Below are 72,089 nucleotides of genomic sequence, written 5' to 3' on the forward strand. Positions count from 1 at the left end.
TTTAAATAAATAAATTTGAAATTTCTTTATTTTATTAAAAATAATAAAGAATTGTTAATATAAATTTTGTAATTTAAAATCTTTATTCGATGACCTTTAACTTGTCTGCTAAATGGTTTAACGGGGAGTTAGGCGACCTCATCTTACGGGCTCAAGGATCGACATCCAGTCGTGGCTTCTGATTTACTGCTTCGAAAATCGCGACTGCAGCCCCGTTCATCACCGCCATTACTGTACATCGACCATTCAGTCAGCAGTCGCTGCCCATGCCCATCCGCGACGTTCGGCGACTTTCTGCGACTCAACATGAACCCTGGGCCAATCAGCGAACATCCACGGACGAGCCTTGCCGGTAACCGACCATCAGTGCTTTGAGGAGTTCAATTTTCTCGGGGACCGTGCCAAGCTGCTCTTGCTATACTGTTTCGCTGGTGCAACCTGCCTAGGTGTGTTTACAGCACTTACATTTTTTCTACCTATTTTATTGCCATTTAATTCGACGATTATGTCCCTTGTTTGCGACGCTTGCCAAAAAGGCATTTTGCCTGATGGTAGACTCATGACATGCTCAGTTTGCGAGCATAACTATCATCTCGGGAAAACGTGTTCCGGCATTGCTGAGTCCACGTTTACTGCCATGAGCCCCGACAAAAAAGAAAAATGGAGGTGCAAGGTTTGCCGTTCTAAGAACAATCGTGCTGATATAGACGGGGTCGATGCTAGCTCTGACTCGATTTCGTCCTGCGAAACCACGACACTCGCGGCGCAAATCCTGACCATCAAAGAAAAGCTAGATTCAATACTTTCTCTGAAGGCTAGCGTAAATTTACTGCTCGAGCTTCCGGCAAAGGTGAATGAGCTCTTGCTCCTCAAGCCTACCATTGATCTCATGAAAGTGACTTTGGAGGAGGTTCAAACTTCCATTTCCTTCCTAGGAAAGAAATACGATAGCCTCCTCGCCACGGTGTCTGCTCATGCGACCGACATGAACGAGCTGCGTACGGAAGTGGCTTCACTGAAGGACACGGTTTGCGAACAGGCACACACTATCCAAAGCCTCCAAACCGAGATGAACGACGCTGACCAACGCGGTCGCCAACATATTATGGAAATTCATGGAATGACCGTCAAACCCGACGAGGCTCTCCCTTCCATCTTAGCGGGGCTGGCAGACAAGCTAGGAATTCCGGGACATCAACCAGCTGATGTCGTGTCGGTTTTCAGGCTACCAGGCAAACGATCTATAAAACCACCTATTTTGGTCAAGTTTACATCTGTAGCCACTAAAGACAAATGGATGCAAGCTCGTAGCAAGCTCAGGCAATTTTCTCGTGACAATCCACCCGAAAGACTGTATTTCAACGACAGCTTAACTCAGACCAACAGAGAACTTTTCTGGCAGGCACGTGCTCTTGGAAAAAAACGCGGTTACAAATTTGTGTGGGTCCAAAATGCTCGAATTTATGCCAAAAAAGATGAGGGCGCTTCTCCGGTACGGACTCAGCAGAGAAGTGACCTGGACCTAATCACATAACCGACATGGCTAGTTTTTTACAGTACGCCGATTTTCTCTCGTTTAATAGCTCGTTTTCTTCTTCTTCAACCGACTCTTTCATGGTCTTACACATAAACATTCGCAGTGTTCGAAAATACTGGGATGAATTTAAGACAGTTGTTGATTAAATGCGGGACCAAATTGATGCAGTTGTGCTAACCGAAATCAATGTCAGTGCTGATCATCTGTCACAGTTTAATATTTTAGGATTTCCAAATTTCTTTTATACACGGCCAATTACTAGAGGAGGAGGAATCGGCGTACTTATAAAGAACTCAAGGTCAACAACTCAAACTGATGTCACATTTCAACACTCGGAGAGCTTGATGCTAAAGGTTTCTAATTGTAACTATACGGTTAGCTTGCTTGCACTTTACCGACCTCCTTCGTCCAACTGCTCTGGCTTCTTAGAGGAGCTGAGGGAAAATTTGAGCGAATTGTCTAATGAAGCACATTTATATTTGGTGGGAGATATCAACATTGACACCCTCAAAACTTCCAAAAATTGTGTTTGTGACTATTTATCACTACTTGCCGAGCATGGAATCATACCTACCATTCAGAGTGCGACCCGCGAAGGAGTATTAAATAAAATCTTGTATCATCCTGCCTAGATCATGTAAACGTACGAGCTCCAGATACTTCCATACACTCCGCTGTCATTTTACAAAAGCTTGCAGATCATTATTTTGTCGCATGTAAATGTGTTTTTCCCTCCAGAAAAGGTAAAAATTTCGAAAGTGCGTGTCGTTTAGAGCGGGTTGACTTCAAGACTTTTGATCGACTAGTTAAAGAATATGATTGGAATGAATTTCTGTCCTCGGTTAACGGCACGAACCTGTACTCAATGTTTGTAGACATCATTAGAAATTTCCGGGAGTTATCGACGACCGTTCTATATGTTAAAAAACGCAAACCCTCACTGCCCTGGCTCACCCCAGATATTCCTGAAGATATAAGTCACAAACAAAAACTGTGGAAGAAGTTTAGGAGGTGCCCCAACAATGTGTCTCTCGAACTAGAATGTAAGATGCAAAGAAATCGAGTCAATGCCCTCATTTGGTCAACGAAGAGAACCTATTTCGCTAAAAAAATATCGGACGCTCGTTCGGCCTCCGGGGAAACTTGGACTGTCGTCAATGAGCTTCGTGGCTATCTAAAAAAGAACGTAACTGAGACATTACGCAAACACTTTGGGACTGATTGGCGACTACTGTCAACGCGTTTAATAATTTTTTCGCTAACTCTATTAATGTGCCAATTGATAGCGCGGTGGATTCGACACCCGGAACTCCGTTTCAATTTGAATCTGCTTTCCTTCCTTCTCTCTCAGAAGCTGAGTTGCGGTCCTACCTGTTTGGATTCAAGCGATTCATGTCGGCGGGTGTAGACGGCCTTACAGTTAGAGACTTGTGTCGGAATTATGACTCTTTAAAAAGCGTGCTGCTCGTTCTTATAAATATTGTTATAGAAACTGGTAATGTGCCTGATGACTTAAAACAAGCCATAGTTGTTCCACGTTTCAAAGGTGGCGCACAAAACCAAGGGTCATCCTACAGGCCAATCTCAATACTATCTTGCAATTCACAGATATTAGAAAAACATATTTTTATTGTTCTGTCCGGTTTTCTCGACAAATACAATTTAATCTCGCCAAGTCAATACGGGTTTGTTGCTGGTCGTGGTACAATTAATCTCCTTGAGAAATTCTCAGATATTGTGCACTCTTCCTTCGACGATAACATGTATGTGTGTGCCCTCTTCGTTGATGTAGCCAAAGCGTTTGACCCCGTGAACCACAACATCCTCTTAGACAAACTCTATAGAATCGGCTTTCGGGGTCCATTTCATACATTGCTGAAGAGTTTTATTTCAAATCGTACACAGGTTGTCTCAGTAGACAATGTCCGCAGCTCTCAAGTTTTCCTTACTTCAGCCTGGAGTTCCCCAGGGCTCCATTCTTTCTGCTTTACTATTCAACCTCTACGTAAATGACATTTCTGCGGCAACGACAAATTCAACGATTTTTCAATATGCGGACGACACTCTTTTGTTTTCTCGGCAACTAGTCTACCGGCGTGCTATGGAAAGCTTCAGGCAGACGCGACCAAAATTATTCACTGGTTTTCGGCAAACAAGCTACGTGTAAATGCTTCGAATACAAAACTGATCTGCTTCCGTAATCCTTTAAAAAATGTCAGTTTGACTCTTCCACTATTCCTTCACAGCTCCAATTGTCCATGTTGTAATTGTAGACCTGTCGAATATGTTAGTTCAGTAAAGTACTTAGGTTTTCACTTTGTTTGTGATCTTACATGGGACACTCATATGTCTCACGCATGTCAACGGTTAAGGAGCGTGTCGTGCATGATGTACCACATTAAAAGTTTTATACCATTGTCAGTTAGAAGGAACATAATGCACGCCTTAGCCTACAGGTACTAAGGTACGGCATAACTGTCTTTTTCAATTGTTCACTTTCCTGGCATTTAAGAATTGACCGAGTTTTAAAAGGAATTCCAAAAAGTGTCGCATACAACAGCGACTTTTCATCCAATGCTAACCTCTTCGCTTCACTTGAGTTGCCGTCTTTTTACTCGCTTTTCCTTCAAACTGTCGTTTGGCGGCATTTCTGGGAAAGTGATTTCAAACTCGCGTCTACTCCATCTCGTGAACTCAGATCTGTTCCACGTTTCCTCACTCCTAGGGTGAGAACTCACTATGGTGAAAGTCTGCGCACATTTTATGTCCCGAAAATTTTTAATGGTCTTCCAGAATCTCTGCTTTCCATTAACTCAAACAAAATGTTGAAAAAATGTCTGAGAAGCATGTTCTCGGATGTGCGAAAACAGTTACCATCCATCTTCTTTTTTTCTACCTTAGTTTTATAAGGTAATCTTTTCAGTTCACTTTTTCGTTTACACGTTTTGAGCTATCATTAAAAACGTGGTTGTAAGATATATTTTGTACCTTACTAGGATTTTTTTCTTGATGAAAATATAAAAAAAACATGAAAACCTTTTTTTTATGAAAGTAATCGTGTAAGTAATTTTTCAGAGTAACTGTGACTGCGCATATCTTTCATTCTTTTCCTTTTGGAAAGTATAAAAAGCTTCTTCTTTCCTTAAAAGCAATTCTGCGAAAAAACGCACGCGTCCTTTTTTCTTCTTTTTTTTTTTTAGGAAGTAAGTTGGGCATTGGCAGTTCGCACCTGCTTCCGATACGACTACGGTCTTCATTGTATTCTCGGGCTACTGTATTTGCGTATGTGTGCGTTTCTTTTCTGATGAGACTACGTGTTTTCCTGCTCTTTTTCAAGACCGACAGAAATGTGAACTTGCGCCTAGAGCAGAAGATGTCATCGGTGTGTGATTCGTGTTTGTGCGTGTGTGTGTGTGAGTGTGTGTACGTGACAATGTGAAAATTTTCAATAAGCTTGCTGCAACTGCTGGGTCTAGTCCCACAAGCCCTTGAGGCTTTGACAAGACCTGGAACTTGATCCTGACTCTAAGCATTAGTTATTAAAGATTATTATTATTATTATTATTATTATTATTATTAGTATTATTATTATTATTATTCGCTTAAAAGAGTTATTATTATTATTATTAATATTATTATTATTATTATTCGCTTAAAAGAGTCATTTTAAACAAGCCAATACTTCTGCACGCTTCAAACTGTGCTTCTTGTGAATGTGTGCCAGTAGATTACGTGAACACTACAAAATACTTAGGAATTTATTTTGACTCAGATTTACCGTGGTACTCCCATCTTTTCTACATCATGAAGAAGCTGCGAGCAGCATCCTGCACTCTCTGCAATATAAGAACATTTATCACCATGTCAACCCGAAGACTCATTGTGCACGCACTCGTTTATAGTGTGCTTCGATATGGAATTACCTTGTTCGGGCAATCCACAAACCTATTTGAGACTAGAGTGAATACGCTCCTAAAGGGCATCTTACGTAGCGTGGCATATGGCTCCAATATTCAAACATCCGACAACATCGTTGATGATCTCTCTTTACCATCCTTTCGAGCCCTATTTCTGCATACCGTTATACTCCGACATTACTGGGATAATACCTTTAAGGTTCCCAACGTGGTTTTTCGTGACCTTCGGAAAGTGGCACCATATGCCACGCCGCGAATTAGTACTCATTTTGGGACATGCATTCGGAGTTATTATGTTCCAAACACCTTTAACAAACTCCCACCTGTGCTGAGTGACATTACTTGTCGTGGAAAGTTAAAACGAAAACTGAAGACTATGTGCTCGCCCATAGGAAAATAGCGTCAGCCTTCAAGACTTTTCGTAATGAGTTTGTACTGTGCAATTCGTCTTTAACGATATTTACCTTGTCGCGTCCCTGAATCTCTGTAACTTCTTTGTTCTGTTGTTTTTTTGTGTGTTTTTTGTTAGAGCGCAGCTCTTAAGGGCCCGTTCCCGGCTTCAGCGGCGTCGCCGTCGCCGTCGCCGTCGGCGTAACCAAGGTTACCCCAAGGTCACATGACCCCCAAGGTCACCCCAAGATCACGCGACCCCCAAGGTCACGTGACCCTTGCCCCAGAGCTCAGGTGACCCGTCCCCAGAGGTCACGTGACCCCTCCCCAAAGGTCACGTGACCCCTCCCCAGAGGTCACGCGACCCCCAAGACGTGACCCCCCAGGTCACGTGACCCACCTGAGGTCATGTGACCCTCGCAAGTCACGTGACCCCCCGAGGTCAAGTGACCCCCTGAGGTCACGTGACCCCCTGAGGTCACGTGACCCCCTGAGGTCACGTGACCCACCCGCCGAGGTCACCTGACCTCCCAGATGACGTCATCGGCATCCGCATCGTCATCGTCATCACTGATGACGTCATCAGTGACGTCACTGATGACCTCACCGGCATCCGCATCGTCATCGTCATCATCACTGATGACGTCACCAGTGACGTCACTGATGACGTCAACGACATCCGCATCGCCATTGTCATCATCACGGATGACGTCATCAGTGACGTCACTGATGACGTCACCGACATCGTCATCGTCATCGTCATCATAGCTGATGACGTCATCGGAGTCCGCATCGTCAACGTCACTGATGACGTCATCAGTGACGCCACTAATGACATCATCAGCATCGTCACGTGACCCCCCCCAGGTCACTTCACCCCCCCAGTACCCTTCCCTCCTCCTCCTCAAGAGCTGCGCTCTAATTCGGCGTTACAGGGAGTTGTAAACGGCTTTCACTTTTTTGAATTGAATTGAATTGAATTGAAGTTTATTTGACATATGAAATGCCGGGGAGGGAGGAGCAAAAGGTTGCCGAAGCTACCTGACGAGGCTCCATTCCCCTTTTTGGCGCTACAGCAGTCGCAGCAGCAGTGTGGAAGTCGTAATAAAATTCAAGGTGAAAATATTTTCACAGAAACGGTTTTGACATAAATTAAACACAAACAAAACACAAATTAAACACAAACTAAACACAAACCAGACACAAACTGGGATGATTTGCCTTAAATCGATTCATAAATTAATGCATAAAATCCCCTGACGCAGCTCTTAGGGGCCCGTTTGCGGCTTGAGCGGCGTCGGCGTCGCCGTCGCCGTTGGCGTCGGCGTCGGCGTCGGCGTCGGCGTAACCGCGCGGTGCATCATAGGAAATGTCCCATAATGCACCGCGCGAACCCCCCACCGGGGTCACGTGACTTCGTGGGGGGGCACGTGACCCCCCGAGGTCACGTGACTCCCCTGAGGTCACGTGACCCCCTCCTCGAGGTCACGTGACCCCCGCCGACGTCGCATGACCCCCCGATGACGTCATCGACACTGATGACGTCACCAGCATCCACATCGTCATCGTCATCATCACTGATGACGTCATCATCAGTGATGATGACGATGACGATGCGGATGCCGGTGACGTCATCAGTGATGATGACGATGTGGATGCCGGTGGCGTCATCAGTGATGATGACGATGTGGATGCCGGTGACGTCATCAGTGATGATGACGTCAACAATGATGATGACGTCATCAGTGACGATGACGATGTGGATGCCGGTGACGTTATCAGTGATGATGACGATGTGGATGCCGGAGACGTCATCAGTGATGATGACGTCATCAGTGATAATGACGATGACGATGCGGATGCTGATGACGTCATCAATGATGATGACGATGACGATGTGGATTCCGGTGACGTCATCAGTGATGATGACGATGACGATGTGGATGCCGGTGACGTCATCAGTGATGATGACGATGACGATGTGGATGCCGGTGACGTTACCGACATCCGCATCGTCATCGTCATCATCACTGATGACGTCATCAGTGACGTCACTGATGTCGTCACCGGCATCCGCATCGTCATCGTCATCATCACTGATGACGTCGTCAGCGACGTCACTGATGACGTCACCGACATTCGCATCGTCATCATCACTAGTGAAGTCATCAGTGACGTCACTAATGACGTCATCGGTACCCGCATCGTCATCGTCACTGATGACATCATCAGTGACGTCAGTGATGACATCATCGGCATTGGGGGTCACGTGACCCCCCCCCAGCGCCCTTCCCTCCTCCTCCTCAAGAGCTGCGCTCTAATTCGGCGTTACAGGGAGTTGTAAGCGGCTTTCACTTTTTAGAGCGCAGCTCTTAGGGGCCCGTTCCCGGCTTGAGCGGCGTCGGCGTCGCCGTTGGCGTCGCCGTCGGCGTCGCCGTTGCCGTCGGCGTAACCAAGGTCATCCCAAGGTCACGTGGCCCCAAAAGTCATCCCAAGGTCACGCGACCCCCAAGGTCACCCCAAGGTCACGTGACACCAAAAGTCACGTGACCCCCTGAAGTCACGTGACCCCCCCGAGGTCACGTGACCCCCCGAAGTCACGTGACACCCCCCAGGTCACGTGACCACCCCCAGGGTCACGTGACCCCCGCCGAGGTCACGTGACCTCCCCGATGACGTCACCAGCATCTGCATCGTCATCGTCATCATCACTGATGACGTCATCAGTGACGTCACTGATGACGTCATCAGTGATGATGACGATGACGATGCGGATGCCGGTGACGTCACTGATGACGTCATCAGTGATGATGACGATGACGATTCGGATGCCGGTGAGGTCATCAGTGACGTCACTGATGACGTCATCAGTGATTATGACGATGACGATGCGGATGCCGGTGACGTCGTCAGTGACCATGACGTCATCTGGGAGGTCACGTGACCTCGGCGGGGGTCACGTGACCTGGAGGTGTCATGTGACTTCGGGGGCATCCGCATCGTCATCGTCATCATCACAGATGACGTCATCAGTGACGTCACTGATGACGTCACTGACATCCGCATCGTCATCGTCATCATCGCTGATGATGTCATTGGAGTCCGCATCGTCATCCTCACTGGTGACGTCATCAGTGACGTCACTGATGACATCATCGGCATGGTCACGTGACTCCCCAAGGTCACGTGACCACCCCCAGGTCACTTCACCCCCCAGTACCCTTCCCTCCTCCTCCTCAAGAGCTGCGCTCTAATTCGGTGTTACAGGGAGTTGTAAACGGCTTTCACTTTTTCTCTCATTGTTATGCGTGCTTTTGTAGATATTTTGTTGGGATCAGTCCTACAAGTCTTTAGGGCTTTGACGGTCCCGAAATGACACTCTGAGGACGTTTAAGCACCTGCAATAAACGTATATTATTATTATTATTATTAATGAAGACTAGAGTGTAGAAGACCAGAGTGTTAGTTACGTAGGTTAGGTGTGTGTGTGTGTTTTTCTCTTCTTTATTTTCTGTCTTTTTTGTATTTTTTTTTCGTTGTTTCTGCGCTTTTGTAACATGCTGATGGTGAGGTTGAAGGGTTCCAGTCCCACAAGCCATTTAGGCTTTGACTGACCCGATTTTTTACTGTAATGTGGATGTTGCAAATAAAATTATTATTATTATTATTATTATTATTATTATTATTATTATTATTACAGAGTTACAAACCGAGGTGAATTCTTTAAAGTCCTCCATGTCAATCCTATGAGAGGAGATCCAACGACTCAGGTTTGAGCTCAACAACTCCGAGCAATTTAGTCGTCGATCTAACCTTGAGATCCATGACCTTCCCTGCAGACCCAATAAAGATCTTTCGGTTGAGCTTGATGATATAGCACAAAAACTCGGCATTTCCGACTTCCATCCTTCAGAGGTTGAGGCCGCTCATCGCCTGCCCTCTTCGCGTGATACCATTCCCATTACGTTGGTCAGGTTTCGCTCTGCGCGTGCTAGAGACCGCTGGTTGAGGTTGCGTAGATCACTGGGTACTCTCGCCCGCGAACGAAAACTCCCGAAACTCTTTTTTAACGAGAACTTGGCACAGACGAACAAGGAGCTCTTTTGGAAAGCCCGGGCGAAAGGCAAAGTAAAACAATATCGATATGTCTGGGTTAAAAACGCAAAGATCTACGCAAAAAAAGCAGAGGGAGCCCCACTCATTCACATTACTTGTGTCAATGACTTAGAACTCATTGCCTAGCAACCATGACCTTCACATTTTTTGACTGCAATGATTTCAATTCAATCTTGTGTAATTTCGACTCCTCAACTAGCGGGTTCACCATTTTTCACACTAATATTTGTAGTGCTGGGAAGTATTGGGAGCAATTTGGTCTTATAGCCAGTTCCCTGTACGATCTTGTCGACGTGTGGGTCTTAACGGAGATAAATGTACCAGCTGCTTCTGTTGATCAATTCTCAATACCTGATTATCAGCAATTCTTCCATACTCGCTCTGACAGGACAGGTGGAGGCATTGGGATTTTTATCAAAGATTCATGGGGTACAGAACAGTTAAAAAATACTTTCGTTCATGCAGAGTCTGTCACTTTCAAACTTTTCAACTCAGTATACTCTATTGCATTAGTCGCCTGCTATCGCCCTCCATCAGAAAGCGCTTCGTCTCTTTTAGTTGAATTGAGAGCTTGCTCGACTGACCTTTAGGCCGAGGAACAACTTTGCGAAGTCGGCGACATGAACCTTGACACTTTGAAACCCACAAAGTCAACCGTATGTGACTACTTGAATCTTCTCTAAGAATTTGGTCTCAACTGTACAATTCAAGCACCTACCAGAGAGGAAACTTTGAATGAACACCTTATTTCTGCTTGTCTAGACCACATGAATATACGCACTCACGGCCTTTCAGTTAAGTCTGCTGTCATTTCGCAGAAACTCGCAGATCACTACTTTACCGCAGTTCAACTCGTTTCCGATACGCCTCTAAGACACGCCTGTCCGGAAACAAGACTTATTGAGGTTGTCGATCGGAAATTATTCGACAAATTATTCTCTTCTTATGATTGGGGACGTTTACTAACATATTCAAATCAAGAACTCTACACGAAGTTTATTAATCTTTGGCAGACTTTTACAAGATGCAGTAAAAAATAATTACTATCAGAAAGAGGCGAGCGGAACATACGTGGTTAAATAATGACATTATTGCCGCGATTAAGTATAAAGAGGTATTGTGGACGCGTTGTCGTCGCTCTCCCGATAACATAGACATGCGGAATGAATTCCGAAGTGAGCGCAACAAAGTCGCTGCATTAATTCGCTCCGCTAAACGTAACTATATTAAACAGAAGTTAATAGATTCCCGTTATGATTCCCGTGTAACGTGGTCTGTTGTATACGATTTACGAGGAGGCCACAGCGTGAAACATTCTGTAGACGAGACGATCACCAGATATTTCCCTTGTAAGAAACAGTCTACGGCAAATGCGTTTAATGTACATTTTGGGAAAACTTCAAATGTTTCACGTGATAGTGAAGTTTGTCTCTCAAAAGCAGCTCCGGTGAATGTAGCGTCTGCCTTCCTTCCTGAAATTACAGAGCAAGCTCTACATAGTATGTTGCTTAGTTTCAAACCGGGTTTGTCTCCTGGAATTGATAACGTCCGGATGGCTGATTTGCGGAGAAATTATGTACCATTGAGGCATGTGATACTAAATATGTTAACCGGCTCCACAACGTCAGGCAATATTCCAGAAGATCTCAAAACAGCCATTGTCAGGCCTTTATACAAAAATGGGGATCATAGTAGCGTCGAAAGCTACCGTCCTATATCTATCTTGCCTTCACTGGCGAAACTTTAAGAAAACCACATTTTCCAGACAATGTCAGCGTTCTTAGAAGAATTTAACCTTATGTCACCCCAACAGTACGTTTCGTTATGGGTAAAGGCACCCGACCCTTACTTGAAAACTTTTCCGATGTTCTTCATAATGCATTTGAACATAATCTTTTCACGTGTGCACTCTTTCTAGATATTTCTAAAGCTTTCGACTCAGTCTCACATAAGGTACTTTTAAATAAGCTGTTCAGCCTCGGCTTCAGAGGCCCCTTTTACAGACTGCTAGAAAACGTTCTGTCAAGTCGTACACAACTCGTTCCAATATGCGGAGCTCGGAGTTTGAAAATGTACCTAAAGGCTGGTGTTCCGCAGGGCTCGATACTATCGCCTCTTCTTTTTAATATCTATGTCAATGATCTTCCGAAGGCGGTAAACCTCTGCACAGTATTCCAATACGCAGACGATACTGTCCTGTTGTCGAGTCATGTACGATACCATGAGGCTGTTGAGCTACTCCAATCAGATGTATTACGGCTCATGAACTGGTTTTCAGCAAATGTCATTAGAGTAAACGCGAAGAAAACACAACTAGTGTGCTTTCGTAGTCCACTAAAACAGGTTCTTTTAGACAAACCAACTTTTCTTCACACGTCAGACTGTGTTTCTTGCGAATGTGCGCCAATTGTTTATGTGAACTGCACGAAATATCTGGGACTTTATTTTGATTGCGACCTGTCATAGAACTCTCACTTCTATATTTTCAAAAAAATACGAGCCGCTTCGTGCACCTTATATAATCTTCGCATACTTCTTCCCATCACAACAAAAAGACTTCTGACGCACGCCCTTGTTTATAGTATTCTCCGTTACGGAATAACTTTATTCGGACAGTGCACAGCTCTATTAAAGTCTAAAGTGAACTCCTTACTAATTGGCATCCTGCGTAGTGTAGTTTACGGTTCTAGTCTCCAAAGATCTGATAACCTCTTTAATGACCTCTCGCTACCGACTTTTAAATCACTATTTTTTGGAAACAGTAGTGCTGAGGCACTACTGGGATAACACCTTTAAGACCCCCAACACTGTCTGTCGTGCCCTTCGAGACGTGAGACCATATCAAACGCCGCGCATCAAACCACATTTTGGAAAATGCGTTCGCCTCTATTATGTATCCCATATTTTTAACAACCTCCCTTCTGTGCTACTCGACGTAAGCTCTTGAGGAGCTTTGAAACGTAGATTGAAGACTCTTTGCCTAGACATCATTTTTTGAAGTGCCGACCCTATTGGAAAGACCAGTTTGAAAATCTAACTGGTCATACTGGTATTTAAACTGGTCAAACTGGTATTTGGACTGGTCAGACTGGTCTAACTGGAAATCAAACTGGTGGAACTGGTAATCAGACTGGTCTAACTGGTAACCATATTGATCTAACTGGTCACCAGATTGCCTTCGAACTGGTCACCAGATTGGCCTGACTGGTCACCATATTGACCTAACTGGTCATCACACTGGCTGAACTGGCAACCAGATTGACCAAACTGGTCACCAGATTGGCCAAACTGGTCCCCAGACTGGCCGAACTGGTCCAACTGGTAACCAGATTGAGCAAACTGGTCACCAGACTGGCCAAACTGGTCCAACTGGTAACCAGATTGACCAAACTGGTCACCAGATTGGCCTAACTGGTTACCAGATTGACCCCTCTTTTTCACTTTATTTGTAGGGGTGTGCGAATTGGATAGCGCAGAGGCATTCGTAACCTTCACTGTGCAAAATAAAGTCGCAACAAAAGGTTCTGTTAACAGTGTTGAAGCTATTTATTTGTCATATATGTTCTACCATCTCGCGATTGTCACAGGGCGACATGGTACTACAAACAATTAATTCATTTGCAACTGAATTCATGGCATATTAATGCCCACACGAAAGGTCAGCTTTATTTATTTAGTAGAGAACACTTCATCAATCCAAAAAAAAAGTAAGTGCCAACATACTTAGATATTCTTAAAGTTTTTTTTTTAATATTTTCTTCCCAAAAATAGGTTCAACCATTTTAAATTTTACAAAACTTGAGATAAAAACGTTAATGACTGCTGCACCATGCTTTATGTGGGTGATGGGACAAGTTTACTCGAATATAACGCGCCCTCGATTGTAACGTGCACCCTTTTCTCGAGGTCCGAAAAATGAAAAAAACGCCATGACTTCAATCGTTCCCACTTGGACTTTATAATTTTCCCGCTTTTTACCACGGCCTTTATCCACCCTGGCGTGCACCGAGAAGCCGCTTCCAGGCTCCAGCGCAAGTGCCGAGGCCGAGGCAGGGAGCCTCTATTGTGATGTTGGAGAAGCGCGGGAAAATGTGGCAGTATGAGTCAGGCCTCTGGAATGCGCCGGTGCCCTGGGTGCCTTGCAAGGGGAGAGGTGCTCACGTGCCAGGACGGGGAGCGCGCGGGCCAATCAGCGCGGCCCTCGCGCCCGCTCGAAGCGCCAGTCGGCGTCAACGACAGCTCCGGCAACCAAAAAAAAAAAAAAAAAAAACGGATCTGGCGCGACGGTTGGGCTGGTTGGGCGCACGTCGGGCCGGTTGGATCTTTGTTGTTTGGGGCCGCTGTTCTGCTTGGGGAGGTTAAAGTTGTCTTCAAGCTGTGTTTGTATAAGATAGTTAGCAGGAGCCTTGAGTGCTGCCTCTGCCGATGGTTCCTGTGGCTGACGACGTCCTCCAACTGAGTTCCACTCGCCCGCGGGCGAAATGGCTGCGTCCCAGAACGGCGTGTTTGGAAGTCGCTCCGTCCTCATTGCGGCGCTGGCAATGGCTGCCTCTGCCTCCGCGCCAGCGAGCCAGGTAAGCAGGCTCGACCATTTGGATTCATTTTCATAATCAGGTGCATGTGAAATTGAACGTTTCAGCAACCCGATTTGGAACAGCTATGCTCGTAATACAACCGCCAGTGTGTATGCAGCTTCAGAGATATTCTACCATAGTGGTTGCGAGTTGCGTAGCGGACGACAGACTCGGGAGGCAGGAAGGGGGTAACAACAGGATCTTTTCGCTCCTGGGCGTTGCTTTGCGTAAAGGCTGAACCGCATCTAAGCGATCAAGCGAACGACGGTGACAGTGACGAGAATCAGCGACGCGCGACGGAGATTTCCCACGGTCGGTCGTCGCGTCGGTCGGTTTTTGGATTTCTAGAAATCGTCGCTCATCGCCTTGGTCGCTTGCTGCCGTCGCTTTCATGCGGTTTGTCTCGTCGCGCGAGTGACCGAGCGACAGTGAAGCGGATCGTCGTCGCTTCTCTTGTCGCTCGCCAAATCGCTTACATGCGGTTTATACTTAATTGCCGCTAGACTGGCACCACATGTACGGTTGGCGCACGCTTCCATATTCAATCTCATACTGTTTATGAGAGTGCATATTTTTTATTCGTGGCATTAGTTATACATACCGTTTTAGAACAGACGGGTGCGAATAAATCTGCCATGGCTCTAATTTCTTATCTTTATTCTTATTTCAGATGCCTTGAGGTACTATGTTATCCACCACCGGGACCCCGACACTCCAGAAGATGTGGAAAATTTCGCCGACCGGCTGGGACTATAATGAATAATATCATGACAATTTTTTTTTGAAATTGTACATATGTTTTTATGTTTATGTTTGGGGTCTGAAGTATGTGTATTTTTTGTGAAAAAAAGTGAATTTTATCCGTTTACAACCTGTGTTGTCAATATTACCAGTTTAACTGGTGTAACTGCTTGGAGTGAACCAGTATACGTGGTAGTACAGTATTACCAGTATACACATTTTCACAGTCAGACCTGTATGCACAGTTTCACAGTAAGACCAGTATGCACAGTTTGTTTGTCCAGTTCAACCAATTTAACCAGTGGCAATAAGCCACTGGTTACCAGTTAAACCACCATGACCAGTTCAACCAGTATGACCAGTTCAACCACCATGACCAGTCAACCAGTGTGACCAGTTCAACCAGTATCAAACTGGTCAAACTGGAGCAATATCCAAGTTTGAACCTGGTACCAGTTTGAACTGGTTACCAGTTTAAACTGGTCTTTCCAATAGGGGATTAATTGTTTTGTTTTCATTTTGTTTTCTACTTGATGTGATTTCTGTGCGCTGTGCGCTACTCTCCTGTTTGTATATATTTCTCTCTGTCACCCGTTATAGATCTCTGAAAGGTTTATACTAACTTGCTTTGAGTGTGCCTTAAGTAATTTGTAAGGAGCTAGTCCTCTAAGCCTTTAGGGCTTTGACGGTTCCGTTATGTGTATATAGTTGTATTTGAAGCACCTGCATTAAATATTATTATTATTATTATTATAACAATCCTGTTTTCGGCTCACAAGTAGTTTGTGCCAAGACAGAATAATATTGCTTTTTAGTTCGCGTTATTTCGCGATTTTCATCTATCTGCATAAAACTGAACACAGAACTATCATGCTCGACGCTGTACGTCCGACATTCCTAACTCTCCCCATCCTTTGAAGCGTCCGTGTGTGTCCTAACACCAGAAACCGGAGTTTTAAAGGTTAAAAACGGCACGTTCCGAAAATGGAACGCAGACTTTCATGCAAAGCTGACGCCAAGTGACTCAAATCGAAAAACATGCATATTTACAATATTGTTATCTCTTCTGGTGAAGGCTTAGTAACCGTTGCATTCGTTTTCGCGCACGAGACGGTGACTCACAGAGAAAGTAAGAACGCAGTGATTGCCTTTATTTTAAGAATGTAAACACACTTCCAGGCGTGCGCTGATAAAGACTCAAAATCAAAACTCTCGTAGCGTGATTCGTGACTGCGCCGGCTACCCAACCTCGTTGTCACGCCACTTTCTACAAGCAAACACTAAAATTGCCAGTAAACACACAAAAGCGACATCGATACAATTATCTTGTAGAATATCACCTTCTTTAGTCATAACTGTGTCAATAGCACTACATGTTGTATTTATGAAAAAAAAATTTGTTCGTCAGAAAAAAATAATTATCAATGTTAAGTCTGCTAACAGTGTATTTTTTGCCGAATCATTGTCAAATCTTTAGAAAAGTTCGGCAAAAGTTGCGCCGAATTTTCGATTAGGAAAGAGTTCGACCCATCACTAGTTAAAATACGTGACCCAGGTGGGGGGGGGGGGGGGTCTGGTTTGCCCCCCACTCAAAAACAAGTTGGTATGCCACGGGTTGTAGCGGCTTGCGTCGGCGCGTTGCCAGTCTTGAATCAGGAGTCGGGCGAGCTGGTGGACTTCGGCCCGCTGAGCGACTACCTGGGCGTCGTCGCTCTCATTGTTAGCTCGCTCATAGGGCAGCATCGCGTCCACATGTACCAGGTGGAAAGGTGTGAATCCAGTGGTCTCTTGAACCGCCGTATTGTAGGCGAACGCGACGTAGGACAGCACCTCGTCCCACGTCTTGTGCTCTACGTCGACGTACATAGAGACCATGTCGCCGATTGTCTTGTTGAGTCGCTCCGTCAGCCCGTTGGTGTGCGGGTGGTACGCAGTGGTACGACGATGGCTGGTGTGACTGAGCCGGAGGATTACTTGAGTCAGCTGTGTCATGAACGATGATCCGTGATCTGTAACGAGAAGTTCGGGAGCGCCGTGCCGTAGTACGATGGACTCGATAAAAAACTTGGCGACTTCAATAGCTGTCCCCGAAGGAAGGGCTTTCGTTTCTGCGTACCGCGTGAGATAATCAGTGTACAACGATTAACCAATGGTTTCCCAGGTCCACGGCGGAAAAGGAACAAATAGATCCATTCCGAACTGCTGGACTGGTGCAGTTCGCGTAGGAATTGGCTGCAGGAGACCTGCCGGCTTTGTTGGCCGTTTCTTGCGTCGCTGGCACTCGTGGCATGATCGGGTGTAGAGGTGGACGGTTTTGGGGAGCTTGGGCCAGTAATACGTTCCACGAATACGGACCAGTGTCCGGAAGGCGGGTCGTCATGACATCCTTGAAAGATCTCCCCTCGAAGGTCGGTCGGGATTACCAGCAGCCACGGCCAGTTGTTGTCCCCGAAGTTCTCTTTGTAGAGTACACCTTATCGAATGACAAAGGTCGGCAGGGCTCGTGAGAAAACACGTGGTACGGTACTCCCCATACTTCAAGGTGCTCGATTAAGGCGCGCTGCTCCGGATCGTCTCGTTGATGTTGTGCCATGTCGTCGGTGTTCACTGCTCCAAGGGAGCACACGTCGTCATCGTCGTCGCTGCTGCCGGAATGCGTTTCAACAGGGGCCCTGGACAGGCAGTCAGCGTCGCTGTGCTTGCAGCCTGACTTGTAAGCCACAGTCATGTTAGACTCTTGTAGTCGCAGGCTCCATCGAGCGAGGCGTCCTCACGGGTCCTTGAGGTTCGCAAGCCAGCATAACGAGTGGTGGTCGGTGACTACGCGGAACGGGCTCCCATACAGGTACGGACGGAACTTCGTGATTGCCCATACGACCGCAAGACATTCTTTTTCAGTCGTGGAGTAATTTCTCTCTGATTCGGACAGCGTCCGACTTGCGTAGGTGATGACTCGCTCTGTGCATTCTTGCACTTGAACTAGTACCGCTCCAAATCCTGCATTACTAGCGTTCGTGTGAATCTCGGTTTAAGAATCTTCATCAAAGTTGTGGTCGGTTTGCCTTGCTGCCGACCCGACTCGTAGGAATAACACGGAGCCAACGGTTCGAACAAAAAGATACTAGATTTAATGGCACATGGACAGGACGATTAACATTGTTACCAACGGCGGCTGAGTCCAGTCAGCGACTCCCTGTGCGCCGCCTCTGATGCGCCTTATCTAGGCGGTGCACGCGATGTGCGCGTGGCTGGCGTGACGTCGCTGCCACGTGGGAAAGGTTCGGCGCCTTTGCCTAGCAGTCGTGTAACTGGGCTGCGGAGCCGCCCGGGCGCCCACACTCCCCCCCCCCCCTCCCCCCCCCTTCCAAGCTTCGCCCGGCATGCCGATGACCGAGACGACGTCGTGGGCGTCAGGGGGTGGATGGCGCTGCTGGGCGGACCGGCGTTGCAAGTCCGGCCGGCGCCTGATGAATGAGCGCGATGGCCAATTGGAGGTCGCGTTCGCCACGTTGTTTGACGCGTGCTATGCGTCCCCCGCTCCTTGGCCACATGCAGTTCTTTCTCCAGCGGCTCGGTCAGCTCCAGGTTGTCGCTCGAGCTCCTTGCTCTTGATCAAGGCTCGGCTGGCGGCCACCTTGGTGCTCTGGACCGTCTCCAGCAGGTAGCTGCCCTTCATGTGGTCCTCCTCGATCCGAGCCACCTGCCGCTCCGTCCTGTAGAGGGTGGCCGCGGTCAACCATGAGACCAGCCGCCGTGTCTTTCAGAAGGCGGGTGTGGTGACGGTGCTTTCCATGACCCAGCTTCGTAGAAAACAAGGAAGCAGAAAGCAAGGCCCATATGAAAATGTCAGATACAGGCCGGAATGAAAAATGCCGGTTCCGCATGGACCCCTAATTGGGGCACCGGTTTGTATCCAGCCTGGAACCGCGCAGTCCCAGACACCACAGTTCCAGACGGGATAAAATTTGGTGCCCCAATTTTAGATCCAGGCGGAACCGGCTGGTTCTAGTGGTTCTGCAGAGCCGCTGGTACCGCGTGGTACCAATCGGTGCCCAAATTCAGACCCAGGTGGTACGCCGCCGGAATTACCCCTGCGCTCACGACTAGATCCTATAGAAGTATTTCGTGCGATGCCCTCAGCGTTACAAGTGAGATCGTCGCAATTTTAGACCAGGGCGGAAGATCTGGGTCTAAAATCGAGACGATCTCTCGCAAATAATTAAAGAAAGCCCTAAATATCAAGAAGACCTAAAGAAAACACACTACTTCAACGCGGAACGTAAAATACCTCGAAAACGAAGCTCCGGTGGTGGCCGGTGCAGCACACAACGCGGAGCAACGGCGAGTAACTGAAAATCGGCTATGGCGGCAGGGTCACGTGACATCAAGATGGCGGCGCTCATGAAATGTTGGCTGAAAGGGTCTATGGAGGGCATTTCACTGCGCAGAACGTACAAAGACAAGCTTGAAAATCGCACAGAAAGTCTAGAAAACATATTACATCGCGTTTTTTGCCTTTGCGCAATAAAACGTTGTGTAATCATAATCACAACATCAATGGGACAACACAAGGTTGCATTAAAGTTCCCAATTCGATCTGTTTTAAACCGCAGAGCCATTGTCTGTACACAAGACAACTAGCTGTACATATACCGCTCAGCACACCACTGCTAGGCTGAATCAGATAAGTGTGACACTTGCCGAGCTTGAACTACAGCTGTGATCTATACAAAGGTGAACAAGCAATCGCCGACTGCCTAGTACTGGGAACATCATGCAGCCGCTGACTTTCTCTCCTTTTCAAATGCTCTGCGAAGAAGTGTGGTAGGTCGTCTGATAAGGAGAGAACGTCACCACGGACAGCACAGAGCAGTTGATACTCACTTGTTTACCTTCATATGGATCAAGTCTCTACCTGGCCGAAGTAGCCAGTGTGTGTGTGCAGCACAAACGGTTGTTTAGAAATCTCAAGAGGATGAAAGTTCAAAACAGGCTTGGTAAGGTTTCACATCTCAAGTATGCCCATGCAAATTTAACTTTCTAATATGTCACCCAGGACAAGCTGCTCTTACACAGCTGTATATATAAGGCAGCTTACCATAAACAACCTTTTCAGACTGCCATGGACCTAACCTTGGCCTAGTCGATGCTAGCTTCTGTTGGGCGAGGGCTGCACTGAGTAGAAAGGTGAAAAATGTGCAGTAGATTATGTGGAAGAAAACAAACAAAAGCACTCCTAGCTTGCACAATTCACTTGTGGCAGTGACAAATAAAAATCAGAGGTGGGTCAATTATGTTAACGCAATACACTTAAACTCGTACCATGGGTGCTGGCAAGATATTTGCTGCCTTCACTAGATAAGCTTGTAAATTTACATGCCAAATAACAAATAACTTAAAATCTGAAATATATTTGAACGGAACTAAAAAACCGAAGACTAGCTCTGCAAATATGGTGCTATCTAGTACACCATAAATGAGTACAATCGGATTATAGTGTCCCCCTTACAAAGACTAAAGCAAAACAAGTATAGTCTGCCGTGACACTACAACAGAAACAATGATATTGTGATCTCATGGAGATCAGAGTTCAGAACAAGTGCGACAGGGTTCGGCACGACAAATATGCCAATGTCATTATTCCTTTTTGCATATTCTACGGTGAAAGTGGAAGGAAGCAGTCACACACCAGGTACTCAGAAAGACAAGCACACGCGCTGAACTTAAAACTCTTGTGTATTCGACTACATCATTCTTCTCTTCAACGTCTGGATTGACTTTCCAGAACGTGATAAGCAGAAGAAATATTACAAATTACAAGAAAAAAAAAGCGAAAAACAAGACAAAAAGAAAAAAAAACGAAAAATAAAACCCTTACAATTCATTCCTCTCCCTCATCGCTATCGTATAAATAGAAATTGGAGCTCTTTGGTCGAGAGCCCTATAGAAGGACTACTTACACATTTCTCCTTTCTTGTCCTTGTCAATGGGTCTCAAATCCTACCTATTACGGAACAATTTTCAAATTGTGCTACGCGACCACAATCCTGACAGTAGATTCCCAAATGTCCAGCGACGACTCGGTGGGCATTATAAAAGTGCTCCCTTAAACGATCATTCAAACACCTGCCAGTCTGGCCAACATACTCCTTACCACGCTACTTACGTAAACCAGACTGGCAGGTGTTTGACTGATCATTTAAAGAAGCATTCTTATAACACGCACCTAGTCGCCGCTGGAAATTTGGGAACCCACTGTCCGGTTTGAGGTTGTGTAGCACATTTTGAACATTGTTCCGTAATAGCTAAGAGTCGAGACCCATTGACAAGTTAAATAATGGAAGCGCAAAGAATAGAGCATCTGAAGAACAAGTGTGTAAATAGTCCTTCTATAGTGCTGTCGACCAAAAAGCTCCAATTTCTATCTTAAGGATAGCAATGAGGGTGAGGGATGTCTTGTAAGGGCTTCTTATTTTCGTTTTTTCTCCGTTTCTCTTTTTTTTTCTTTGCTTCTTTTCTTGTATTTTGTGCTATTCTCCTTATCACGTTCTGAAAAGTCAATCTAGAGGTTGAAGCGAAGAACGAAGTAGCCGAATACACGAGAGTTGTAACTTCAGCGCATGTGCTTGTCTTCCTGAGTATCTGGTGTGCGAATGTCTCTGTGCGCTGTCACCGCAGGATATGGTTCATCAACTCGCCCAAGCATCCATTCTATAATTTCTGCAACATTAAAATGACTCTGAAAGTGCGAGCACCTACAGGGTGTATTCACGCAAGTCTTGCAAGTGTTGAGTTGTAAGTACAGTGCCCTGGTTGTGGCCATGTGCGATATATGACCAAATACCACAAAGACTAACACTGCAAACTTCTCCGAAAACCAATGGGCGCGGTGGCGAGCGGCAAAAGTGGTGCTATTCACCACTCTCGCCGTTTGTTCGCGTTTGTGTGTTGCTACTAACAAGCGCAACAATGGGAAGGCTCAGCCATTATTAGGAACACTAAATAAACAAATACGAGTACAGATACAACACACAGCAATGCTGGATGCAAGTAGCGACGCACTTCTGTTGGGGTTCTGTGGATATTTATACAGCGTGTAGTTGGTGAGCCATTTCAAAGTTCCGATGAGTTGCTCGCTGTAGATGAGCAATTCAGCCAGTGCAGTATGACTGCTAGCCTGGAATCTTCAACCTGCACCACGCAGTAGTGATACACGACCGCATGCCGGTACGATGCTTATCTAGAACGAAATGGGTAGGGGTGGGGATTGATCCGAGAAGCACACAAGTAGAACTTTTATACAATAAAAGCGAAAAAACAAAACATATAAACAAGATCTGGCTGAGCACTGGCCATAGGTAGGAGCATCGCACTGATTACATATTAAATATAGACGATACAGCATGTCTGAAGAGGTCAGGGTCACTGATGAGCACTACACGGTCCGGTAGATTGTTCCACACTATTATGGCAAGGGGAAGAAATGAGCTGTTAAAGGTGACAGTGGAACCATGGATGCGAGGTACACTAAGGGAGTTAAAAAGTCGTCGGGATGGACTATGCGGTTCTAACAGTAGAGTCTGTCTGAGTAGAGGGTGGTAATAAAAAATCTTCTGGAAAAGACAGATGCGTGATATTCTTCGGCGAGAAATGAGAGTGGGGAGGCATAACAAAAGGGGGGCCTTCATGGCCGACACGCTGGCAGTGCGTTCATAATTAGAAAGAACGAATCGGGCAGCACGATTCTGAATAGATTCTAAGGTGTTAGTGAGGTAAATTTTAAATATTTGTGTTTATATTTTGTATTAGTTTTGATCATTTTAAATATTTTTTCTCGCCTCTTTGTATTAGTTTTTATTTCAAATATTTTTCTCGTCTTTTTTATTTGTTTTTATTATTTTCAATATATTTTTCACCTTTTTGTATTAGTTTTTATTATTTTAAATATTTTTCTCACCTTTTTGTATTAGTTTCTTATTATTTTAAATATTTTTGCCACGGTTTTGTATTCATTTTTATTGTCGAGTGGGCATGTGGAACAGCCAGTCATGCAGTCAGCTAACGCTTTCTGTTTTTTCTTCGTACAGTTCACGGCGATGTTTCGCGGCTGTCCGGCCCTATCAAGCCCGTGGTATGCCGTGGAGGGAGCGCGCTTGCCGCAAGTGTCCGTGCTGCCACAACCAGACATCTACTCCTCCCGGCAACTTTGGGTTTCTGCTGCACTCCCAATCGTCGCGTCGCCTCAGCACAGCAGTCCAACGGTATCGACATTGACATCGTCACTGGATTTAAACTGCCGGCACGCCCCTCGGCCCTTCAGTGGGCATGTGGAAGAGCCAGTCATGCAGTCAGCTAACGCTTTCTGCTTTTTCTTCGTACAGTTCACGGCGATGTTTCGCGGCTGTCCGGCCCTATCAAGCCCGTGGTATGCCGTGGAGGGAGCGCGTTTGCCGCAAGTTTCCGTGCTGCCACAACCAGACATCTACTCCTCCCGGCAACCTTGGGTTTCTGCTGCACTCCCAATCGTCGCGTCGCCTCAGCACAGCAGTCCATCGGTATCGCCATTGACATCGTCACTGGATTTAAACTGCCGGCACGCCCCTCGGCCCTTCAGTGGGCATGTGGAACAGCCAGTCATGCAGTCAGCTAACGCTTTCTGCTTTTTCTTCGTACAGGTTGGTCCGTTTCCCTCTTTGCATTGTAAAAAGTCCAACAACCTCTGTCTACTGGTGTTCCCATGCCCACAAGTGCTGTTTTTATGTTCTTGCGAATGTATTTCAGGTCTGAAGCTTCTCCTGTCTGGTGATATTGAACTTAATCCTGGCCCAGATAAGAAAGAAGTTCAGACAAACGAGATGAGTGAGATGCTTGTTTTACTGAGAGGCTTAAGCGCTCGTCAGGCAAATTTTGAAGCTGGACAGACCCGAATCATGGAGGATATTCAAGCTATCAAGACTGGGCAAGAGTCAATTGAATTAATGGTAACCGATATTCAAGGGAGGTTTAGTACTGTGGAAGCAAAGATAGCCAGTTTAGACATTTTGGAGCGTGAGTTGACAGATGTAAAAGAAACTGCAACCTTCCTGTCACGCGAGAACGCCAGTCTGCGAACACGTCTTGATGAATTTGAGGACAGGTCTCGAAGAGATAATCTAATAATTTACGGTGTACCCGACTCAAACTCAGAGACCTGGGCTGTATCTGAAAGCAAAGTGCGTGACGTCATTGCAAACGAAATGAACATCATCGTTCCCCCTGAGGGTGTCATCCGTGCACATAGGCTTGGTCGTGTTTTTAACCCCAGTAAATGTCGGCCAGTTTTAGTGAAATTCTCATTATTCAAAACGAAAGACCATGTTTTTTTCCTCCAGAGGCAAACTGCGCCGTAGTGCCACTTCCGTCGAAGAGGATTTTTCCCCTGCCACTCGTCTTGCTAGAAGAAAGCTGCTCGAATTTGCTAAGGCTCATACACAGTCTTTTAGTCTACACTATAACAAAGCGTTTTTTGATGACAAATGCTTTTCTTACTGCGCGGCCAGCGATGCCGTTTGTGAGGTCCGCGATTTTATCACGCCGAGCACGAGTTCTATTCGTGTTAATGCTGACCCTGTAGTTGATTTGTCAACGTCCTCACAATAACATAACCTGATACGGAACAATCCTAGTCCTTATCTTTCAGTGCTTTTCACCAACATACGAAGTGTTCTTCGCAATCGTGATGACTTGTCCTCAGCCATCGATTCTTCGCTCGCCGACATCGTTGTACTCACTGTAACTTGGCTATCTAGTGTTGTACGGGACAGCGAAATTTTTTGTTGCGAGAAGCGCTTCTCTTTTTATCGATGCGATAGCTATCTAGGCGTGGTGGTGGTGTCATAATCGCGGTAAATGAAAGCATTGAGTCTTGTCTTATCAACATTGTTACGTCTCTTGTGTTTATTGGTGTGCGCTTGCGTTTTAGCCATAAACAGGTTATTTTGTGCGCGTGCTACCGTCCTCCCAATGCCACAGCAAACTTTTTTATAGATTTACACTATGCTCTGAATACAATTCGTACAAGGTTTCCTGCCTTGCCTCTGTATCTCTCGGGCGATTTTAATCTCCCCGGCATTGACTGGTCTGGTCTATATCCTACCATATCTTCAAATTCTGCTGCGTTTCCGAGTTTTTAAGTCTCTGCTCCGATTTTTCGTTAAGGCAGATAGTTACTAGGCCGACACGTGTTACGGTAACTTCTGAGAACGTGCTGGACCTTATTCTTTCTACCGCGCCTGCTCTTGCATCCTCTCTTACGTATTTACCTGCCATCAGCGATCACTGTTTACTTCACTTTCACCTAAGCGCTCCTGTATCTGCCTTCGCAAAAGCAAAGAATAACTCTTTTCTTGATTATGGCAAAGCTGATTTTGAGGCTATAAACCGCGAGTTAGCGCAATTTTTTGACTTCTTCCTATTCAATTTTTCCGAAGGCTCTGTCGAGGTTAATTGGACAATGTTCAAAAATAAAGTCAAGTCCCTTATCAATTCTTTCGTCCCACGTCGCTTTCTTACTAATAGCTCCACGTCCCCGTGGTTTAATAATGCCTTGAAAAGACTTTCAAATAAAAAGAAACGCCTATTCCGCACTGCTAAGCGTGCAGACACTGTTGAGAGCTGGACGGTTTAACACAATGCAGAAAATTTATATAAAAATGCAGTTAAGGACGCTAAACAAACATTCTTCAGCCAAACCTTGCCCCGTCTTTTATCAACTAGTGTCAAAATGTTTTGGAGTGTTATTGATGGCAAGAAAGAGAAGGCTATTTTGCTTTATGACTCCGATGGCATTGTTATGTCTGACGATGACTCTGCGAAAATCCTCAATGAGGTGTTTGTTCAATCGTTTTCTAGGGATGTAAACTGTTATATTGTTACTTACCCTAATCATGATTTCTTTCCCATGGACCCGCTTGTGTTTGATTTGATGGCATTGTTAAGCTGATTGACAACCTCAAAGTGTCTTCATCATGTGGTATTGGTAATATTAACACTAAGCTTCTAAAGCATACTAAAATTTACAGTGCGATTTTTCTTACTAAGATTTTTGAGCAATATATTCTTACTGGTGTCCTTCCTGAAGATTGGAAAACTGGCAAGGTGGTTCCAGTTCATAAATCAGGTGACAAACACTGCCCCGACAACTATAGACCCATTTCCATAACCAGTACTCTGTGTAAAATGTTAGAGCATATTATTTATTCACATCTTGTTAAATATCTCGAATCCAACTCATTTTTCTCATCCTCACAGCATGGCTTTCGTAAATTTCTTTCTTGCGAAACACAACTTCTCGTCTTTACTAACGATTTATTTTCATTACTTGATCATGTATCCCAGGTTGACTGTATTTTTCTTGATTTCTGCAAAGCATTTGATAAAGTTTCTCACCAACTACTACTCTTCAGGCTTAGCAAACTCAACCTCGACCCTCGGATACAATCTTGGATTGAGTGTTTTCTTACAAATCGTTCTCAGTTTGTTCATGTAAATAACTCTAATTCTTCAGTGTCTTCTGTTACTTCTGGTGTCCCTCAAGGCTCCGTTCTCGGTCCTTTGTTATTCCTCATATACATCAATGACTTGCCGTTGTGTGTCTCATCATCGCTTAGTTTATTCGCGGATGACTGCGTTATTTATCGTAAGATTGCTAATGATTCTGACTCTCTCCTTCTTCAAAATGACTTAAATGCTGTTCTTGATTGGTGCAAGCTGTGGTCCATGACACTTAATATTAAAAATGTAAATCAATGAATGTGTCTCGCCGTAACACTACGCCTTTTATCTATCATCTTGATAACATTTCTTTAGAATGTGTGACTTCATATAAATACCTTGGTGTGCATATTACTTACAACCTCTCCGGGCATATACATATTAACCACATCATTGCTAATGCCACTTCTATGTTAGGCTACCTAAAACGTAACTTTTCTCTAGCGCCAGTTTCTCTCAAACTAACATTATTCAAATCTTTGGTTCGCTCAAAATCAGAGTATGCAGCTTCAATCTGGGATCCTGGCCAGACGACGCTCACTTCTCATCTCGAGTCAGTTCAGAACCGCGGCCCTCGTTTCATACTTAACAATTATCACCGTACAGCTGGTGTATCATCCATGATATCTCTTCTCTCCTTGCCACTGCTTTCTTTGCGCCGTAAGTGTTCTCGTCTATGTCTTTTCTATAAAATATACAGTTCTAACCCCATTCTTAAAGAAAAGCTCTTCCTCGTCCCGCCTTACGTTTCTCCACGCATTGATCATCAGTACAAAGTCGGCATTCCTCATTCTCGAACCTCAGCCTATCACGATTCTTTCATTCCTAGGACATCATCAGAGTGGACCACCTTCCGGCGTCATTAATATTATTACCCTCGTTAGATATGTTTAAAAGTGTTGTTACTAATTATTTTTGCGAAAGTGACCCGTGACCTATTACATGTCTTCTATTACTGTTTGTTGTTTGTTTTTTTCACTCACTCTCCTCTGTAACGCCCCCAGGGCCTTGAGGGTATGTAAATAAATAAAAATAAATAAATATTTTCTATGTTTTTGCAGTCGTTGGTACCGTTCTTTAGGGTAATAATCACGCAGAAGGTGAAAATAAAAAGTGCGAGCCTAAGTTTGAATCGTTGCAATGCACAAACCGTGGCCCTCTTGTTTCGTCGGGATAATTCATAACCGTAGGCAAACAGCACAAGTCCTTTCAAAGAAGAAAGCAATGTAATAATAATGAGCATATTGCGAGCAAAATAGGAAAATGTGTAAGTGGTAAAACTGCCAGAGTAATGGAGCCGAAGGTTTTCTGGAAGTGGCCCATCTTCACCCACTATTGAATAAAAAATACCGCCATTTTAAGGCAGTAATTTAGCTGAGCCCATAGCGCTCTACGTATTAAGCACATCTCTTAATATTCTGACTTCCGGAAAGAAGTATTTAATTTGTTCTGGTAGATCAGTGCTATCCCTACATGCCGCCAGGTTTTATTTATACAGGTTGCGCTCCGCAGTTTTACTTTTTTGTTAGGCCTAGACACATTTTTATTCCTGAGATTCAAGTACAGCATGGATAATTAAACTAGCTTTCAGAAATGATATCGTTCGGCGTTGTAACAATTATTTTTATAGCGTCAAAGGGTCACATTCACAAACCCGGCAGTGTGAACATGTAAACGTTTCTCGCTTTTTTTGCGTAAAAAAAAAGTTTTTATATTTGCGTTTTTTTGGTACGGTATGTCGTATAACATAAGCTATCAAAGAGACAGATATCGTTTGGCTATGGGAACATTTGAAATATTTCTGTTAGATAATCGTACCTACCACAGAAAACAGTTGATTCCCGCCTGAAATAGCATATTTTCACACTAAATTTTGTAGCGTCATAAGCAATAAACTCATCTCTTACTTTTTTAGTCTCTGCAAAGTAATGTTTATCATTTTTTTGTAACTCAAAGCGCGTGCTCAATCATGCCAGGTTTTTCTTTCATTTTTAGGCTCCGTTATACCGTTTTTATTTTTTATCAGGGCCAAACACGTGCATATACCACCGGACCTTAAGTATAGTACATCAAATTAAACTAGCTTCCTGAAAAAAGTAATGCTCTGCGTTGTAAAATTTATTCTTCGTGGCGTAGGCGGTCATATTCTCAAATCCTGGGCTTCACCGCATTGTTTTGTATTGCGTTTTCGCGATAAAACACGTCAGCCTTGCCATGCTGGAATAAAATACCCTAGCGTCGGCAGTCATTTAGGAAGGATTGATCAACACAAACATTTCCACTCGCTATTCATGAATTGCCACAGTTCCTCAGAGCCTCAATGACTTGACTGCAATGTGAAAAAGGCAAAAAAATAAAACGATGTCGGTCAGTAAACAGATCTTCCATGACGGGGCTCGCCAGTTTGAACAGCAAAGCGCCGATGCCGGCCAGTCACTGAACTTCCATGTAAATACTGGCCACCAAAGGATACATCAGCTTTCACTTCACAAAATACTTTTGATTTCGTGATTGTTTTCTGCTGAGATAAATTCTGGATCACGTTAATATGAAACATCAACTTAACGCCAATGCCAAACCTCTCACATTTTTTTTTCTTTCTGTGTTGTCTCAAAACCGTCACTAGCAACACGTTTCAGACTAAATAAGTACCAGGTTTTCTTTCCCGCCAGCTCTGCATGACGGTCAATTTACCTCGTTTCTTCATACTGGCTACTGCATGTCTGGAACATCGGTGGTTTTGATAGAAGCGAATTGGATGGACATCTGAGAATTCTAACTTATTAGTTATTACACTGAAGGCGACACATACTGACACATGTAGCGATGCAGGAGTGTGACAGATTTAGAAATAGAGACTTTTTATTATGAGCACGACCACTGATTCCAACTAAGCATCCTTAATCCTAAAGTTAGATTGAACAGAAGTGTATTACCCGATCCACCACTCGCAGAAAGTAACTCTGTCAAATTGCCACGATATTTCAAGATCCCTCCTCCAGGTGTTACCTGAGAAAAACTTTTTTTTTCGGCTATAGTGGTTAAAACCGATTACCAGTAAATACTTTATGGTTACGGTTACGGTTACGGTTATGTTTTCCTTTTTTATTGCAAATAACAATTTCGTTCCAGTTACGGTTACTGAAAAGTTTTGTTCCTAAATATTGATGATTGATGAAAGCCCTTGAAATTGCCTTTTGGATGAAAGCCCTTGAAATTGCCTTAATGTGCACCATAATAGAATGTTGAGCATGCAGGCATAAACAAGGAGACCACAGGAAAGCTATCGAAGATACTGTAATGACACTTTCCGATTGTGTGTACATCTAGCTGTAGCATCAAATTAGTTCTTGCTTTTGTTTGTTGTTATGTGGAGAAAATTATGTGAAAAAGGTTATTTGACAGTTATCAAGCAATTATTTCTAAAATTATTAAAAATAACAAAACGTAGTTCAATCATAATAATGAACAAGTATTGCAGAGTGCATAGAAAAAGCTACATGGAATTAGATGGCGATGACTTAAACAAAAATCGCCTTGATGTCACCTTTTTGGCGCCGCGTATCAGCTCGCTGTCTTCTGCGGTCTGAGCTCTGATCGACGCAGCCCGTACGGTATCGGGATGGATTGTTTGCAACTTGATGTTTCAACCACACGCATGAGAGTTTTCGGCAGCAGGCGGCTGATCCGATTTTCTTTTGAACAAGATATGGCAAAGTATGGTTTGTGCAATCCGGATATTTTTAGCCTAGACTCTGTCCAATTTGCCTTTTAACCGAATTCGGCAAGGAATGGTTTGTTCGAACCGCATGTTGTGTGTCTAAAATTCCTTCAATTGTACCTTAACCGGATTCCGAAAATCACGGTTTGTGCTAACCGATTAGGAAAATCACGTGTTTGTGTGAACCGGAATTCGTCTGTCTGTAATTCCTCCAATTTGACTTTGAAGCGGATTAGGAAAATCACGGTTTGTGCGAACAGGAATCTGTCTCTCCGGAATTCCTTCAATTTGACTTTGAACCGGATTAGGAAAATCACGGTTTGAGCGAACCGGGATTCGCCTGGCGGGAATTCGTCCAATTTAACTTTGAACCGGATTTGAAAATTCACGGTTTTTGCGAACCGGAAGCCGCTTTTCCGGTGTGACTCCGATTTGATTTTAGTCCGGATTTCACTTTCCGAACTGATTTCAAACAGAATTTCTGCTAGGAAAAACGGTGGCAAACGGTTTTTCGTTATTGAACTCAACGCTTCCAACACTGTACAGTTGTGGGATGTCTCAGCAGTAAAAACACCGGCAGCGAGTTCCGTCACAACACGTTACATCAAAAAAGAACATAACACAAACTACCCTTCATTTGTACAGCACTAAAAACAAATATCTTTTCTTTTTTGAAAGAATATCTTCTCCAAAAGCCACTTTTGCTGCTCCAAAACACTGTCTTAACTGCTCGAAAAGCCACTTTTGCTGCTGCAAGACACTGTTTTGGTTGCTCCAAAGGCCACATTTGCAGCTCCTCAAAATAGCTTAGGCCAATCACGTCACTGCGTCCCTTAAATTTAATGAATTTTTCAGTTGTGAAAATTAAGGGGTTCACGAACATTAAGGGTTTTAGAGTGCATCACAAAACGTGAGTCTATGTTTACGCAAAGCATGATCATGTAAACATACCATGATCGCGTCAAGTTGCGTGATTGTACAACGTCCATTTCTCATGCCGCCTGAGCGGGTTGCAATTACAAGCCGGCGAGCGCCATCTTTCAGGAGATTGCACACTTCCAGCGGCTCTCTCCCCACTGAAGCTTCTGTTCACGCTCGCTCGCACAGCCTTCAGCAAATCTAACCACACCAAACAGCGTGTGTTAATGGCCGAGAGCTCTGGTGTTAGGAAATTTATTTGCTCGCCTCCATCAAATTGTGTTCCCTGCTAGTGAACACCTTTCTGATCCCGAACGCACTTTGAGATCCGGTAGGTTTCAAAGACGGTTTCAAATAAGAAAACCAACGCCAAGTCGACTTTGAAACCTGGTATTTTTCGAAGTGATCGTTGGCGTTGGTTTCTGAAAGGACACGTCATCGGTTTAGTGAGAACGGGAGCTAAGAGCATTTTATGCTTAAAATGATACTCATATCAGCGCCGCCTTTATTGTTCTCTGACTAAATCAGTTCAGCTTTTATGTGCAGGAGGGACCCGTACCGACAACACGCTGCGTTGCCTTCTCAGGATACAATATGGAGACAGCGAAAAGCATGAGCGTTTACGTTCATATAGTTCGGCTTTTTGAAGTGCAAGATGCAGAAGATGGCTTGACTGCGGTCATGGAGGCCTACTCACTTTTTGGCCTTGCCCATTGTCAGAAGACATGCAATACGAGCTGCATTCTTTAGAGGCTTTGTCTTCTTCTAACCTACTCGCAGCTATGGCCAGTCACAATGAAAAAGACACTTGTAGCCTGATTGCTGATCACATAGTGCGTTCGCGGAAGTCTGTTGTAACTCCTGCATGCTAGTTTTGGGTTTCGAAATCACTAAAGGCTTTGTTTATTTTTCTTGAGATGGCGGGTGCAAGTTGTGTTGTTCACATATCTCAGTATGCTTAAATTTATAACCAGCTTTGTTAATTTATACTCGTCACGTTTCCCTAGTGCTATGCGTTGTTTCCTAGTCAGCAAATTATTAGGCAACTGTTTGGAGTAGTTCCTTTTTTTGCCGTTTTTGTCAAAACAGTTACCGTCACCATGTCTAAAATTCAGCATCCTCACTGTCAAAATATTGTAATCTTAGGGTACTCTGCTAAATATGAAGAGGACTGTCATTAAATGTTGTATTTCTTTATCGCTCCTGTTCATACTTTGCATATTAGTTCGGTCAAAAGTCACCACCAGTGTTCTACATTTCCATGTAAGTCCAATGCTTTCGTTCATTTTATTCATAACCTGGTCATTGTTCACAGGGAATTACGATGTTATATATATGGTGTTCTGTTTGGCTATTTATTTAAAACTTGTTTTCAAATTAGCTTTTCAAGTTGAAGTCTCGCTTTTTGAAAGAAATTCAACATATACAATTTTATGACACACCTGGAAAATAAAGTCACAGCAAATAACCAAGGGTTGCCTTGACATTCTTGTCTTCGTTTGTGCATCCATATAAGATAGCCCAACCCCATGCTTGAATTTACCCTAACCTTTCGTGCTCGTGCGAAATTTGAGAAGTGGGCAGTTAAGGTTTTGGTAACGTTTGTCGGAATAAGCAAATACTGAGTCAACAGAAAAAATATGGGATCCCAATTTTAAATGTTATAATGGAGATGTATAGTCTGTTAGCCCATCCCAGCACAAGAATTTCAGAATTGATGAAGCGAGCGTAGGCGAGCACGTACTAAGCAGTACGAAAGTTAATGAGCGTGCACAAGAGGCGGAGCTTATGGTGCTGTTCTTGATTTACAACAGACGATAGCTCTCCTCAAAGTATATCGGAATTTCAAAACTTCGAAAGTGCTATTTTTTAAATAAAAGCCAGGCATTGTTGTATATTCATAACATTTTGGCTTTCTTGAAGAATGCGGACATTCTGAAGGTGTTGCCAAAGGCTTGCCAGGGTTCCAGCTTTAATCGAATGGGACAAGTGCGACCTAGTATGTACACGCTCTATCGCAAGCTCTTGTTCTGCAAAAGCACATCCAAAGTCGCTCTCGCGTGCTGCAGCCTTCGCTTCCCTATGATGTTAATGGTGGGCAACTTGGGCTGACACAAGATATCGTCCCGTCACTGCCACACTCCGTTTCATTTTAAGTGCAAGTGAAACCGAAAAGCCAAGTAAGAACCTGTTGTCCTGAACGACACATGCACTGCACGAGTGCAAATGCCAAGCAACGTTCAAAGCGAGGAGCTTGCTCTTAAAGCCATGGCATCGGGCTTTCTGTTGAACGTCGTGGTAAGGAAGCAAGGTTTTGGGAGGACACCTTTCATGACGAGAAACTCCACCTGCACCGCACTGCTCCAACTGGTACTTGGAGCACTTAGTTGCGGTACTTTAGATAAAACAAAACACGTTGTTTTGTTTTAGAAACAAAACACGTAGTTTACAATCGTACTTTTTCCGCGCTCTATGAACGTGAATAATTTATTCTGAGCAGGACTTGAATGCATCCAACCCCCATAAAAAGTTTTTTTTTTTAAAGATTATTTTCAGATTTTTCCTGCGTGAACTAAGAAACTATCTTGAAGATAATATGGATCCCCGGCCGGTTTTTCATTCCACATCTTGCGAATAATCTCCGTTACGTCGGTCTCAAACAGCCTCTTCGCTTCCTTGGACAGCAGTGGTGCAATGGGATCTATAGCGAGTTCTACTTCTGAAAGAAAAGAGGAGGGGGGGGGAGCAAAACATTTTTCCTTTCTTAGACAATAAGAATAACACGTGCCACAAAATACGATCCTTTCCGGTCTATACCTCGCAGCTTTCAATCGGTCGCAATCGACTAATTTCAGCAGAAAGGTTGGCAACACTGTCCCAGCGATGCAAAAGTCTCAGGTATATATTTTGTACGGTGTGCGTGGCGAAACTGCAATTAAAAGCCAACATATATTTATTATTATCGAACAATACGCATAAGCGCCATCAAGACTCAATATTTTTGACAAGAAACCAAATTACAAAAATTTCGGGACAACTTTCTGCTGATGTAAGTCGCATCGTTGTATAAGACGCGCCAAATGAAAGTACGATAGAGCGATAGAAGTATTATAACACATTTCCTCTCTAAAATTCGCCTCCTCGGCTGCAGAGTACCGGTCATGATTGGGTCCACGGAGAGAACTCGAGAATGAACGGCACCGAAAATGTACTGAGATCTAAAAATGAACTCAGGGTTGTGGCATGCTCTGTGGCGCGGGTCTGTGAAAAGTCAAGCTCAGTGTCACAATGCAAACTTTATGATGCATATTTGCGTTCTTACTAAAATTAGCCCTGACTTAGCATTAAAAAGTGAAACCTGCCAAGTTGGAAGATAGTCGGCCGGCGGCCAAACACCTGCGCTCCGAGTTCCGCTTGCCACACCACGCAACTTCGAGATTAAAAACAAAAAAACGCACACACATACACAACTAGAAAAGCAAACCGGAGAGACAAGGTTGGCAAACTTCAGAAGATTTTACAGCGGCGAAAGCTTCGAAAACAACAAGTAAACCATCAGAAAGAATACACACAAAAAGAGGACCCGGTGTGCTGACACGGCGTAGCGTGCCTGGAAGCCTAAGATTGGGGTTCTCTTCTGCTGTGTTCCTCATAAAAAGCAAATCTCATATTGCGGTTCGTTCTATAGTTCGAAATACAGCTGAAAATTATTTGAAACCGATAGCTTTAAGGAGCTCGGGTCACCGAAGTGCCGGTCGCCATCGGTGGGACGCAAAATCCTAATTAGTCGATCAGTAATACATTCGCCATAGAGAAAAAAAAATGCCAAAGAAAAATAAACACAGGGAGCATAGGAAAGTCCTATGCTCCCTGTTTTTATTTTTCTGGTTCGCTGAAAAATTAAACCTTAGTTGATAGTCAGCGCTTTGTCCGGGCACCTCTTTCACTCGTCCTTTTGCCAAATGTTTGCTCTGTTTTCACGTTTGAAGATGTTCAACCAACTCGCCCAACTTACAGCCTTGTTAAAATTATGGTTTAAACGGAGGGAGGGACACACAATCCCTTGACCCGCTTATAAGAATATCCTGGCAACCGCGACAGTTGACAGCGCTATAGAGTGCTGCTGGGAAGAAACTAATCCCCAGATTCCGTGGAAGCGTGTTCTTGCTCACAACAGACAGGTAGTCTAAAGAAAAACGGACAGAAAAAGTTTGCACTGCGTCGACGACCTCTTTCGGGTATCGATGAGCCGTTTTGGCTCACCGCTATGTGACGAAATAAGGAACGACGGCAACCAAGGAGTTAAAATTGTATGGATTAAACCGCGAATAAATAAATGTTATTGCTGTCGCAGAAAAAAAAAACGAAAAATTTATTGTTTAGCGGACAGGTATTGCTCTACGGACAGGTAGATGCAGTGACAACACGGTGTTAAAGTGAGATGCGGTCCATCGGGATTTTACTCCGGGTTTTAAAGCAGATCTTGAACGCGAGGTACTAGATTGGAATGGAAAGTAGCATAGAGTTCTCAGTCAGCGCAGAATGAGTTTGTTTCATTTTCATACTTTTTTTAGTATCTCTATTTCAGAACGTTGCCTGCTTTGAGAAGAGAGGCAAATTTACGCCTGCTAACATGCATGTAGCTACACCTAAGCGCGAACTGACATTAAAGATGTTAAGAGGAAAACTAGACATCTGTATTAGTTCTACCCGTTGCAGCTGTCAGACAACAAAAGCAAACAAATCAAATGATATAGCGTAGAGCGGCATATTTTCTTCAGATCTGAAGTAAAAATAATGCAGTTGCCTATAAAAATGGGATTCAGGGTGAGGGTATGATGAAGGGGAAGGAAGACATTACCGTTGTACGTATGAGATCTTTTTTTTAAAGGTGGATGTGCATTTTATTGGACACCATCCTAAGGACACAATTCGCAGTTTGGAATGAAGAGGCACCGAGAAAATGAATAGTTCTCTTCTAATTCTCCAACTTTTACAAATTAGATTGAAGTTACAATCATCAGCAACGCAACAAGACCATAGACTTAAACTCAAGAAACTTCCTTGGATAAAGCGAGTGGAACATCAAAATCGCCACCATCGCCATTTCTACGTGTGAAGAAGCGCCTCTGAGCCAAGCATACCCTCCCCAAATGATAGCATAAGTTGTACACTATGGTTGCCGCTCGACCTTAGCTTGTGGAGTCTCTAATATTTTAAGACGAAAATGACCCATGGAGAAGGGGAACAAGTGAGACAAAGGACAAACATAAATATCCGAACACAGCTAGGTGACTGGTGCGCGACCGACAAAATCTGCCTGGTCCTCGCATCGAACTACTGAGTCTGAATAAAGTTTAATATTGTTACATTTTTTTTTATTTACAAGAGGACGTTCGTAGCCAAATTAGGCCAGATTAGAAGCCTTTCACGTGTGGCCTGCCCGCGCTTCGTCTTCGTCTATAGTGGTTCCCGGCACGCGCCTCAGCACGCCGCTACACTATTCCCCCTAAGCACTTGTTTTCTTGGAGGGATAATCTTTGGATCGTTTTCCTTCTACAGAACCTCGCCCCGTTCCTGTGGTGTTAGACTGTCTGCTTGTGCTAGTTTGTTTCGAAAAGTTTATCTTGAGTGAAGTCCTTTGAGCGTGCAGAATCTTGACTTGAAAGTTCGTACTCATTTGCACACACTCTAACGTTCAGACCGACATCACAGTCTGCCTGCAGCACCAAAGTCCAGCACGTTAGCACTCTCGGAAGATTGCTGCGCAGAGTACTGATACCAGGGGGTCAGGCGGTTCTCTTATTATCACCCCTGGCGACATGTCGGAGAACAAATCTTACGCCGGTACGGAACATGTCGGTGCCAAAGTTGACAGCACAATTGCGCCTTTGGAAAAGTTAATGCCGACAATGATATGCACCGGCATTGCCTAATACAGGAGACACCGTGACTTTTGTGACTTCTGTCAACTGCAAAAACTGCCACAACCCGTCCGAAAACCACTCAAGCCTAGCGCGCACTTACGCGCTTTTGTGGCGTGGGCTCCCGGGAGACTGTGACAATCGGCTAGCCTATAGCTTCAGTGATGGAACATGGCGAAAGAAGCTGGTCTGGTCGGTGGTAATCCAGGCAGGGCCGCGCCACTCAACGAGGTGCTGACACTCGCGCAGAAAATGTCCTTGCGGCTTGTAAAATCATCTTTCGGGCCGTCAGAACAAATGCCGGGAATCCCACTTCTGACACCAGTTGTTACATTCTTTCAATTAACAAGAGGACGTCCTTAACCAAATTAGGCTAGATTAGAAATCTTTCACGTGGGGCCTGCCGGCGCTTCGTCTTCGTCTTTCGTGGTTCCCGGCACGCGCCTCAGCATGCCGCTACAATAATATTATAAAAAAACAGACACCTTTCCGTTTTGAGTGGAACACTCTACTAACTGAACTAACCAGGAGTTAGACGCCAGTTGAGCGAACAGGTTTTTTTAAGTTACCATCAGTCAGACACAAACAAGGGGAGAAATAGCCATGGTTCGATACAAGGACTTGGCAGATCTTTTCGGTCGCGCACCAGTAACCTAGCTGTGTTCGTAGATTTGTGTTTATCCCTTGTCCCTCTTGTTTCCCTCTCCAGGGATTATTTTGGTCATTATCGTTTAACCTTAAGAAGGAAAGCCGTTCACCCTTGTTGATGTGAGACTGGTGGCAACTGATCAAACCTGTTTGCTCTAATGACGTCTAACGCCTTGTTAGCTTTGTACCTAGAGCACTCAACTGGAAATGAAAAGGTCCCTGGTTCGATAACCGAACCAAGCGGATTGTCTCGGTCGCGCACCAGTCATGTAGCTATCTTTGGAAATTCGTGTTTGTCCTTTGTCTTTATTGTTCCCCTCCTTCAGGGATTATTTTCGTCATAATTGTCTGGCTCGCTTGCACCTTTGCATTGAATTGCATTTTCATCACCATTGTTTAAGGACGTATCGAGGACGAATTTCACATTTTTTGTACGCGGGATCTGACAAAGAGGTAAAAGCAAACGCCATTTTACAAAACAAATGCTTTAGGAGTATGCATCTGATGTCCTATTTGAGTGCGCGGGATCCACGTCACGAAAGCTCTTTGGAAGCTCGCCGACAGCGCATGCTGAGCAGCTAGGCACTCATCTATGGACGTTATTTAATACCCCTGACATGGACTCTCATATATTTCGCGCTCCTTCGGGGCTCCTCAGACCATTGCATTCGCACTGTAGAGACTGTTACTGAGGGGTATTTAGTGGCACTTGCAACCAAACCAAACAACAAAAAAGAGATAGCTGCGAATTACCATCATCGCCATTATCGTCCGTATTCTGAACTTACGAGCCGCATGAAATGTGCTCCCCGCCTCTTGCCGCAAGACGCATACATTTAAGAAGGAAGAACTTGATTGAAATTCGAACGTTCGCTTTTGCGAAGACCGCGAGATGTAGCAGAAATGCCCACAATTTTGCGGGCGCCACCATGCGCCCCACAGTAACAGTTCCTACAGCGCGAATGCAATAGCCTAAAACTTGCAGCGCCACCGTGGTAGGGCTCCAGGGGTGGGTGCCGGTGTTGGCCGGGCGGCGCGATCTTCGCGAAAGCGGGCTCCTAAGTCTCCCAGCTTGCTATCGCAATCGAAACCGAGCCGCGAGACCACCCGATCGATCGAAAACATGATGGGTGGCACTGGTCTTGCTGGCTCTCTGACGATTCGAAAAACACGTCTTACGCCTAGCTGGCTTCATCTCCTTCCAATTTTGCATTCGCAGGTATCATCCAGCGTAACAAACCAAAGACCGTAGCAGCGAATAAGAAGTACGAATCAACAAAGTCCGACTTACCTTTTTCTATTCTGATGATAAGAACAATAAAGATGCAAGCTTCATGCCGCAGGCTCACACTCGAAAGCGTGATTTGAGCAGAATATATTCCCGTTCCTGGCTTGGTATTAAGCACCGCATGCAGCGATCTAGTGAACTAACTTAACTCGCTTTATTGCTGGACAGCCGAGTGTTTGGAAAGGCCGGAGCAGAGCCCGGGAAAACCGTCAGAGGCCATGCCCCGATACTTGATGGCAGCTGAAAAACGGCGCTCTCTTCAGATGGAGCTACACTGTAGAGCATGAGCAATCCAGAGCCGGACTCGCACTACTCATACATCATGCTGAAGACACTGTGTGCGCTGAAAGGAGGACTTAATTATCTGCCGACGCGCGTCAAGGGTTGGTCAAGCGTGCTCGAAGCGAGTTTGCTGAACACATATTAATGCGTCAAATATGTCTGCAGAGAGTGTTTTTACGAAAAAATGGGGCGCTTTACAAGAAAGGGCCACTGCTCAGATGGAGTCTGCAGACTTTCTTTTACACTATGTATCCGCAGTTTGACTGCGACATACGTGCACGAGTGAAATAAAATCACGGTCTGGGATCTCGCTGTTCGTCACCGGTCGTGGAAATGAGGAACCTCGCTAGGATTGTGAAGAAAGACTTACGGATATATTGGTCCACACCAATGTCGATTATGTCTATAGTCATCACATCGCACATGCGTGGCTTTAGGTTGGCACTTTCAAGGATGCCAAGCATGTAGGGAATAAGGGCCGACCTGTCTTCGATGTCATGGCTTGAGGGAATAAAGCGCTCGACAACCTGGAACAAAATATGATTGCGTCATCCTTCTTCATGATTAACCTTTCTGCAGAAAAAAAATAGTTTCTAAATGTGACAGAATTGATTGTGCTAATTATTATAGAAGAATCATTTGTAAATCTGAAGTAAGAGGTGGCTGAGCTAACAGACGTTGCAGCGCCCGCAGCTGACCAACTAGGAAGCGCGCTTGTGGCCTAACGGTTATCGCGCTTGCCTTTCACACAAAAAGCCAAGGCTCGATGCCTGGCCGCGGATACACATTTTAGAGCGCAGCTCTTTGGCGCCCGTTTCCGGCTTGAGCGGCGTCGGCGCCGGCGTCGCCATCGGGGTAACAGTAAGGTAACATGACCCCCCAGGTCACGTCACCCCCGAGGTCACGTGACCCCACAGGTAACTTGACCTGGGGGGGTCACGAGGGTGGTGGAGGAAAGGGAGGAGAGAGGAGGAGGAGGAAGCGAGGGGAGGAGGTTGAAGGATGTGGAGGATGTAAAGGAGCAGGAGGATGAGGGGAGGGGGGAGGGGAGTAGCAGGCAGGATCAGGAGGGAGGAGGAGGGAGGAGGGGTATACCCTCCCCTCAGTACCCTTCCATTTTCCTCCTCAAAAGCTGCACTCTATTTCGGCGTTAAAGGGAAATAGCTGTAAACGGCTTTCATTTTTTAGAGCGCAGCTCTTAGGCGCCCGTTCCCGTCTTCAGCGGCGTCGCCGTCGCCGTCGCCGTCGGCGTAACCGCGAGTAACCCTCGTAACCCCCGTGAGGGTTACGAGGGTTAATCACACGAGGGTCACCCTCACGAGGATCACGAGGGCTACGAGGGTTACTAACCCTCGTAACCCTCGCGAGGGTTACCAGGGTTAGTTACTTTTAAAAGGGTTACCTTCACGAGGGTCACGAGGGTTACCGTCATGAGGGTCACGAGGGTTATAAGAGTTACCCTCACGAGGGTCATGAGAGTTACCCTCCCGAGGGTCACAAGAGTTGCCCTCACAAGGGTTACTAGGGTTACCCTCACGAGGGTCACGATGGTTATACAGCTCACGCGACTCCCCCCCCCCCGGGGTCACATGACCTGGGGGAACCCCCCCGAGGTCACGTGACCCCCGTTCACGTCATCGCCGCTGATGACGTCACCGGCATTCGGATCGTCACCGGCATCATCACTGATGATGTCATCAGTGACATCACCAATGACGTCACCGGCGTCCGCATTGTCATCGTCATCATCACTGATGACGTCATCAGTGACGTCACTGATGACGTCACCGGCATCCGCATTGTCATCATCATCATCACTGATGACGTCATCTGTGACGTCATTGATGACGTCTTTGGTATCTGCATCATGATCGTCACTGATGACGTCATCGGCATCGTCACGTGACCCCCATGTCACGTAAGCCCCCCCCCCCGACGTCACGTGACACCCCAAGGTCACTTGACTACCGCAAGGTTACGTGACCCCCCAAGGTCACGTAACCCCCCGCCCCCCGAGGTCACTTGACCCACCCCCCAGTGCACTTCCCCCCTCCTCCTGAAGAGCTGCGCTATAATTCGGCGTTACAGGGAGTTGTAAACGGCTTTCATTTTTTTGTTCACTCTGTTATGTGATGTTTTTGTAAATTCGAGCACCGTGTTGCTGCTTCGAAGTTAAAATGTGCGGGTCGAATCGTCTACGCCGAGTGTTCCAGAAGCCCACGCGTGTACATAAGAGGCTCGGTGCGGCAAGCCGCGGTCAGGCTTACACTCGCGCAGCATTCTGCCTTGTCGCCGACATCGTCGCTCATTTTCGAAACCTGTTCGTTTAACCCTTTGTTTTAGCACAAGTTCGTCTTTATTTAACCTTTAGTTTCTTCACCCAACGGCGTCTCGTCACTTCAGGCATGACAATATTCAAAACATTGTATAAGGTACTGCGTTTAAGAAGAGTAATGGCTATCATCAGCCGTAATTTGTTTCCTCACCATGGGAACAAAATGAAGTAAAACATTTCGCTGAATTGGACTTGCGATTGCCAGCACGAAATTTATTGGGTCACTGTTGTTGTGATCACAAATAGAATTTTTGTGAGGGCTGCTTTCTTTCCAAGGGCTTCCAATAAAAGCGGCACAGGGTATTTTGAGAAACGAATGAACTGATCTTAAAGGGGCTGTGCTACCATACCACATTCGTAGTTTTTTTTTTTACTACTATACTTAAGGGGGAACGCTTTTCAAAAAAAGTTAATGCTTGAACCACATGTCTGATTTAAATGACATCTCCATGACTTGTTTCTGTGGACGTTGAGATTTCTTCCAAATGTTGTTAACCCGGGTGAAGTACAAAATAAATTGCAAATGTTCAAATATTAAAGTGGGCAAGTCTTCATATGAAAACTATCGTTTTGAAATTACTTCTAAATTTGTACTTTTCATGTGGTATATTGCTTTAGTACAGTTCAGAGCAGATAGCTATGGAGCTATATTTCTATATTATACCATCTTTCATGACAAAAAAGCCACATAAACATAAATACTGTTTCTTTTTTTAGATTTCCATCCTCTGTCCAAAATTTTAGTTCTTGATCATAACGAAATGACAAATGTGAGAAAATACAAGCACATATTTATCTTATCCTTAAAATTTCACTTCACAAAATCTCATGAAAATGAATCCAATTTACGCAACAACAAAACGGTAGTTTTCCTGAAGTGAAATTTAGCCAATAAGTAGAATGGAGAAAAATGCCTACAATGAGCTCCAACCTCTACTTTTTCTTTAGTATCGGTGGACCGAAAACAATTTACATAAAATTGACTACGCAACGTAAATTAATGAAACTTTATGGGAAGTCTTTCTAGATGTTGGTGGATATAAATATGATATTTTTCAACATCAAGTGTTTGGCAGAAATTGTTTTTTCTGGGTAGTCTCTTCCCTTTAACCATGTGGCAGTAGTGTTACAGAAATATACGGGCATGCGATACTAGACTAACGTTTTGCGGTGCGTTTTAAGAATAAAAGTAATGTATGTATTTCAGCATCTCTCTCGCAATGCTTCATCAGGAAGTAAAAGAAATCGAAGCGTTCAGGTAGTCCCTGAGATCACCACCACGGCCACTCGATCCCCCCTGTTGGTGCGGCCTGCCGATGTTTTTCGGAAAACAAAAGAGCGCGCGGGAGAGGAGAACTTCTCCCATTTTCCGTGCGGGCGCTGCACATCGGTGAGCGGTCTTGTGAGCTGAAAGCTATACCATTTCACCTTATGTGACACCGCAGGAAAGGCTGTAAGCGCGAGCTCCTTACTCTGGGGCAGATCTCGGCGGCACCAGCTCTCGCGCAATAAGGACAGCTGTCAACGCTATGAGCTCGCGCTTCCAGCCTTCGCTGCGGTACAACATAAGGTGAAACTGAGTATAGAGAAGGCGCACAACGCGCTCTTGCTCCGCTACGAAGATAAAATATCTGCCTGTCATTGGCTTCGCCGATATCGAGGAGCTGCCGCGGTTGCAGAAGGCAGCCAAAACTCGCTTTCCCCCCACCTATGCACTGCTGTGCTCGGCGAAAATATCGTAGTGTCACTCTGCGCTCGCGTGTGTGGTTTTTGTTGGCATTTTGAAAGCTGCCGGAAATGTAATGGCGCGTTCTAGTTCTGATTGCCAGACGGCGGTGAAATGTGCAACTCCACTCGTGAAACAGGAAATCTTGCAGTTGATTAAGTACAATGAAGTCTCTTCCGAACTTGAGTTCGCACCGCTGACTTACATGGCTGGCTACTGGCTACTTGGCCTTCGTTTCCGAACAAAAGGTGACCTTTTTATGGGTAGATATTGTCGCAATTTCTAAGCAATTAGCTGAAACATTCAACCTAATCTGTTGCAACCTAAGAATGAAGGGCGAGGGTAAGACGGACCGGGCAGGAGGAAGCAGACGGAACGCTGGAGAAGAGAGGGGGAAACCTCCTTCTCTCTTTAGCGTTCCGCCTGCTTCCTCCTCCCCGGCCCGTCTTACCCTCGCCCTTGGTTCTTAGGTTGCAACGGACTATAGCAAAGCAATAAGAGTTTCTCATTGAAAGCAAGGAAGGCTGATGTGTAGAACCCGCTAAACTTTGCAGGTGACGTGTCGTGAATGCAAGCACAACTTAAAGGAAATGCATCACATGACGGATCATATCAGTCCATGTTTAGCCTTGACCAACGAGGACTCAGCTATCCACGACCTGGTGCTGTCTGGCTGTGCAAGCTCGTCAGCAGCTTTGTCGAGAGGGCTCTACAGTCGGCAGAGATTCGTCGTTCTGGACGGATTTGCAAAGTCCTCTCGAGCGCTGTGCTTCCACACCTTATGGACTGCCCGCTGATGTGGTGTGTTAACTGCCGAGACCCTTACCTCAGCGAACAGCTCTGCGAGCTCTTTCCCAGAAAACTTCCCAGACCCTTTTCGGCAAACTGGGCTGGTGACCTAAACAGCCCACAAGAGAATATATTGAGACTTTCGCGGAAGCCTCTTTCCCGAAAGGTACTCCGCTTGTGAACTATATGACTCCCTTGGCCTGTCTTTTTGTGAACAATGAAGTTTATATTGCTTAAGTTATGCACGCGGAATCCGATTTTATATTGTCCTTCACAGATAAATAAATGGCACAGCTCGCGCGTGCTCGAGCGCCAGTTAAAACCGGAAATCATACGGCCTAGCTATATCCAACTATAACTCCTATTTTACAGAGGTAATAGAAACGGGGCAACGCTTACGGGAACAAGAAAACGACAATTCGCTCATACTGCCAGCAGAATGCAGCTTTAACGCGCAGCCTGCAGCTGAGTGAACTTTTCGCAGAAAGAATCATGTCCTTTTATTCTACACAGATTTGTCACATCATTCATGCAATCTGGCACTCGTTTCAATTGAGACTTGCGGCTTCACGAAAAAAAAACACTAAATAGCCACACCGGGCCGTGCCGGGCGTACTGCTTCTCCCTCACTATATTTCGTCTTACCTTAGCATGGACCATCGTGGCATGGACTAACCGCGAACGCTGTGCTAGCGCCTTTACTGCCTTGACTGGAGCACTCGCTGCACGAGCGCTCATGCAACCGCCTAGGCTTCCTTCGAAGCAACTATCTCGCGTTTTTAGCACGCGCGGCTAACAAGTACATACTAACGTGAAACGAAGTATATAGGGTTCCTCGATATGCTCCCCCGAAAGGAACTGTATCTGTCACTAAAGCCCCTCGATGTGTTTGCGTTCGTCTTGCAAGTAGCGCCAAATGCGCGACTGCACGAGGCCCATGTCTCGAGCGGGCTTTGGAAGCAAATTGCGGCACAGCACTGAAATGAGCGGGCCTTGGAAGCGAATGGCGGCGGAGCACCCGCTCATGGCACGTGTCTCGCGCGCTTTCACAACAATGGTTGGCGGTACTTGTAAAAAAACACTTTTATCAAGGGGCTTTATCTGTCACCGATAACGAGCGCCATAGCGGGGTAAAATAGAACTATCGCTCTCACCGGCAAAGTGAGGCATACGGCAGGCCGCTCCCAAGGGGAGTTTTAATCGGGTGGCCGTGTCACCACTGACGATCGTGAAAGGGCGTCTATGGGTTTCACACGAGCACTGCGTGATTGCTCGACATGGGGCTCGTCGAGAAGTAAAGCTTCGGCGAACGCTCAGGTAATGTCCGGTATGCCGTTCCTGTTTTAACAGAAATAACCAAACTCTACGAATACCTGGAGCTCAGCACAGATCCTGTGCTATGCAAATCCCAACACGTTGCTATGATGAGCATTTACGACGTAGTCTAATTGGCACAAGATGACATGTCCGCCGATTCCGGCTGTTCTGGCTGCGAGTTGAAGGGACGTACATTTGACCGCCTTAATGAACAATACATCGATTTCATACCCAGTTTCATTAATCCCTTGCCGCCTCAATGCATAGGAGAACTGTAGTCTTTCTGCGGCCAGTGACAACCCTGCTGAGGGTCTGCCCGAGCAGAGCACGAAGCTGCACGAACTGTCTCGTGAACTGTCGGGTACCTCCTAGTTAGTGAGGCATCACGCATGCGTGGAACACTTAATGAGATCGGTCTATAAGAGGTATACACTGGACGCAATATTTGAGGCTGCTGTTTAGAGCGCATGCTCAGAGCGAGCTCACATTAATAGGCTGGTAAGACCGACAATCTTGAAGGTGCGGAATGCACGGTGCAAAAGAACTGTGGAAACTTGTCATCCGCACGCGCTCAGCGTTCGCGCACACAGCTATGTCCGCCAGTGAATACTCCCTATTTTACTAACAAAAATATGTTTTACCAGTCACATTATGACATCTTTATCGTTTGGCACTAGCAGCCGCCTGTAACTGCCGGTATAAGGAGAGCTGTAACAGCCGGCTGTAAGAAAAAGTTGACACTGAAAAGTGTTACGCCTATAATAGACCAAATAAATAGACGTCAGTACCGGGAAATATCTGAGCTAACCACATCGAGATTGTGAACCAAGCGCTTTGCCGACTGAGCTATCCAGGGGCGCTAATCTGTGCACTCGCCGAAATAGTCGGTGAGAAATTTGACCGCCGTGATCGGCTGGCGTCAAAGTCAAGCCCTGAACCGGTCAATCACGGCAGCGGAATTCCTCGCCGACTTTTTCACCAAGTGTCGTATTCAGAGCCTCAGGAGTGGTGGCTATCACCCATTTTGTGCTTACCGGTCTTCGTCAGCGTGGTCAAGCTTGTATAATTTCTTTGGCTAAAGCCAACTAAAAGTTCCCCAGGTGTTCTTTGCACGACGTAACCTAGCAGAGTAGAAGTTACCTGGGGGGCTATGTTGCGCTTTTTGCACTCCCAGGAGACTAGGGAGAGGGAAGTGACGTCAACGACACAGCAAACGCAGATTGGGTGTTGATTTCGTTTTCTTCTGTCAACATCCAATCTGCATTTGCTGTGTCGTTGACGTCACTTCCCTCTTCCAAGTCTCCTGGGAGTGCAAAAAGCGCAACATAGCACCCCAGAGCTGGCCTAGTTAGGCTGCTGCCAAACACCTGCGCGGCGAAGCAACAGCGCGGGTTATCGCTGCACGAGGTACATGCGAACATTGAGGCAGAGCTCGTGTGCAATCTATCTCCCACTGCGTCTTCCAGTGGTTATAGTTTAAAACCCAACGCTACGGTATCGTTATCTTGGAGGCGTCCAGGGACAGTCTGCAATTCTGCAATACCGGTCTCTCGTGGCCCTGTACTTCACTCACCGGTTGAACTGACACGGCGGTGAAATCCGTTCTTTGTGGTCGCCGGACCTATCAATCGCCTGAATGTTCTCACCTCGACCCAACATCTGCGTGATATTTGCGCAGACAATCTATCGCAATTCGCAATCCCGATTGCCTGCGTATGTTGTTATTTTGACCCTAGAGACATTAAATGGCAGTTGCATCGGAATTACGTACTTATTGTTTTATATCACCTACTATCAGTTCCCATTTGGAGACCACTCGAAACTTAAATTGGAAGTCCTCACAACATTATTCAACGACTTGACATCTTAATAAAATATTCGTCTCGGATACACTTTCAGCCACATTTATTTCCGCTTTACTAATTGAACGCTTTGTGTAGATCAGGGTGCTTTAATTTTATTGTACTGCTAGAGTTTGCCGAAATCTAGAAAAAGCAGCTAGAGTTCGTGCCTGCACTCGAATGCAATCACGCGCTTCAAAATCAATGAATAAGGAGTTTTAGAATAACGTACGCAAGTTAGCGCACGCTAGCCCTAAATTTAGCGCTTGCGTTAGCGCACGCTACGCGAGAGAGTTTTAGAATAGCGTTTCTCCGCCGCGGCGCAAAAGCCCAAGCATCTCGCGCTTGGAACGCCACCAAGATAGTCACAATTTTATATTTCACACGAAACGCTGTAACTTAAGAAGAAAGGTTTTTTGGTCCAAAGTAACATTTTAGATTTTATTAAAAATCAGAATGCGACGCGAACAGTCGGCCGGTCGTGTCCACTTGCGTCGCCTCGGTAAGAGAGGTCTCCTGTAGTGACCTTCGCTGCCATCGCCGAGAAATGTTCGCGCGTTAAAGGCATCAAGCTGCCGGTGATTGCTGCCAAACCGAGTGCAATGTCGTCCCGTATTGAAAATCGCAGTCGCGAGGATGCCACTAAGGTCGCACTCACGACCCCGCAAAGCGGCCGCAGACATGGCCCTGGATGCTGCCATTTTTTAACTTTGCTCGTCTTAGCTTTATCCAACTTATCATCACGAATCCTCTTTGCGTACCCACGCCATTTCCGCAAAAATAGCGCAAGCTGAAATAGCACACGCAAAGCGCGAAACGGGGCTAGCGTTTGGCGCATACGCAATGTCGACGACGCCTTTCTTTGCGTACGCAAAGTTATACTAAAACTTTATAATGGCGACTGCCAATGTTGCTTGATGAACCTTTGAAAAGGCTCTTTACGTAACGCAAAATGTCAAAAAACAAATAAAATGAATGGGCAAAAAAACTCACTCCTTTGTACTGCTTCCATCGATCCAGCTCCACAATTTACCTCCACACCATGAAGAAACTGGTGCGAGCCGGGAAAACCAGTAAGCACCCCCCATCGTCGGTCATCAATGCTGCCACATTTCTTAGAGCAGCTCCGAGGTCCTCCGCCCAGTTCAGGGCGAAGAAAGAGTAGACGCGCTCAAACTTGCCGTACTTCTTCAAGAGCCCCGAGACGTCCCTTTCGATGTCGTGTACCTCGTAGGCGATCTGCGGATGCGGGAAGTTCTCCTTGGCATATTCCACCATTCCCGGGGACATGTCAGTGGCCACCATCATGCCGCAAGGTTGGCAGCGTGGCAAAAGCTCCTGGCTCGTGAAGTCACCTGTCCCGCAGCCCACGTCGATGAACTGCTGACTACGGTTTGGTCCACTGCCGAAGGACATTTGCAGTAAGTCGAGACTTTTTATGTTAACGTATTTCTGTAATTGGTTGGCTTTGATGTAGGCCTCCGGAATAATAGCCATTTCAAGAAGCGGCTTGCCGACAACGTCACCATCGGATGAAGCAGATGCCATTTTCGCCACTGAAGTGTCACGAACTGTATTATATAAGAACGTTTTAGTTATTTCTGTGGCAAAACTTATAACATTGATCGCTGTGAATCGAAGGTATTGGTCGGTCTAAATGGCAACTAAAACTTGTCAGTAGGTGTTTTTCAAGTTCTACTGTAATTTGTTGCTCATTATCTAATTTCAAACGCACGAACAAATATGGCAATCAAAAGTTGGAAAATTATCATCACTGGTCTAGTGCCAACTGCAGCATTTCTAATTACCAAGTTATAAAATAACAATGGTCTTATATCAATGAACGCATTCTACCTTGTCTGAGAAATTAATGTAAACTGATATTAATTCTGGTTAAAGCATATGGTGCTATAAAAGTCGCGACTTTTGACAATTGCCAAAACTTCCAAAGTCGCCGCCAATCCTTCCGGACCAAAATCCCCGAAATAATATTAATTAAAAAAAAGTATTCCTTTTTCTTTTTTAATTAAAAATATTTCCAGAATATTTATTCTCTTTAATTTTCACGCGCCGCCGCTTAGCCAACCGCAGCTTTTCCAGTTCAAAAGAAGGCCTACGCGTTTTCACGTCTGCTCACTGCTGCACGTTTTGTTGGCGCCGTAAACCATTGGAAGAGAGGTGAGTTTTAGTATTGCGTATACGAACGAACGCCAGCACTGTGTGTTCGGGTTAGGGTTGCGTGTTGCACACAGCGCATGCGCGAGGACCATGAAACTCTAACTCAATCGCAATGCGCTTGCGTTTCCTTGTAAACGCAATACTAAAACTCTGGTACAATCCCATACCGGCTGCAGTACTACATTGGTACAGTGAAGAGTGTTGCTTGCATTCAGAAATAACTGTTCGCGAATCATAATCGCGAGCAGTTCCGCCATGCCCACTTAGCAGGAGAGTCGGGGGACACTCTCTAGAGCGCTTCCCGTTTCCGCCGCGAGAAGGCGAGCAACGAGCTGGAGGCTGGAGACCCGATTAATCTCATGGTGAATTGCGCGCGCAGATCTCGAGCGCTCCAAAAGCGCTCCATTTTGATCGCGCATGTTCCTTTCGCAGATCTGGCTTGAGCTGGTCCTCTTCCGCTCGTAGATCTGTGGCAACGCCCGCTCCACGCAATGCCTCAAACCCCGCCGAACTTTCTCTGCGGGATTGCACAGATATTTCCGGAAGTTGACCGAGCGCCCTACGTCATTTCCGTCTAAATCCGCAGTGCGCATGCGTGGCGAGGTTGGCGAGGTCGGCGGGCCGGGCGGGCCACGGTCGAGTAGTCGAGTTAGATCTGTTCGGGTGCATCGGTTGTTTACGTGGGATTGTGACGGCTCGAAAGCTTCTACCTCGCGTAGATCAGGGATACAATGCCAGGACTGTAGAGCGTGGTAAATCGTAAGCGCAGACATCTGCGATCGTGAGAGGAAGAACGAGAAAAAGAACGACAGAAAAGCCGGAGGCAGACGCAAGGATAGGCCTGTTCATTCTGCAGCCAATGATTGTTGACCTTTGCACACTGGGTTCCGCCGGCGTTTTCCCCATGCAATAAAGCAAGACGAGATCAGAAAACGGCCGTGAAAGTGATGGTTTGTTACCTCTGTGTTTATTAAAGTCGTACGAGAAACCTGACGTCCACCGAAGGCAATCGCTGTCCGTGCTCCGCCGCTTCGACGCGGCCAAAAGGTATGTGACGGTACCGAACGCTGATGTCTTCGTTATTTGTGACATTGGCGCAGTGGAACATATAATTTTGCCCGGCCTGTGTCACGTGTTATTTCTGCGTCGGAAAGGTCAGTCGGCTGAGGCGTTGAAGAGCGTTGAAGAGCGGAGGGGGAAGCGCTGGGTAGGGGTGTGGGCAGGTCGCTCCAGAAATGCGAGTTTATCCTCCCCTCGTCGATTCCGAGCGGGTCACACGGAGCGGAATTTTGCCTCCCTCACGGATTTTGGAAAGCGCTCCGGATCTACGCGTGGAATTCACCATCAGACAGCTATTTACGAAGAAGCGAAGAGCTCGCGCGCACTGCTTTGATGGAGCCTCAAGATGCTCAAGCGCACGTTCGCACATAGCATTGACTGCATAGCAAAAAAATTTTGTGCGCAAGTATTGCGCGCTAAATATGGCTTAGCGCAACTGTCGTTAAGTGTGCCCGTGTAAAAATGGTATAAGAAGCGGGCGACTTGCAAACTGTTCAAATTCAAAGGCCTCAATTTGTTATTGAAGACTTCTTTTTGTTGCTTGCACTCCCAGTGGAGCCAAGAGGCTGCTCACATTTTGCGTTCAGCACACTGCATAGCGAATGGCCACACGGGCGCAATGTACAGAGAACAAAGAAAACATTAGATTATGGCTGGAAGTTCTAGAGAGAAGGAACGACAAACCTTTAGAGGCTGCTTTACTCATGTTTAGATTTGTAGATGTATTATATAAAATAGTGAGTAAAAAATGCAACCTCATTCTGCTTCATCTAGACGTATGGTAGGTTTTACGTTAATCAAACTCTCCACATCATAATTACATTTACAATTAATTTCTTTACTCACGCTGTTTTCAATTATTAGGAACATTAAACAATTCATTTTACATATGTAGAAAATGTACCAATAAAAATACGCTGTTTTGTAGACAAGGTGTTAAATATAATTATAAATATGATAAATACATTTCGAAACAAATTTGATTTTAGAGAAGTGAAACATAAATGTGTGAACGTGTCTGTGTTAACTAATATTACAAGTTTGATATTATTTATCTTGCGACTGGCTCTCGTTACATCACCGTGCTGTAAATAAAATATCACACGGTTTTATACTTTCATTATTATAAATTAATATAAGTCATTTGTTTCCGCCAATGGTAGTAGAGTTAATCCTTGCGCAAGTCGGTAAAACGTGCGTCAATAACCCTTTTTAGTGTCATGTTCCCCGAGGGATCTCCCCAATCCGGCTTGTGTGAACTTTTGCTAGGAGAGTAAAATTATAAAATTAAGCTGACATCAACTGTGGTCTCTTTAGTTGCCACCAATCACTGACGTATAAGGGAATTCACATTTTACAATATGAGCAACTATCCATAGGGTGCGATCGAGAAAAGTAAACCCTACTTTTTGGCCCGCGTAAAAAAACTACGCTTCGCAGAACGCTCATACTCCGCCATAGTGTAACCCTAGCGGTACAAGCAAGATGCCAAAGTTTCATCCCTATCCGATAACTTAATCAATAGTTATAAGTGATTGTCCGAAAATTTCAAATGGGCGAATGGCCACCGACGGAGTTGTCGAACACATGGGGCTCTATGATACCAGAAACCGAGAACGGGCAAAAAGGAGCTCCATTTTTCCATTGAAATTTTCAGCAATTCACTTATAACATTTGATTAAGTTGTCGGATCGGGCTGAAACTTTGGCATTTTGCTTGGACAGCTAGGGTTACATTCTGGCGGAGTTTCAGCGTTTTGCAATGAGTAGTTTTTTTTACGCAGGCCGAAAAAGTAGGGTTTACTTTTCTCGATCGGACCCTGTAGTTCAACGCCATACCCTGAGTGACTCGGCGACAAAAGCAGTCTTGGGTAAATAACATCTAAAAAGCAGTTAGTTGCACTTACAGATAGCTTGTCAACATGTATTTAGGTTATGGTTACCTTTACTTAAGAGTAAATGTAACGTCTTACAGTTACAGTTACTCCTTCATAGTGGCTTAGTTACGTTCAAAGCTATTTATTTTTAAACATAGCTATGAAGATATTGATAACAACACACGATGACTACGATTTATATTTATTTGGAAGTCTCAGAAAACTTTCATTTCGCTTTTTGAGATATATGTTTTTACCTTCGCACGACTCTGTTGAATCAAAGCGTTCGTAGCTTCGATACCAGGATGGACTTAATAAAAAATTATTTAGTTTATGTAATGCTGACGCAAATACTTTTCGTTGTTATCATCACTTTAGTTTACACTTTTGATGCTCATCTTTTTCCTTGCTAAAGAGGAGCTCAACGGATATGCTAGATGGCAGTGCAGTATTCGGGCGTGAAAAGCTTTCCTAATCGTGGCAAAGTCGATGAGGCTGGAGAGTGCTGTCGGGGTTTCAGCCTTCGATCGCTCCATCTCCAAGCCTAGGGGTGATGTCCAGAAATGAAAGAGTATACTCATTCCTAGCTGCTTGTGAAAGTTGGAGGAAGAGGGCCTCCCGGCTGCGTGTACTTTTTTCCAGTGTTTGCAGCAAGCAGTGAAAATATTGCCACTATATTCGACAAGGTCTAAGTGCAGTTCATAGCCGGGCCGTGATAACACCTCCCGTTCGTCACTCACGAGAGTCTCTCGTTTGACCGATAGCGGTGTTTTACAATCCAGATATTTTCCATCTTTCTTGCGACGTTCACTATACCTTTCTTTTTCTTTTAGGAGCTCTCTTATTCCGCTGCCTCAGCTGACAGGAAAGGAGGATACCGATGAACAGACGAGTCCAGTACAATAATAGGGAAGGGGAGCGGAAGTCTATAACATTTGAAACAGAATAATGTGGAAAAGACCGTTAGTATCAAACAAGGTAAAGAAGGGAGTAAACAAAAACAAGAAAATATCGTCTGAAAACGCGTTACTCTTTTCTTTGTAATTTCTTCCATGCATCGCAGAAGAAAACTTTCCTTTTCCCAGGTGCCCACAACCACTGGGAAAGGACAAGTCGGACGGTGGAAGCATCGTTTGCGGCCCCGGTCATACAGTGTCTCTGCTTGCGGTAACTCGCTATCGCAACGAAAGCTATTCCGGCGACTGCGGCGGAACCGGCGACAGAGGCTCACGTTTGGCCTGAGACAATTCATCGTTAGGTTGTCTACGTGCTGTAGGTTTCCACGAGGTGGCTCTGTCGCTTGGCTGGAGAGGCGGGGGTGTTCGATGAGGCCCGAAAGGTGAAGACGGGCGAGAGAGACCCGCACGAAAATGTTGAAATAAAATCAAATGCCAAATGTGCTTTCCTGTGCGAAGAGAGAGGAGAAACAAAGTAGAAGAACGCCTGCCCTTTGATCCCGCACTTTGCTTTGATAGAAAAGAGTTTTAGAGTTTTTGTTGTAATTTGTCACATATCGTCAAACCCGGCGTAGCTTTCACCAAATGGTGAAATTTTTCTTTTGAAAAAAGTATCCGTATCTATGCATATACATTTTAGTTACTTTTTCAAAACTGTATTTAATTTATCGTTACAGTTACGGCAAAAAAAATGTATCCAGTTACAGTTAAAACTCACCACAAAGTAACCAGTTGCCTCATCGCGATTCTACCCACGACTGCACAAAAGTGCATGCCTTTTTCGTCGCGAACTTATCGCCTGTTATCTCATAGGTAGTAATCTGGGTACGTAATCCTGCTTATTCCCCAATTTCTGTGCGATGCAGAGCAACTCATTTTTTATTTCAGAAAAGACAAATGGACACTTCTGTGTTAATCAACAGTACAGATCAAGTAAAAGCTGCAACACGTCACGGCGAAATTGCTGGTCATCGGCGTCGCGCTCACAGACAATGGATTACGTGACAAAAGCTTCCGGAACATAATAAACGTCTGACCACTTTGTTCCGAACCTTTGTTCCTTTTTTTTTGTTCCGAGCGCAAGAAAGCGCGTCTTTCGGCATTTACACTACTACAACGTCATTGTGTTGTCGGCAATATTTTTTTTTTGTCAGGGATTGCGTGCGGTGGGCATTTGGTACCACAAAGATTTTAAGTGTATAGCGGGTTGTTAACGCTGTGGCGTAGCTGTGTAGTTCGCACGCAGCGAACCTGGGATCGACCCCCGCGGGCGCGGGCGATCTTTTTCAAGGATTTGGCACCATCCAGGATGGACCCGATACAACGCCAATAACAACGTCAATAACAACCACGAAATCAGCAATGGACGTCGTTCTTACTAGTGGGAAGAGCCCATAACAGCAAACTGGTTAATAGTTCTTTACTGTTGATACTCCGGTGCCCGTACGAAGCCCAGAAGGCGAGGAACTTGGAATTTTTGGAGAAGCTTCCAATGTATGTCCTTGCACGCAGCATGAACATCTTGTTCGGGTTTTCATCACGCGACGGTAATGTTTGCTTTGCATAAAAAAATAGTAAAGAACAAAAACAAAAAACGTAGCGCGGGTGCAGATAGCTTCAAGAGCGAGCTCCGGGATTCTGCCAAGCACACAAGCTCGTGAAGTCCATGCAATGTTCGCGGAAAGATGCTCGTACTTGTAGCTTCAACCTCGCCCCCAGTTAAATTGAAAAGAAATACTATTGTATTATTCCAAGGGCAGGGCGCAGGTTCAAGCGCCTGTGACCTGCCCTATAAATGTTAAAAATGTGCCAAATATTTTTGTTGGTACGATATTTAGCGCATAAAAGACACTTTACAAGGTCATGCACTTGAGGCTATACATTTGTCAGCGCTTTAGTTGTTTCTGAGATACAATGCAGACCTCCAGAGCACACGCTGCCAGTAACCGGATGCAGTAAAAGACACCCCACAGAAAATGCACTTCACAGGCTCTTGAATAAGAGTGAAACACACCACTGCACGCAGTGCTTGCGGTGGAGTGATACAGCGCTGCGCGGAATGAATGATCACTCCCACGTGGAGTTTAGCGAGCATGATCACGGGATGACGCCAACGCGTAGAGTCCAAAAAAATGTCCTTAGCAGGCGAATTTTCGATATCACCGAAGAGTAAAATTCCTCGAATCATTTCCTAGTGGCTACGCATCGAGGAATGCTATTAGCATTCCTAGATGCGTTGCCAGTTTAAAGATGACGAACTCACTCGTAGTCCAAAACAAGGTAGTCAAATTTGACTAACTCCTAAGGCCCCGGTAAGGCCTAGCCAAGAACAAGGATTTTTGGCCTAGTGGGAGAATAGACCGCATACGCCTATTCGACGTCTTCCAAACGGTATCAGTCGCTCTAAACACCCGTCTCAACAGGCCGGTACCGAACCTATATACTCAAGGACGGCAGTGTGTGTCCCAGAATCGCCGCGATTAAAACGACGGCATCTCTCTAGATTGACTCTTTTTATCATCGGCGGAGAATGCTCAAGAAGGAAACCGTTTCGTGAGGAATGCGCATGCTGACTTTATTGAACACAACGTATGCTTGTCGTGTGCGGCGATGCATCGCTGGGCACCTTCGTCGACACCACCAAGAGGCGTTAAACTAGCACCAACGCTACGGCTATATATATTTTGTGACTCTACTCATTCGGGCTATACCTCTACCGGCGTGGTTATCCATTCGTGCGCGTGTGAAACTGCACTTCGCTGCTCTTCGACACAAAACGAGCATTTAGGTGGCTGAGTGGCACAATTATTACGATTGCTATCGAACTGAGAGGCAGGGACATAGGGAGGCCAGTGGAACGTAGGCCAGCCAGGCCAGTTATGTGTAACTTAATAGCTACAGGAGTGTTCAACACTTAGATTTTTGAATCAATCGGCAGCTTGTGCCACCTAAGATGTGTAGTAGTAACCGCTAGATGGCACTAAAAATACTCATGCACCAACTCATACTACTCAAACACTTACTACCCATACAATTACTCATACACCAACACACACACCAACCAAGGTACCGGACACTAGCGGCGTTCGATTTACTTACACCTCTTGCACCAGTGCAGAAAAGTGGAGGTCAGTCTACTTCCGGTAGGCGTAATTAGATCCGACCGGAAGTACATTACCCTACACTTCTCTGCACCGGTGCAGGGGGTGTAAGTAAAGCGAACGCAGTCACTGTTAGGCCCAAAAAACTCCAACACAACAATTCCGCGGCTCTCTACTCTAACCACCCTACCAACCCGATTTGTATATATGCCCCACCATATTTTGAGAAGGATAAGAAAATAGGGTGCCACTGTTTACTATATGAATACAAAGAGTATTTGAAACTATTATTGGTAAAAGGTGCTCTGTGTATTTAATTTGGCAGGCTAGACACCTCTGTTAATTTAGCGCTTCAAAAGGCAACATGATATGAAACTAATCGACTAAAGCAACACGTCACTGCATGCTCCCGATCAGTTTCAGATTCAGATTCACGAAGTGATATGCTTTCTCAAAACATGTTGCCCCATGCTCGTTCCGCGCGTGTAGTAGCAGCAAAAGTTATAACAATATTTGCATTCCAAGACAGAAATCGACTTAAGTTAACATAATTCTTGTTCTTGTGCTGTTCAATTTGTTCTTTTTTGCCTTAAATTCAGTGCTTGAGAATAGGTGACTTAATTGTAGCAGGCAAACGCTGGCGGCATGCTTTCTCGTGTTGGTCGAGTAACCGATGAGTCACTCTACTCGCTGCCCTCCAATAGTTCCTAAATTAAACCTGTAATATACTAGATATTGGGGTACAATTATCTGTATACAAACATAGCACAGCCGAGGTTGCCACGTTCCAAGCATGGGGAGACTTCATGTAAACAGTGCATTAAGCTCAAAACACCAGGACATTAAGACCAAAACTATACTGTATATATATATACAGTGGCTATATAATGAAGTAAAACTGTTCAGGTGGCAATTATTTGTATTCTTTTATTTTCCACACCTTACTTCCAAACCATGTTCCTTAATTTTAGGCAAAATATTTTTCTTTCAAAAATTGAAACTTTTAAAACAACCTTGTAGACACTTTTGAAACATTGTGGAAATGGAAATAAGAAACGGAGTCTTTTTCTAGCACTGAACTATAAAACTATAATAATTATAGTAATGACAATCTGCCGCCCGAAAAACCGTGCAGCCTTCTTATTGGCACCATTGGATATGAAACATACAAATAAACTTGCACGAAAACATGGAACGTTGAACTAAGAAAACAAGGCTGTGTATGCATTACTAACATATTAAATAAAAAAAACCTGCAACACTGCACTCATTTTACCATTTTTAAAAAAAATGGGATGAGGACGATTCGTCGCATGCGCACTCGTCACAGGACGATTAATCACAAGACGATTCGTCACGTAGGAACATTCGTCGCAGGATGACTCGTCATGCGGGCAACTGGTCACATCGATCGGGCAGGCGACGATAGTAAATTGCAAATTTCAACAACTGCCCACATTCCCTGATGAGGACTTTCACGACTTCCCACTGCCACATAAACCAATGGTTAGGAAAACTAATCTTACAATGCTCCTCTTCCGCTTTTACTTTCATTGTATTACGAGTCTTTAGCAGGTTGATCTCAGTTGCTGGCTTGAAGGAGCAATAATCCGACTGGCAGCTAAATCAGTTTTTACTTTTGCCTTGCATACACCTATTCGACAAAATCAATAAGTATCGGAATTCTTTCTGCTGAATGTGAACGAGGGAATGTGTAGAGCCTCTCTCTGTTGCGATCCCCTTCATTATTTTGAATGTAGTCCGAGTTGAAAAATAGTCACTCTTATATGGCCTCCGCATTCACCATTCGGGACGGACCCAGAAGCTAAAACGTCTGTTACAAATTCTTTTATTTTGAGAAGCGAAAGACATGCTAAGATGTGACCCACTTTCAGGGGCGGATCCAAGAATTTCCTGAGGGGGGGGGGGGGGAGGTGAGGTGTTAGTCAGCGTTTCATATGTTTAGGAACCCCCTCCCTCTCTCCTTCGTTTTACACCCTAAATTTTGCACATGAAGAAATCAAGAGGGGGGTCAGGAGATCCGGACCCCGCCTCTTAATCCGCCCCTGCCCACTTTGTAAGGCTGAACCAACATTCAATGTTCGAGGTCGAAACAGAAGCTAACACCTTTGTTACAAATTCTTCACCTTTGAGAAGCCAAACACATATAAAGATATGAGGTGATCCACTTTGTCCGCCCGAACCAAATTGAACAATAAATTTTTGGGGGGACTAACTATTGTGGGACCGGTTGGCCATGTGACGAGTCGTCCTATGACGAATGTTCCTGTGTGACGAATCATCCTGTGACCAATCGTCCTGTGTCGAGTGTGCATGTGACGAATGGACCGTATCCTTGAAAAAAATATTCGAAAATATGTATAACACGAAAAGGGATATGAATTACACCAAATACGATACTCGGCTATAAAACCAAAGTTTCAACAATAAAAAACGTATGAGGGGGTACCCAAAAGTATCTGGAATGGTTTTCAAGAGGCCGCGCATTCGTAGTACTAGCATCCGCCTTTAGCAGCGCTATGCGGCATCCTTCCCGAGTCAGTTCGCCTACCAACTTGGTCCGCTAAGGATCTAGAGGCATGTTGTAATTTTTTTCCCCAAGCGCTTCAAAATTATTATTCGCTTTTTGCAATGTCTATCTTGAAGGACCTTCCGCAGTCAGAAAACGGTTTTCTTTCAAGACGTTTCATACGGGCGAACAAAAACGTTGCACGGGGAGAGATCCTGAGAATACGGGAGGTGGAGAAGCGGTGTCATGGCCATTTTTGGTAAACAATTGTTGCATTGGCAGGGCAGTGTGTGCTGGGCATTATTGTGATGGAACTATCATTCCCCTTTCCTTCTAATTGGGGTGTTTCTACTTTACTGACTTTCGCAAGTGCCACAAAAATTCCAGGTAAAACACCTGATTAACAGTTTCACCCAGAGGAAGAAACTCGGAATGAACAATGCCCAAATTGTCTGAAGTTGTCATCCGTTAGGAGGTTGAGGGTCGCCCTGAACGAGGTTAGTTGTCGATCAATAACTCAGAGCCTTAAAGTGAGAAAACCACTCATAGACTTGGTTTTTCTTATTAGCATTTTCTTCGTAAGCTCTATGAAGCATTACAAGAGTTTCTGGCACAGATTTTTTCAAAAGAAAACAAAATTTCACGGCCGCATGCTGTTCCTTCATACCAGACATTAGAAAAAAAAACGATTCTAAGCGCTTAAAGAAAACAAAAATAAAACACATTATAGCAGACATGGCGACTCTGCAAACTCACTCGGAAGGGGGCTGCAAGTGCTGCTGGCTGAGGAAGCTGGTACTACACACGGCCTGCCTTTCATAAATTCATCCCGGTTTCTTTGCATCCACCCTTGTATCATTCACTGCGCCAAACTCTTTCAATATATGCCATGTTTATAGAAAAAGATGGCAACCAGACAAATAAGCTCATTAGACATTATGCGAAATTAATTGGTGATCTGGCTACAATGAGAGCGTAACCGTTTTAATGTGAGCAAACGTCGTCGGTATCGAAGCACGGTAAAGGCATTGCAGAGCCGTATGGGTAGTGTGGTGGCGCAGCAGCTGTGTTTTCTGCCTTCTGACCATGAAATCTGGATGAACAGTCTAAACAAAGTGCCGCAACTGTCTGAAGAAACTCTCGGAGGCCTGTGGACGCTGACAAGAACCTTGTCGAAGCAGCGGAGCAAGTCCTACGCACTAAATGTGGAAGGTTACACACTGCGGGTTTTCGCCAGCGCGTACACAGCCAGCGTGTACGCAGGCCTCCGGAAGTTTCGTCAGACAGAATTGTGGTAGGTTGTTTAAACAGTTCGTTCACGTTCCATGGTCGGAAGGTAGAAAACACAGCTGCCGCGCCATCGCACACTCCCAGTACGGTTGTCTTCGTTGCCTCCACCGTGCTTCAGTACCGAGAACGCTTGGTAACATTAAAATAGCGGCACTCTCAGTGTTGTCAGGCCACCAAGTGATTTCGCATAAGGTCAGTTGAGATGAGGCGATTTTTTCAGTAATAGACCCTTTCATGATCCCATCAGCCAAGCCATCAGCCGATTACCATTTCTTAGGCACGAAGCCTGTAATTGCACCAGAGTCCTTGCCGACTCTGACGCAACATTTGCTCTCGATACAAGCCAAACCGAGTTCACGTCAAATGCTTGCACAGCCCTCGTGTACAATCCATGCCCTATGTCCAAACAATGGAGGACTTCGATAATTGGTGCCTGTAGCTACCATACTTCGTTCCCCTCTAAGCTGAGACTGTGGTGGAAGCTACGTCCTCGTTAGAGCAGTCATACGCCTGTCTTTCGCCATGTCCTCCCGCTCCCGACCGTACCCACGCGCAAAGAGCCGGGTCAGTTGATAAGAGGGAGGCGGCTGATTGGTCCGGCAGGCACTGTAGTCTTAGCTTTAGGGTGAACAGAGTATAGAAATTAATAATGCTTTTTTTTAGAATAACAGTTACTGTAACTGGTTTACAAAAGCAAAGAAGATTGCTTGTCCGTGGAACCAGGCAGACCAAAAGGTTTATAAACTAAAGCAATAGAACACAGTATTACAAAAGGCACTATAAATAAAGAAATTAAACAAAACTGTAAAACATAGCAATGTTAGTGCCATGCAAAAGAAGCTACTCTCCACATGAAAATCAAACGAAATCGCTGAATACTCAAATACTAACGAATTCTAAACACCGAAGGACCTCGCTTGAAGCATACCATAGAAAACAATAATTGAACATCAACCTCGCATGACACAGATATATCTCAGGAAAGAAAACCCTAAAAAACAAGGAAATCAGGTTTTACATTCTAGACTCCGCTTTTTAAGAGCTTTCTTTGCCGTTCGCATGGATGATACTCCAATCAAATTATCGGGCAATTTATTTAAAAGCGAAGGAATATAACGCCGTTTTCTTCTTTTTCGTTATTTCGTAAATATTCTGGGTATTACGTACCTTTCAGTGCATCTCAGATTTCTCTTCTTGACCGCACTTTTCTAGCTCTTATCGTAGTAATGCCGTGTTAAGATTACATGTTCATATAGTTCAGAAAAATACAGTATATTTAGTTCATTATTTTTATATCTATTACTAGATTATCATATGCGGTTGCGTACGCAACGTTACTCGCAATCTGTTTGAGAAGCCTATGTCTTACTAGCTTTTTATTTCCTGCACATTGACGATATCGCAAGATCGACTCTCCTAAGGCCATTAAAAAAGTTTTCCTAGCATTTATACCACAAATGCTCTTTTACCGGTAAAGATAGGCTAATACTACGCCAAGCCCTTTTTTTTATTAAAATCCATAGGATGGGTTTCATGCAATATGTTCGTGAAAAAATATGCCTCAGTACTTTACACACTGTTCGTGTGGAAGTGCTAATTTTTTGCGAGAATTGACATGCCTGGAATTTAAATAAATACCTGCCCTATGCTTCACCTGTGTATGTGGACTGCGGAAAAGCGTAAGTTTTGTTTTGTTGTTATTTGCTGAAATAATATTGTCAGAAAACCACTGCAATAACATGTCCAAGTCCTTCTGAAATATGGTAATAGTAGAAGTGTATCGTCGGCATATAATAATAATAATAATATTAATAATGAATTTTATTTCCATCAATGGTACATCTATGGAGGAGACCATGGAAAAAGGCTGTGCCGAGACAGCTTGACGAGACCATGGCCCCGTATTGTCAATGAAATACAACAGGGTGGAGCAAAAAATGGTACAAGAGCAAATATGTAGAAATTATACAATCATAATACAAGCACTGTCTGAAAGCAAAAATGGTGGTTTTATTATGCTTTCAGATATAAAAACACACCGCGAAGTTCGGAGTAAGAAGATTCTAAACTGTAGCGGTAAAAGACAACTCATTTATGTAAATGTTAAACAACAACTCACCCAAAGTGCTCCCTTGAGGTACATCGCACTGAACTCGAGTTTTAGAACTAACGCTATTTTCTACTTTCACCAATCCAAATCGGCCTGTGAGCTAGTCATGAAAAAAATCATAAAAATGGTCCTCTAAATCTCAATCTTTCAAGTTTTTCTAGAAGTAACGTCTGATCGATGGTATCGAAAGCTTTCGATAAATCTAGGAGTAATGCAAAGAGAAATCGTTGATGCCGTCCGCAAAATCCTCCAAAAGCGCTGTTGGGTTTTCATTTTACCGAAAACCATACTGCGAACCAGTAATAAGAAACAAATTTTTCACACAAGTATTCACAGTTATCTGTACCATTTTTTCATGATATCCGAAATTACTGGCAATATAGATAGTTGTCAGTGACTCTCGTAATCATTTTTATTACCGCTTTCTAAAGAGGCCTAATTACTGCAACTTTTAGCACTTTGGAAAATTAAACCTGTAATATACTAGATATTGGGGTACAATTATCTGTATACAAACATAGCACAGCCGAGGTTGCCACGTTCCAAGCATGGGGAGACTTCATGTAAACAGTGCATTAAGCTCAAAACACCAGGACATTAAGACCAAAACTATACTGTATATATATATACAGTGGCTATATAATGAAGTAAAACTGTTCAGGTGGCAATTATTTGTATTCTTTTATTTTCCACACCTTACTTCCAAACAATGTTCCTTAATTTTAGGCAAAATATTTTTCTTTCAAAAATTGTAACTTTTAAAACAACCTTGTAGACACTTTTGAAACATTGTGGAAATGGAAATAAGAAACGGAGTCTTTTTCTAGCACTGAACTATAAAACTATAATAATTATAGTAATGACAATCTGCCGCCCGAAAAACCGTGCAGCCTTCTTATTGGCACCATTGGATATGAAACATACAAATAAACTTGCACGAAAACATGGAACGTTGAACTAAGAAAACAAGGCTGTGTATGCATTACTAACATATTAAATAAAAAAAACCTGCAACACTGCACTCATTTTACCATTTTTAAAAAAATGGGATGAGGACGATTCGTCGCATGCGCACTCGTCACAGGACGATTAATCACAAGACGATTCGTCACGTAGGAACATTCGTCGCAGGATGACTCGTCATGCGGGCAACTGGTCACATCGATCGGGCAGGCGACGATAGTAAATTGCAAATTTCAACAACTGCCCACATTCCCTGATGAGGACTTTCACGACTTCCCACTGCCACATAAACCAATGGTTAGGAAAACTAATCTTACAATGCTCCTCTTCCGCTTTTACTTTCATTGTATTACGAGTCTTTAGCAGGTTGATCTCAGTTGCTGGCTTGAAGGAGCAATAATCCGACTGACAGCTAAATCAGTTTTTACTTTTGCCTTGCATACACCTATTCGACAAAATCAATAAGTATCGGAATTCTTTCTGCTGAATGTGAACGAGGGAATGTGTAGAGCCTCTCTCTGTTGCGATCTCCTTCATTATTTTGAATGTAGTCCGAGTTGAAAAATAGTCACTCTTATATGGCCTCCGCATTCACCATTCGGGACGGACCCAGAAGCTAAAACGTCTGTTACAAATTCTTTTATTTTGAGAAGCGAAAGACATGCTAAGATGTGACCCACTTTCAGGGGCGGATCCAAGAATTTCCTGAGGGGGGGGGGGGGGGGGGGGAGGTGAGGTGTTAGTCAGCGTTTCATATGTTTAGGAACCCCCTCCCTCTCTCCTTCGTTTTACACCCTAAATTTTGCACATGAAGAAATCAAGAGGGGGGTCAGGAGATCCGGACCCCGCCTCTTAATCCGCCCCTGCCCACTTTGTAAGGCTGAACCAACATTCAATGTTCGAGGTCGAAACAGAAGCTAACACCTTTGTTACAAATTCTTCACCTTTGAGAAGCCAAACACATATAAAGATATGAGGTGAGCCACTTTGTCCGCCCGAACCAAATTGAACAATAAATTTTTGGGGGGACTAACTATTGTGGGACCGGTTGGCCATGTGACGAGTCGTCCTATGACGAATGTTCCTGTGTGACGAATCATCCTGTGACCAATCGTCCTGTGTCGAGTGTGCATGTGACGAATGGACCGTATCCTTGAAAAAAATATTCGAAAATATGTATAACACGAAAAGGGATATGAATTACACCAAATACGATACTCGGCTATAAAACCAAAGTTTCAACAATAAAAAAAGTATGAGGGGGTACCCAAAAGTATCTGGAATGGTTTTCAAGAGGCCGCGCATTCGTAGTACCAGCATCCGCCTTTAGCAGCGCTATGCGGCATCCTTCCCGAGTCAGTTCGCCTACCAACTTCGTCCGCTAAGGATCTAGAGGCATGTTGTAATTTTTTTCCCCAAGCGCTTCAAAATTATTATTCGCTTTTTGCAATGTCTATCTTGAAGGACCTTCCGCATTCAGAAAACGGTTTTCTTTCAAGACGTTTCATACGGGCGAACAAAAACGTTGCACGGGGAGAGATCCTGAGAATACGGGAGGTGGAGAAGCGGTGTCATGGCCATTTTTGGTAAACAATTGTTGCATTGGCAGGGCAGTGTGTGCTGGGCATTGTTGTGATGGAACTATCATTCCCCTTTCCTTCTAATTGGGGTGTTTCTACTTTACTGACTTTCGCAAGTGCCACAAAAATTCCAGGTAAAACACCTGATTAACAGTTTCACCCAGAGGAAGAAACTCGGAATGAACAATGCCCAAATTGTCTGAAGTTGTCATCCGTTAGGAGGTTGAGGGTCGCCCTGAACGAGGTTAGTTGTCGATCAATAACTCAGAGCCTTAAAGTGAGAAAACCACTCATAGACTTGGTTTTTCTTATTAGCATTTTCTTCGTAAGCTCTATGAAGCATTACAAGAGTTTCCGGCACAGATTTTTTCAAAAGAAAACAAAATTTCACGGCCGCATGCTGTTCCTTCATACCAGACATTAGAAAAAAAAAACGATTCTAAGCGCTTAAAGAAAACAAAAATAAAACACATTATAGCAGACATGGCGAGTCTGCAAACTCACTCGGAAGGGGGCTGCAAGTGCTGCTGGCTGAGGAAGCTGGTACTACACACGGCATGCCTTTCATAAATTCATCCCGGTTTCTTTGCATCCACCCTTGTATCATTCACTGCGCCAAACTCTTTCAATATATGCCATGTTTATAGAAAAAGATGGCAACCAGACAAATAAGCTCATTAGACATTATGCGAAATTAATTGGTGATCTGGCTACAATGAGAGCGTAACCGTTTTAATGTGAGCAAACGTCGTCGGTATCGAAGCACGGTAAAGGCATTGAGAGCCGTATGGGTAGTGTGGTGGCGCAGCAGCTGTGTTTTCTGCCTTCTGACCATGAAATCTGGATGAACAGTCTAAACAAAGTGCCGCAACTGTCTGAAGAAACTCTCGGAGGCCTGTGGACGCTGACAAGAACCTTGTCGAAGCAGCGGAGCAAGTCCTACGCACTAAATGTGGAAGGTTACACACTGCGGGTTTTCGCCAGCGCGTACACAGCCAGCGTGTACGCAGGCCTCCGGAAGTTTCGTCAGACAGAATTGTGGTAGGTTGTTTAAACAGTTCGTTCACGTTCCATGGTCGGAAGGTAGAAAACACAGCTGCCGCGCCATCGCACACTCCCAGTACGGTTGTCTTCGTTGCCTCCACCGTGCTTCAGTACCGAGAACGCTTGGTAACATTAAAATAGCGGCACTCTCAGTGTTGTCAGGCCACCAAGTGATTTCGCATAAGGTCAGTTGAGATGAGGCGATTTTTTCAGTAATAGACCCTTTCATGATCCCATCAGCCAAGCCATCAGCCGATTACCATTTCTTAGGCACGAAGCCTGTAATTGCACCAGAGTCCTTGCCGACTCTGACGCAACATTTGCTCTCGATACAAGCCAAACCGAGTTCACGTCAAATGCTTGCACAGCCCTCGTGTACAATCCATGCCCTATGTCCAAACAATGGAGGACTTCGATAATTGGTGCCTGTAGCTACCATACTTCGTTCCCCTCTAAGCTGAGACTGTGGTGGAAGCTACGTCCTCGTTAGAGCAGTCATACGCCTGTCTTTCGCCATGTCCTCCCGCTCCCGACCGTACCCACGCGCGAAGAGCCGGGTCAGTTGATAAGAGGGAGGCGGCTGATTGGTCCGGCAGGCACTGTAGTCTTAGCTTTAGGGTGAACAGAGTATAGAAATTAATAATGCTTTTTTTTAGAATAACAGTTACTGTAACTGGTTTGCAAAAGCAAAGAAGATTGCTTGTCCGTGGAACCAGGCAGACCAAAAGGTTTATAAACTAAAGCAATAGAACACAGTATTACAAAAGGCACTATAAATAAAGAAATTAAACAAAACTGTAAAACATAGCAATGTTAGTGCCATGCAAAAGAAGCTACTCTCCACATGAAAATCAAACGAAATCGCTGAATACTCAAATACTAACGAATTCTAAACACCGAAGGACCTCGCTTGAAGCATACCATAGAAAACAATAATTGAACATCAACCTCGCATGACACAGATATATCTCAGGAAAGAAAACCCTAAAAAACAAGGAAATCAGGTTTTACATTCTAGACTCCGCTTTTTAAGAGCTTTCTTTGCCGTTCGCATGGATGATACTCCAATCAAATTATCGGGCAATTTATTTAAAAGCGAAGGAATATAACGCCGTTTTCTTCTTTTTCGTTATTTCGTAAATATTCTGGGTATTACGTACCTTTCAGTGCATCTCAGATTTCTCTTCTTGACCGCACTTTTCTAGCTCTTATCGTAGTAATGCCGTGTTAAGATTACATGTTCATATAGTTCAGAAGAATACAGTATATTTAGTTCATTATTTTTATATCTATTACTAGATTATCATATGCGGTTGCGTACGCAACGTTACTCGCAATCTGTTTGAGAAGCCTATGTCTTACTAGCTTTTTATTTCCTGCACATTGACGATATCGCAAGATCGACTCTCCTAAGGCCATTAAAAAAGTTTTCCTAGCATTTATACCACAAATGCTCTTTTACCGGTAAAGATAGGCTAATACTACGCCAAGCCCTTTTTTTATTAAAATCCATAGGATGGGTTTCATACAATATGTTCGTGAAAAAATATGCCTCAGTACTTTACACACTGTTCGTGTGGAAGTGCTAATTTTTTGCGAGAATTGACATGCCTGGAATTTAAATAAATACCTGCCCTATGCTTCACCTGTGTATGTGGACTGCGGAAAAGCGTAAGTTTTGTTTTGTTGTTATTTGCTGAAATAATATTGTCAGAAAACCACTGCAATAACATGTCCAAGTCCTTCTGAAATATGGTAATAGTAGAAGTGTATCGTCGGCATATAATAATAATAATAATATTAATAATGAATTTTATTTCCATCAATGGTACATCTATGGAGGAGACCATGGAAAAAGGCTGTGCCGAGACAGCTTGACGAGACCATGGCCCCGTATTGTCAATGAAATACAACAGGGTGGAGCAAAAAATGGTACAAGAGCAAATATGTAGAAATTATACAATCATAATACAAGCACTGTCTGAACGCAAAAATGGTGGTTTTATTATGCTTTCAGATATAAAAACACACCGCGAAGTTCGGAGTAAGAAGATTCTAAACTGTAGCGGTAAAAGACAACTCATTTATGTAAATGTTAAACAACAACTCACCCAAAGTGCTCCCTTGAGGTACATCGCACTGAACTCGAGTTTTAGAACTAACGCTATTTTCTACTTTCACCAATCCAAATCGGCCTGTGAGCTAGTCATGAAAAAAATCATAAAAATGGTCCTCTAAATCTCAATCTTTCAAGTTTTTCTAGAAGTAACGTCTGATCGATGGTATCGAAAGCTTTCGATAAATCTAGGAGTAATGCAAAGAGAAATCGTTGATGCCGTCCGCAAAATCCTCCAAAAGCGCTGTTGGGTTTTCATTTTACCGAAAACCATACTGCGAACCAGTAATAAGAAACAAATTTTTCACACAAGTATTCACAGTTATCTGTACCATTTTTTCATGATATCCGAAATTACTGGCAATATAGATAGTTGTCAGTGACTCTCGTAATCATTTTTATTACCGCTTTCTAAAGAGGCCTAATTACTGCAACTTTTAGCACTTTGGAAAATTTCCCTGCAGTAAGGGAACCGTTCATTATTTTAAGTAAAACTTGGAATAGATTATCTATATTCTAACGTAAATCTCGCACACGTATTTGTCTATACCTGGTGACTTCGGTATGGACACAGAATTAATGACGGTTACAAGACCATCCTCACACATTAGATGCAAGTATGCGGAGTTAATTGTTCCTAAACTTGCACGCCTACGTTTTTTTTTTTTTTTTTTTTACTGGAATAATTTTTTTTCTCAATTCTTTAACGCCATTGATAAAAGAACTATTAAAGGAGTCTGCTAACATAGTGTAGTCATTACTATCGTGGAAATGCTTCTTGATTGCAGTGTCAATATTACTTTTTTTCTTCCTTCCAATTAACTGATTACAAGATTCCAGGTTTCCGCTGAATGTTTTACTGACAGGCTAAAATTTATGATGTAATGCTTTTTTGCCAATCAAGTTTTGGCTGTTAGTTTATTCCGCACCTCGCGAAACTCCTTATTTTAAGAAGTTGCGCGTCTTCAGTTTTTAGTTTACATCTCTTCCATTGGCAGTCCTTACTTAGTGTGGCATAATTCCAAGATTCCTTCGGTAATCGACCCATTTTCTGCTCTCCGCTGTCTGATGTTTGCTTTCCTTTTCATTTTCTGGTGCGTACTCTGACGAATGTCTACCAGCGTATTGTAGGCTGAAATCTGGTCCAGGGATCGTAACAAATTCCAATCGTATGTTCTAATTAATTGGTAGATTTTTCTGTTATCTAAGATTATTGTCCACCCGTCACTTCCCACTAAACTTTCACCCCGTATCAACAATGCAATGAAGTAGTGATCTGCAACTTTTTCCTCTAATGCCGCCAGATAGCATATAGAAGTTACTGACTCTGGCAACTATATGATCTCTACACGTTCTAGTAATTTTATCGCCATAATATTCTTCTTCAGTGAAGTCATGTATTACATTTTTAAGTCCAAAAGAAGAGTGGCAAGATAACTCGAGACTCCGTATTTAGCCTCCGCGAAAACATCAGTGTTAATATCACCGGCGAGAAGGAAATATTTATTGTTATTGAATTTACTAAACAGTGCAGACGATTCTTCGACGAACAGATTAATGTTGGAGCTCGGTGGCGTATACAAAGCACAGACAATGTAAGACAACATGCTTTTGTGTATGGTCTAATGGAAAGTCAAGTCTATCACATATACACTTGTCGTTGACAACCATAATTAGTCCACCACAATTTTTTCTCGGCATAAATTATATGCATAAAAGTCATCTAAGGTGGACGTTTTGCATACTGTTTCTTCTACATTAATCTCATTTAAAATAAGCAATTCTACAAAAGATAATCTTTCTGATAAAAACATCATGAGTTGATCCCAGCGTTTATTTAAACTCCTGAGATTTATGTCCACTAAGTTTAACTTTATTCCACCAAATTCTTTTTTTCTTAAGATTCGTTTTGTGTGCAAGTCCCAGAGTTTAAAAGAATCAAATGAACTCTCTATGTTTACCTCATTTTCTTCTAAGACACTTTCGTCTTTCATGTGACTAACAGCTGAACCCTCCTTTGGCGTACAAAAATCTTCGCGTTCATCGTCCACACAAACTTGTGGGTCTTTTCTTTAACACGGTTTTTAGCTTATCATAACAAAATTCTGTTTCGCCTCGTCAAGTTTTCATTCATATGAATGTGTTTGTTCCTCAGTGCCACTCATTTTGAATTCAGATGTCTCCCTTTTTTGTTTCGTGAACCTTACCAGCAAGGGAGATGTTTCACCTTCCTTTGCTTAAGCCTGTGAACTGCCTCAACGGCTTCATCAGTTAGTTCGGTAAGTTGTAATTTTACGGCTGTTTTCTTAATCGATTTCCGTGTATCCTCATTCGTCTGCCGAGTGATTCCGTGAGTTTCAATATTCTGCCCTCTAGAATATTGTTCAGCCTTGTCCACTGCGGCTTTCAGGTCCTTTATTTCCGCATCCCTTTTGACAATCTCTCCCTCTTTTTCTGCAGACCATGAATTGTTCTTTCAAGTCTACCCAGTCTTGAAAGTATATCGTCCTGAATAGCAGTCACCGGTTGTTGTCATCAATCATCCCCGTAGACAGATCTCACTAAGCGTTCCACGCATGCATGACGCCGCCAAAACTTTAGTTCACAGGAGGCACGCAGCAGTGCACGAGACGGCTCGCGTCATCCCGTCACGCGCAAAGCTCCAGCGGGGTTCTTCTTCATGCAGAAATACTAAAGTTCCTTTGATGCATTGCGGCAGCGCCGGTTTAACGAAACTAGCTAGCGAGTTTGGTCTATTCACAGGGAAAGACTCTGAGGCAACCGACAGATCCTGACGAGCGCTTCCAAATCAGCCATCGAGTCGGCGCGATGCAGCTCGGAATATTTTCCCGTGACATCAAGCTCGCAACGGCACGGGGCCATAAAAGGCCAAGGGTGCAGTAATTATGATCGTCGTCCCCGAAGGAAGAATCCATCAATGTAACCCTGTTTGGCAGTCAATGTTTTCTAGTGGACCGCTGACTGTGCCTGGCTGTACGTCAAACATGTCTGATTGCCCAAGAAGTTACTCTGACGACCGTCAAACTATAGTCAGACTCCGCTTGTCCGCTTTCTGATGGTTTCCTGGTGGCAGTCGGCCGCCACGAAATGCCATCAAGATGTCTTGGTGGTGATTTTGATTGTACATCGATTGTCTCTGCCTGTACGTCAAAAAGCTTTGACGTGCAGACAGACGTACGGTCAAAAGACGTAAAGTTCGTTCGGATACCACTATTTCGGCAAATCTATGAATACGAAAAATAATCTATGCACGAGAAAACGATTTCGGAACGTGGGTCCATAAAACCGCTGATGTTAGAGATATGACACGCAACCGACCGACAACCTTGATCAGAAGCCCGCCGAAACGCCGAACACGCTACTTTCGCTTCGCCCATAGAGGCTTCGCCGAGCTTCCATGACCAATCGCTCTCGACTCGCTTTGTTTGCCCGCTTGCACCAACTTGTCGATCCCTGCCCGGGTTATATAATGTCTCATGTTTTAGTAGAATTTCTACTCGATAAGACCCAGCCTGTTGTGAGTTCCGACGATGTAAGGGACTTTAGCGGTGTAGTAGAAGACGACAAGGTGCACCTGGTCTTTTGGGCCGGAGACGCGCGAACAGAAGCATCGTTCTACGACGCGAAAGTACTCTACATGGCAGGTGAGTAGAACTGAATTACGGCGAG

At 44.5% G+C, this 72,089-nt stretch overlaps 1 protein-coding gene and 1 pseudogene across 1 annotated transcript; one reads left to right on the plus strand and one right to left on the minus strand.

Moving 5' to 3' along the window:
* Positions 1–637: 637 nt before the first annotated feature.
* On the plus strand, positions 638–32,196 carry LOC115330262. Its single transcript, XM_040205965.1, has 2 exons — positions 638–1,402; positions 31,993–32,196. The coding sequence occupies exons 1-2, from the start codon at positions 638–640 to the stop codon at positions 32,194–32,196; spliced, it is 969 nt and encodes a 322-aa protein (XP_040061899.1).
* Positions 32,197–33,998: 1,802 nt separating this feature from the next.
* Positions 33,999–49,144, minus strand: LOC115315814 (annotated as a pseudogene).
* Positions 49,145–72,089: the final 22,945 nt, after the last annotated feature.

This window comes from Ixodes scapularis, unplaced genomic scaffold (genome assembly GCF_016920785.2).
Source record: "Ixodes scapularis isolate PalLabHiFi unplaced genomic scaffold, ASM1692078v2 PGA_scaffold44__24_contigs__length_19508400, whole genome shotgun sequence".
NCBI lineage: Eukaryota > Metazoa > Arthropoda > Arachnida > Ixodida > Ixodidae > Ixodes > Ixodes scapularis.

Coding starts and splice junctions, on each gene's coding strand:
- LOC115330262 (XM_040205965.1), top strand. CDS start 638: ATGAGCCCCGACAAAAAAGAAAAATGGAGGTGCAAGGTTTGCCGTTCT. Junction 1,403..31,992: donor ACAGAGAACTTTTCTGGCAG/GCACGTGCTCTT, acceptor TTTTATGTGCAG/GAGGGACCCGTACCGACAAC.